At 49.4% G+C, this 70,723-nt stretch overlaps 1 protein-coding gene and 2 long non-coding RNA genes across 4 annotated transcripts in view; 2 read left to right on the top strand and 1 right to left on the bottom strand.

The window, feature by feature from the left end:
• LOC110341573 overlaps positions 1-2,163 on the top strand; it is a 3,832-nt gene extending 1,669 nt beyond the window's left edge. The window contains exon 3 of the long non-coding RNA XR_002383540.2: positions 881-2,163. This is a non-coding gene — a long non-coding RNA (uncharacterized LOC110341573). The remainder of the gene's footprint in view (positions 1-880) is intronic.
• Positions 2,164-19,686: 17,523 nt separating this feature from the next.
• Positions 19,687-36,868, top strand: Ets2 (ETS proto-oncogene 2, transcription factor). The gene is made up of 10 exons (XM_005073791.4): positions 19,687-19,918; positions 23,573-23,644; positions 26,521-26,632; positions 28,363-28,482; positions 28,842-29,042; positions 30,328-30,411; positions 31,018-31,242; positions 32,113-32,376; positions 33,618-33,736; positions 34,614-36,868. Exons 2-10 carry the CDS (start codon positions 23,573-23,575, stop codon positions 34,827-34,829), a joined length of 1,413 nt encoding a protein of 470 aa, XP_005073848.1. The 5' UTR covers positions 19,687-19,918; the 3' UTR covers positions 34,830-36,868.
• Positions 36,059-66,111, bottom strand: LOC110341590. 2 transcript variants are annotated; one of them, XR_002383556.2, is made up of 3 exons: positions 65,846-66,111; positions 38,271-38,407; positions 36,059-37,446 (listed from the first exon to the last, which is right to left on the bottom strand). It is a non-coding gene; the product is annotated as an uncharacterized LOC110341590 (long non-coding RNA). The 2 variants fall into 2 exon arrangements; XR_005878782.1 differs by lacking the exon at positions 65,846-66,111 and adding an exon at positions 55,801-56,437.
• Between the last annotated feature and the right edge of the window lie 4,612 nt (positions 66,112-70,723).

Below are 70,723 nucleotides of genomic sequence, written 5' to 3'. Positions count from 1 at the left end.
TATACCCGGTGAGTTCAAGTTCAACCTGGGATTCACAGGGATCTCCAAACACACAGCAGAGAAGGTTCTCAACAGGTATCGGGGCACCAAAGGCTTGGGGGATCCCCACCCCAAGCCCACCCTTTCTGCTGGTGCAAAGTTAAGACTTTGCTTAATGGTCTCCCAGTAAGGGTTTTCATGTGTTTTGTTTTGTCTTTTCTGACTTGGTTTCTGTATATCCCAAAGGTCTTTGATGGGGCCCCTGTGACTCACTGGTGACCCTGTCTGGACTTTCTCCCTCCAGATAGCATCTGGGTGACTCATGCCCATGACACCTGGGAGCCCAGTGGAGGGACTGTTTGTCCAGGCCTTGCTCTTCCTGGAACGCCACCCAAAAGCTGGTGGCAGCCATTCCTAAGCTCCTCTCCAGGAGCCCCCAGAAACGACAAGTTGACCTCTCTTCATTTAGCTGGCACATAGCTAAAACGATCCAGTCCATTCCGGGAATGAGAATGAAGAGGTGACCCCAGCCTAGAGGTCAAAGCAGGCCAGAGGCGCCCATCCCAGAAGGCGGGGTTGGCCCCGGCCGGGAGCTTGCTCCCCTCCTCCAAGTCAGCTCTAGGCCCGGGTCACCTTTGCTCCACTCTCTGAAGGGAACGTTCCTCTGGGTTGCAATGCCTCCTCTCACTGCTCAGGGCTCCACCTCACATACAGAAAGCACCAGGGGTCACTGTGGGGGCCGCTGCCCATGAGGCAGCCAGAGCAGAGATCACCAGGGATACGAGGCTGTCAGATGCTCCACAGCCTCAACCTTGGTCGGTCGTTGTTCTTAACTTCAGAAGCTGCCACACGTCCTTGTTTTTACTTCAGAAGCTGCCACACTTCCTTGTTTTTACTTCAGACGCTGCCACACTTCCTTCGGAGCAGAGACAAATATCTGGATGTTCAAGTTGCACTGAAACCTGTGACAGGGACACAGCCTTGTCCGGGAAGTTGTGGGAATGGGACATCGGGGCATCCTTTGATCCCTGTTGTGCTGATCGGCTTGAGGAACTCAGGAACTCACAAGCCCCTGCTGGATACCCGGATTTTCTCTTCCAGTCAACAAGGAAGAGGTGGGAACAGGTCTACACCTGAAGACACCAGGCTTCCTGAGTCTCTTGACCTGTGACATCAGAGCTACTCTGACGGGTCCCCTTGGCCACCTCCTTTCTTAGATCTCCGAGTGTGGACAGTTCCAAAAGTGTAACTCTGCAAGAACCAAACCCAGGGAGGCAAGGATGAGCGAGACACACCACCTTTCACAAAGTCGATTTCTAGGGGGGTTTATTGAGATCTCGAACGACGGCTTCCTTCAGCTAACCCTTCTGTGGCTGTTTTAGGAAATGCTGATTTTCTTTCTTTCTTTCTTTTTTTAAGTGCCATTCATAGAAACATGTGCTGGGTTTATTGTTATTACTTTGAAATGAATGTTTTAGGCATTTGTCTGTTTTGGTTTTCTCGTGTGGTTAAAAAAATGGTACACAGAATCATATGAATAAGATCTCCTGTGGGTTTTAATTACAGTTGAAAATGAAACCAGGAAAATGGCCCGGCAGCTAACTGTGCTTGCCACACAAACATGATGACCGCCTGAGTGAGGGTCCCCAGCACCCATTTCAAAAGCCATGTGCGCCTTTAGTCCCGCTGCTGGTGGAGTAGAGAGGAGATAGGACAAGCTACCAGCCTAACCAAAAAAACAGGGAACTCCAGTTTCTGTGAGAGACCCCGTCTCAAAGGAGTAGGGTGGAGAGTTATAGAGGAAGCACACACCTACACACACATGCACACGCACATACACTCCACCACCATCACATGCACACGCACACTAAAGGAGCACTCCCCATGCCAAGGTAAAAAACTGAGCTCATAATCCCAGGAAGTCACTTTTGGGGGGATTACAGAGGCCAAGTGGGTGCCCCTGACATCAGACACCCAGTGCCTCACCTGTGTTTGCAAAAACAGCTTGTCTAAGGAAAGCAGCTAACTTCTTCATTCTGGTTTCTTAACCTTAGCTACGAAGACCTCAGTCTGAAGCACTAAGCTGGGGTCCTCTGGACTCTGGTCATTGTGTGTTCTGTGCCTTAATCACAGTGTGGCCATAACTTGAGACACCACCTCTTGCATTAAAGAAAGTTTTCTCTAGCTGTCTGAGTTCATCTAAGTTCTTAGCTTGTATTTCGTCCTACAAAATTAATTCTTATTCATCCTTACACACACACACACACACACACACACAATCCCAGTATCTGGGTAATGTAAATAGAAAGATTTAAAGTTGGAGGCCAGCCTGGACTACACAGTAAGATAGACCACTTCTCAAAAAACACAAAACAGAAACAAAGTTTCTGAAAAGTTTCAAGATTCACAAGATCTCTCCCCAGAGTTACACTCTTAAAAGAAAAAAACAAAAACAAAAACAACTGCTGGAAGAGGTCCACCCGCCAAGCTGTCTGCATGTCCGGGAGGGAGCTCCGGGGACCTAACTTCCATAAACCATCACCTGCGCTGGAGTGGACTTTACAGTGACACAGCAGCCTTCAAGTCACCCTGTTCCTCTGACCCATCACCCTTGTAATAACCTCAGTGAAGGTCTTGGGTGGAACCATTCTTTAGTCTGTCATCACATTTTTTAATTGTTTTTAGATTGATTTATTGTATTTCATGTGTAGGCTCGTGGTTTGCCTGTGTGTGTGTGTGTGTGTGTGTGTGTGTGTGTGTGTGTGTGTGTGTGTGTACCATGAGCATATATAGTGCTAGATCCCTTGGAACTGGAGTTGTGAATGGTTGTGATCTACCGTATGGGTGCTGAGAATTGAACCCAGGTCCTCTGCAAGAGCAACCAGTGCTCTTACCCGCTGAGCCAGCCTTATCTTCAAATATTTATTGTCATCTCTCCAAATAGCAGACTCACCCAACTGGACTACATTTCCCAGGATTCCTTGCAGCTAAGTGAGGTCACATGACAAGACCAAACTAATTGCCACCTGGGATTTGAACCAATGCCCTTCAGAGGGGTATGCCTCTGCATCTCTTCCTTACTCAGTAATGGGTGTGGATTCGGCACTATGCTAGGGAACTAAGCAGATGAGAGACAGTCATTGGAGCCACATTGGGCCACTGTCCCCAAGTGTCATGGAGAAGGCATTCAAATTCTATCTCACTGAAGCCCCGGCATTTGTGGGCACTTTTACTGACGTGTTATTTGCAAGTGTAATTCTCAATTTTTAGAGTACTTTTGTCATTGTTGCTGTTTTTGAGACAGTCTTACTCTGTAGGTCACACTCCTTCTGCCTCATCTTTCAGAGGACTGGGGTTACAGGCCCCCCTCTATCCATCTCCTACTCCCCTGCACGCTCACCCACCCCTACTTCTGTGAATGGAGGACTAATCTGTAAACCAAAGGCCTTTGGGGCCACCTTTCCTCTGTGGTGTTGACTTGCAGAATAAAGTACCCCTGAGAGACGTCCTCAGCCTATGACAGCTCATGGGACAGAGGCGGCCTGAGTCTGCAACGTGAATCTGAGAAGAAATGGGAGCAAGCCAGGATGCACGGTTTTCTGGGGGGTCTCGGGAACCAATGGAAACGATTTGTGTCGGGGTAACCCACAGAGGCTTCGCTGTGATACTGATGAGGCTGAGAAACCAGACTGCAGACTCTACGGCCAGATATATGGCACACTGTCCTTTATCTTCACAGGCAATGTCACAGAAGGAGCTAATGGTCCCCAGCGGCTGTCACCCAGAGGGAGAATCCTAGTAGCACACTCTCTGACTCTGCGTTAGTCATTGGTGAGTGACAACGCTGATCGGGGTTAAAGGTGGCCCTGCCTGAGTGGTTAGTTTGGATGTGAAAAGAGTCAAAGTCATCCTTCAATCATTGACTAGACACGGGAGTGTCCAGAAACACCCAGAGATCCCAGGCACTGAAAAAAAGTTCTGGAACACCATAAGGACCATATGTCAAGACTCTGTCCTCCCTGAGCCTATGTTTGCTTATGGGGAAACGGTAAAAAGATTAGCGGGATACTCTAACAGGGTGACTTTCAAAGGGGCAAGCACTGGGAGGGGCATTAGCAGCTGGGACACTGGGAGGAAGTGGAGGAAGGACGTCCTTGCACAGCAGGGTCAGGAAAAAGCATCCCATGACATTAGATTTGAACTGTGAAACACAGCCAGACCTGTGGCAATGAAGAGAAGGGGGATCCCAAGGAACCCTAAGTGCAAAGGTCATGGGGGCAGCAGCGAGGGCTGTCCTAGGAACAGGCAGAGGCTGGTGTGCCAGGTGTGAGCATGAAGAGGGGTAGGGGTTGGGTCATGGGATACCAAAAGGGTTCGATTCTGTTCTTCGCTTTGGATCCAGAAGAAAAAGGTGACCTCATGGGATTTGCCCACGACGAGGTTGGCTAATGAGGTGAAGGAGGAGTCACAGGAGAGGAATCTGAGGGGATGGACCTGGCCACTGAGTGGTTCAGGGCCAGTGATGGCTGTAGCAGACGGGGGGGGGCGCGTTTTGTGATGGAAATAAAGCCCAGAGGACTGACTTGTGGGCTGGGCAGTGAGAAGAGAAGCCAGAATGACTCCTGGATCCTGAATAGAGCAGGCAGATGTCAGGCGTTGGCTGTGTTTCTTGTAGTTGTGACCAAACACGTAACCAAAAAAAAAAAAAAAAAAAAAGAAGCAACTCGAGGGAGGAAGGGCGTATGGTGTTGGCGCACAGACTGAGGGGTTGCAGTCCAGCATGGCGGAGAACACAAAGGGGCAGCCAGGCAGCCGGCCTGGTGGTGGCTGGAGACCGCGCTGGAAGCCCTGGCCTCTTAGGAGAACAAGAGAACAGAGGGCCAGCAGGACGGATGCTGCAAAAATCTCGAAGCTTGTCAGCCACTGCCTGGTACAGCGTTTTACTCCTTACCTTGCCCCCCTCCTCCCCGGCAGCCTTGATAAGACCCCCCCCAATTACTTACAACACAACAAAAGTTCTCTGACCTCCAAGAACACTCGAGACTGTGCCGGGGCTCGCTCACTCTCGAGACAGAGCATCTCTTCTGTTGTGTCACTTTGGTGATGCCCACACTTGGGTCTGTCCGGGATGGGGGGACCCTATCTTTTCACACAACACAATTCGCACCCACACAGGGAGCCGACAGAACCAAAGATGAGTTGGGGAGGAGTGTGGGAGCATGGTCCTGGCTGGAGGCAACAAGGCACGCACCTGAGGCAGAGAAGCCTGATGGGCGGGGAGCACCCTCGGAGGAAATTCTTATAGAGTTGTCCCCTTCCTAGACCACGTGTGTTAGCGCGCCTTTGTATGACAGAGGTTGCACGGTTCTTGCTGTGCATCGTGAGGTATGCGGACTAAGGCTGAGCCATCAGAATCAGGAGCGCCCGTGAGAGAATCCCGGGACTGCAGTCTCCGTCTACATGCGGTATGCCTGCTTGGCGGGTGAAGTCCACCACATATATATATGGAGATTCCCTGAAGGCAGCTAAAAATGGCTTCGAGGAAATGTTGCCATCTTTGAGATTTTTTTTTTTTTTTTTTTTTTTTTTTTGCAGAAAGGTCGAGACAAGCAGCGGCAGAGGCTTCGTAGTTAGAAGGTGGGTTGCGCATAGCCAGAAAACGCATCTGAGGCCAAGATGGCAGCCGAGCAGGAAGTTGTGTGCGTCAAGCAGGAAGTTCTTTGTGTCAAGGAGCAATTACAGCAAGAAAGGGGGGGTGTGGCGGCATCCTCCATGTTGGCCACCGATCAGACAGGTAAAGTAGGTAAAGAGAGGATGAGATGGAGGTGTTGTCTTGCCAGGGCCAGAGGGAAAAGATAGCACAGTTAGAGCCGTGCTCAGAAGCCCTTCCTGGGACCCAAGAACTTGGAACCCATTGGGAGATTCAGAGATCGAGGAAGAGAAGATGGTAAAATCGATAGAGGATCCAACCTTTAGTAGGAAAGGAGGGAAAAACCTCTAACCCAGTATGCAGGTGGGAGCATCAGCCTTGGTTTGGTGCAAGAAACTAGTGTGATCAGGAAATGCTCAGCCCTTGAGTTGCTGAGAGTTAGGGGAGGCTTTCGAATGAAGGAGCCTGTCTCAGGCTGGGTTAGCAAGGCTGTAGGACATGGCAGTGGACAGGATCGGTCCAGCTGCCGTGGAAGAAGGAAAAGTGGGTGATATAAACCTCCCATCCCTCCTTAAGGCGAAGGCGAACTCTGAGACACTGGTGGAAGTCAACCCTGGATGGACTGACTGATCAAAGCCATTAGGAACACTCAGTTATCTCTAAAGTCCCCACAAGTATCAGGAGCCGGGGGAACATAGAGTGTTGTGCAGCGGATGGTTGGAGAAAAGACCTCTTAGAAATCACGAGGCAGGGAACTTATAGGGCTGTAAGGGGAGTATCTAGGGGTATGCAGCAGTCTCAGGATTGGTGCACTTCCAGGCTTGAACGACCTGCCCTGTGTTGATTGGTCAACTGGTTGTTATGACCCATAGGCCCTCCCAGGGCGGATGCTATGCTCTGTACGTCACTGTTGTGCACTTGTCCATAAAGCACACCCAGAGCCGTAAAGCACAGCCCCACCAGCTAACTTCTGATTGGTTCCTTGCCTCGAGAAGGGCGTCTGGCCTCCGAGGTCAGGGGAGCACATGGTAGCCTGTCACAGCTGCCAAAACAGGGGTGTGGGGGGCGGGGTTGGTCCCTTCAAGAGGAGGGGCAGATGCTATTGAGGGAAGTGGGGATAAGAGAAGTTGGAACCCCACTGGGCCACAAAGAAAGGTGTTCACCTAGGAGTTAAAGAAAAGGTTGACCCAGGGAAGGACCTCAAGAGCAGTGTGGAACTTCATTGATTTTTGCTGAGCCCTGTGGTGGGACAAGATCATTATGAAACAGGACAAGTTTTGACAGGTCTCAGTGGCTTAGAGCAGCGTGTGAAGGGCGTCTGTCTGTCTGTGAAGTGAGAGAGCAGCCTAAGGAGGTAAGAAGATGGTAGCGCAGAGAAAGAAGCCCGCCTGGGTTCCTCAAAGGCAAATGTGTGAAGATCTGGGAGTTCCCAAGGGGAAAAAGAAAATGACAGAAAGCCAAACTGTGTGCTATGGAGCTTCCGCACGGCGTTAAATGGCAAGGAGCAGCATGCAGAAGACACGGGAGACAGAATAATTCAAATGAAGATGATCAAGCCTGTCCCCAGGTGGTAATTATCACACACACACACACACACACACACACACACACACACACACACACACACACACACACACACACTGAGGAGGGTATGTTTCCCTCCAGCAGAAGGTTTTGCTAGGGGTGGAAATGGTTTGCCCAGTCGGGAACTGCCCCAACAGCCAGGCCTGGCGAATGAGGAGGTAAACAGCTATGGCTACATCCACAGAGCCTGTCTGGCCTGGGGAGCCAGCAGGTGCAGTATGGGAGACCAAGACCATATTTCCTTTCGACCCTGAGCAGATCTGGGCAGATTGAGTCAGATCCACTGAATTCATCGAGTACGCAGAAACACCGGGAGGCTCCGTGGAAGAGTCAGTCCCGGGATGTGGAAATATTGTAGCTCAGAGAGACTGACTGGGGACTGCGGGGAGCTAATTAAGTTATCCACGCTCGGTACCCAGCCTTGATCTGGGGAGGAAGCAACCGATACAAATGGATGGAACCTTTCCACGTGCAGACCTCGCTGGTGTTCCGCCTTAGTCATCATAGTGTGAGCTTCTGGGATCGCCTGACCCTTGCTGGGAACCGATGGCAACAGGGCTTTGACGGTGCCTCACCGAGGTGATCTTTGTAGCTCCTCTACTTGTTATGGGATGGTGATTTGGGGTGTTGCCTTGTCCTGACCATCCTCTGGGGAAAAAAAGTTTTTTGATGTATAGATGACATAATGATAGATTTGGAAAGTCACCGGAGAGACAACCAGCTACAATGACACTTTAACCTACCTTACAACCTACAACGGGTGAGGGTGAAAAGGGACACTCGCAGAGGCCACACGGTGATTGAAAACCCAATGTCAGGAGTGGGCTACCTTCCTGTGAGTTGTTGTTGGCCTGGGAAGCCCCTGAGTGCACAAATCATAAAAGCTGTTGGGACCACTATTGGTTGCATGCTAGAACTAGACAGTAAGACCCCATTGAGACATCACCTGTGCATGTTCTGACTGCAGGGCAGGTAAAAGGGAGGATCTGGAAACTCCCACCCTTCTGGCTGACTTTTGTTTTGTCAGAGGGGACCATGCAGGCTGCTGGCGGAGAATTGTCACCAACATCTCTGTGTGCCAAAATCCCAAAACGCCAGGCAGGACGTTCCTGCCCGTGCAGTAGTGACTTAGCTATCATGAGTAAGGTCAGCAGCCTTTAACTTTAACACAAGAGGGAATTCACAGCTGGTACCGTAAACCATAACAGAAATCTGTGGCTAGGAAAAGTCACGGGTCCCAATGATGAAGCAACTTCTATGGTCTTACTAGATGGATGTGATGTGTCTGTCAAAGTCCCTGTAAGCATGTGTGTTTACACACCCATAGATCACTGTGTAAAGCATGTGTGTTTCTGCCCATAGGTCGCTGTAGCTGTCAGTCTGATTATGTAATCACCCAGGGAAGCTCCTGAGAACAGTCGACTGTTACCATAGCATGGCGGCCTATTTCTTACCCGTGGGTGAGCATCGATAGTCACCCCCATCCAAGGCTCAGGGATCACTGAGGAGGAGGAAGTAGAAACAAATGGTAAGAAGGGGCAGAACGTTGTGGAACAGTCCTCTCTGAGATGCAAACATTCCATCCCGCAGGAAAGCTCTTTAAACTGGATGGGGGGGACCTCAAAATAACTTCAGGAAGTCCCTGAAGCTGACCAGATCCACTTGGAACCCTCCTGCCAGAGTAAACAGTGAAAACGGAGAGTCCCACTCAGACAAGCTGAGCTGAAAAGACTGCTCTCAAGAGAACAGCTGTGAAGAGACCAGACCAGCTGCCTGGAAGAGGATTAGGCCAGCTGAGACACCTGGAAAGGACGCTCTCCAACCTGTTGAGCTGCCTGCAGGCTGTGCAGTGTGCTCCAAGTTCCCAGCTTTGTGAGCCGTCACCCTTGCTGGGGTGGGCTTTGGTGACGCAGCTGTCTTTGAGTCATTTCTGATCCCGTAAGTGACTTCTAACCCATATCCCTATAGGTAACTCCAATAAAACTCATTGGTTTACCAAACTGGACTTTTGGTGATATCTGTACTTTGGTCTGTTGTGAGATCCCTATCTGGGGTGAATAGACGTATGTGGTGTCTGTGTGTGTGTGTGTGTGTGTGTGTGTGTGTGTGTGTGTGTGTGCACAAGCGCACGTGCTGTATCTCTCCAGGAAAAATTTCATCACACAACATCTACACGTTTGCCACGAGCTTGTCTCTGACTTTGATCCTATGGCAGTCACCTGGCTGGTCTCCTGTAGGGTCACTCTGTGTATGACTGAATTTCTGGGTGCCCATCAGCCCTCCTGCAGACCAGCACATAGTCTGGAAGAAACCCCAGGGTGGTCCAGGTGGCTACTATAGGGACTAGCCTCGCAAGGTAGGAGGGAGCCATACCTGATGCAGAGAGGGGTACAGGCAGGGGAGAAAGGCCTGGTTCCCCCAGAAGCCCAGAATGAGAGTGAGACCCTGATGCACACCAACATGGAATCCAAAGCAGGGGACAGTTCAGTTTTGGATCCCAGACTAGACGTGCCCAGAGCTTACTGAGACTGTACTCCATGTTGAGGGGTCCCCAGAGACCCAGTTCTGAGAACCTAGAAATGGCAGAAGCTGGGAAACTCACATGATCCCTCCACTCTTTTGGATTTTCTTGTCCCTGACACTGTTGTGAGAGTTTCTGGGAAACAGTGTCACCAAACTTTTCACTTGGGGAGAGGAAAGTTTATTTATTGTGCCTCTTGCTTTCATTAACAAGCTATTGGTTCAACTTTGTAAGCTCTTAATTTTTTTTTCACTGTTTCTCACAGATGAGGTGTAGAGACTGGTCATCCCCTAGGGCTCGAAGTTAGCATTCCAACATATAATTGCCTCTATAAACTGAATGCTGACCCACTGGCTACTATTGGTTTTAGGAATCCTTCCCTCTCTCTCCCTCTCCCTCTCCCTCTCCCTCTCCCTCTCCCTCTCTCTCTCCCTCTCCCTCCCTCCCTCCCTCCCTCTCTCTCTCTCTCTCTCTCTCTCTCTCGCTCTGTCTCTATCTATCTATCTATCTATCTATCTATCACTGTGTGTGTCTCTCTCCATCTCTCCCCCCCCCCCCACTCTCTCCAGGGTCCCACTCTGCAGCCCTAGCTGGCCTGGAAGCCTCATGTAGATCAGTCTGGACCTGAGCATACACCTATGCTTTCAGAGTCCTGGGACCAAAGCCCCCGACCCACCATGCTGGGCTGCTCTCATTTTCATGGACAAATGAAAGCACTAAGTCTCTGCCTGGTTAATCGCTTTACTCTTTACACCTTAAAAGTTTGTTTTTTACTCTCAACTGTCTTGATAAGACCCTCATTTTCTTAGAAAGTTTCTCATCTTGGCTTCCAACGTTCTCTGTATCATACTGCCACTTCCCACAGGAGAGCTGTACTAATTTTCTGGGATCGTCATAACTAATTGTACAAATAAAGCATCTTAAACGAGAGAACCCTACTGCTTCACTGTTCTATAACCCAGAAGTCCAGAGCCAAGGTGTCAACAAGGGCCTTGACCAGCACTGCAGGCCTCCAGGGAATATCCTTCCCCCCCTCTCCCAACTTCTGGTGGCCCCAGGCATCCCTTGGCTTATGGCTGCATCACTTTAATCGGTCACCATCTTTAGCTGCCTCCATGCCTTGCCTCTGAGAGTTCCTCCTAGGGCTATTGTCACTGGACCAAGCTCCACCAGAGTAGCCCAGGGTGGCCTCATCGTCGGTTCCCTGTTGTGGCCGCAAAGTCCTTTTATCCAAATAAGGTCATAGTTAGATGGGGGCAGGCGGGGTCCACACCTCACCCCCTGCAGGACCACACGCCATCCTTTGTGGAAAATGACTGTGCATCCAAACTCGTGCTGTCTGGAAAGGAGGCTATGTTTGATGTGTTCCTGTTAGCCGCATGGCTGAGGCAATTCAGACTCCCGAGCTCCAGAACACCTTTCGGAGGGGCATCTAGGCTCCTGAACCACGAGAGCAAATCCAAAGAGCATCAGACCTGCGCGCCCTTCTGCAAAGCAAAGGCAGGCCATGAGCTGACAGCTAGTATGTCTGCATAAAGAGCAGAGGGCCAAAGGGCCACGGAGTCACTAGTCACGTCTCACGCATTGAGGAGGGTGACAGGGCCTGTTCTACCTATCACAGGGAAAGGGGTGAGGGGTGGTGTCACGGGTCACATACACACACACACACACACACACACACACACACACACACACACACACGGCTCCATTCTGTCTGTCTGTGTGGGAGGACACCGCAGAGAAGAACTTGGAGCTAGTGTCCAGGCTCCCAGGAGCTGGCTCTGCAACTTAAGGCAAGTGACTTACACTGGAGGTGGTGATGCCTTCCAAAAAGCAACGTCACTGAAGGCCGTGGCTGGCAATAAAAAGTATGATACAAACGATGGGCCTGCTTTCTTTAGGATACTTGTGCAATTGTGTGGAATAGAATGAAAGAGATGTCACAAACTGCCAGTGAAATATCTAAAGAACACACACAGGACAAAATGCAGACCGATAAATAATAATCTTAACTGACTCCTAAGAGCTCTATCAAGATTCCTACTAATAAATTTGAAGCTGATGTCCCAAATTTTATTCCTCCTTTTCCTTATACCAAGTTCCAATCTGAGCTGAATAAAAACCTTGAATTATACAGTGAATCTATTCTGTCGGTATTTATGTTGATTACATTTATAGACAGGTAAGAGTAGTCCTCAATGAGAAACATCAATGAAAAGAGTGGCAAAACACAGAGATTGCATGGAGTCAATTGACATATTTTTAAATGTTATTGTGAAATCACCATATAAATGGCAGATAATTCAAATATCCTCTTGTTGGATTAAATTCTAATTACATTACGTCCATTCTTCCGTTTCTTCCATGCGACCTCTCCCAGACCCCTCTCACAAACCACTCCCATGTTACCTCCCTACTCCTCTTTAATGTAATGATCACGTTTCCTTTGATTTTATATATATATATACATATATATATGTATGTATGTATATATATGGACACACACAAGTGCATAATGTTATATATCATAATTATAATAAATGTATAACTTATAGGAAAAAATGATGGGCCTAACAAGATGACTCAGCAGGTAGAGACGCTTGTCACCAATCCTGGTGACCCGAGTTTAACTCCTGGAACCCAGATGGTGGAAGAAAAGAAATGACTCCCACAAGTTACCCTCTGACCTCAGACACACACACACACACTATGTACAATTCATTGATTCATCAAAAACACCCCATAAATGAGAATTCTGTCATGATAGTTTTTTACCAGTTAGCAAAGTACATCAATTATATACTCTTAATCCTCAAATTCACGTGCTGGCAGTACTCGGAGGCAGGGCCTTCAGGAGGTTTTCAGGGGTTCGATGAGGTCATGAAAGTGGGACCCATGTGGATTTAGGGGCTTCATCAGGAGAGAGCCGCATGGGCGGGCCCTGCCTCTCGTAGCTACGGCAACACAGCCACGCTCTGTTGCAGAAAGAACACATAAAGGCAGACGTGAAACTGTGTGAGGAAGAAAAAAAAGGGGGTCAAATGGGAGAGAGTGGGGGGACAAGAAGGAGGGGAGCACAACCCAGCAGAATGTGCCGGGAGCACCCTAAGCACTTGCATGAAAACCGCCTCAGTAACGCCACATAACAAATTCAAAGTCAGCTCAAAATAAGCGCGCTGCCAGCAAGTCCTAGGTGTCTGGAAATGAAAGACAAGATGTCCAATGGTTTATGCTAAGAGAATGCGTCTGCATTGCCTATGTGTGTGTGTGTGTGTGTGTGTGTGTGTGTGTGTGCGTGCATGTGTGTGTGTGTGCATGTGTTTATTGCAACTGAGTGCTAAGAGATCTCTGTCTATCTCTCTCAGTAAAGAGGAAGCAGGCTTATATACAGGCTTACAGCACGGTGGAGAAACCCCGGGTGTAAGAGTCTGTGTTTTCCTCATACTAGATGTTGATGTCAGGTGGGCAAGGCCTGGGCTGCAAGCCAGGACCAGAGAGCAGGATGCACCTGTGGCTATCAGCTGACAAGCAATGCACAGAGATCCGTGGGGGCTGGGACCCCGATACGAGCAAACCCAAAAGCACAGGAAGAAGACCCCACCAGATGTCAGCTTCCACGCTCTTGGATTTCCAACCTCTACGACTGTGGGCTCAGTGAAGGTTGGCTTCTGGATGACTCGGCCTTAAATGCCTCAATGCAGCAACAGAACGCAGTTACACCATCTTTTTAACTGAGGGAACTCTATGTCGGTGCCTACTGACTGACATCTTACGTCTGCATTTGAAGGGTGACGAAAAGCCACCGAGAAGATCTGGGGTGATCTGTTCCACGGGTATTTATTAAAATACCATGCCAGGAGGTGTCCCAAGCCCCTGAGAAAGTTAGTGCCAAAGCAGACACAATTCTGGCCCCAATGGCATGGAATACATGCCGTGGAGAGACAAAGAGTGAATTAACAAGGCAAAACAATGCATTAATTAATTGAAAGAAAGGACTAGGATGTGTGGGAGAATACTTGCCTAGCAAGGGGCAGCAAGGTCCCATCTTCTGCATGGCAAAACAGTCTGAACCATAAAGAACACTAAATAGCATCTGCGGTATAAGAAAAATAAATACATCTACATGTTGTCCTCAAGCACGTTGGAAAAAAAATGACACAGAGTGGCCAGGGAAGGCCTCCCAGGTAGCTTCTTAGTTTAGCTGATGTGGATTTAGCTAAGGTCAGGGAGTGGATGGATTCTTAGGAGAGAACAGGTCAAGGAAGCCTCTTGTCTGGCAGTTGGGGGGTTGGGGTGTGGGTAGGGGTTGTACTAAGGCCTGTGGAGCAGCCCAGAGTGGGGGAGACGGCCACAGTGGAGAGGTGGGCCAAAAGGAGCCGTGGAGGAGGCCCTTGAACTTCGGGGTCACACGGCCCCTTGAGGAAAGAACTCCGGCTTTCCTCTGAGGCACACCTAGAAGGCTTTAGCCGAGGAAGGGCTGGCTGATAAGGACACAGCCCCTCTTGTCAGAGCCTCTAGAAGAAGTCGTAGAAGCATTCAGATTCACAAGTTCTACCGAAAAGTCATTCTCTAAATGTCAAATGCCCGCCTTCCTCCCCACTAAAGTATAGCAGGTGGTTCTTGGCAGGGGAACGGTCCATTCCTTCCGACACAAACACGGAAGGGTGGGATGGAAAGGGAGGGGGGGAGGCACACTTCGCTAAGTTTAGTCAGCCTTCGCACTTGCTACCGAGAAGCACATATGCTCGAGCTCAGCGCCGGAAGAGGGTTGCCATTGTCTCTCCCGACACACAGCACAGCTATTTTTGGGGCGGCCAAATGTCTGGAGGAGGCTCCGCTACTCCCCACTCTGCCAGGAAGGAGGCTTAAGGGGGCAGAGAAGGGACATGAGGGGGGCTGGAGGACAGCTCCCGATGGGTTGTCCCCATGGCCTTGTCTTTTCCTTCCCAATTCAGGCTGGTCCAAGAAAAGGGACAGGGAGCTGTGTCCTCACCACAGTGTTAAACACCCCCACACAGTTCAGCCGTCACCACAGGCCAGCTACTTCCCATGTATCTGCCCACAGAAATAGGATAATTGACTACGATAAAAAGGGAAACAGCAAGACCTGCCTTTGCAGCAGGGGCTGCTGGCTTCCTGCGCCTTACATGCCCCTCCCGGGCCTGAGTCGGGAGTCCCAGTGCAAAATGAAAGAAAGAATCTCTTGCTCATAATCTGTGACCTCCAAGACGGCAATAGCCACAGCCGGAGTCCAAACGGGGAGTTTTCTTTGCTAGGAAACTGGAGGTAACTCCAGCATTCAGTGGGAATCTACCATAAGACAAGGGCTGTTGATCTTCATTGAAAACTAAGAAAGGAGTGTGGCCCTCCTCCTCCTCTTCCTCCTTAGACTGCATCAAATATCGTATTTAATTTGGCTGCACCGGGGGTGGAGAGATGGCTCCGTGGTTACGAGTGGCAAGGTGACCCAGGTTCAGATCCCAGCACCCATATGAGGCAGCCCACAACTCTGTAACTCCAACTCCAGGGGCTCCAACACCCTCTTCTGGCCTCTGTGGGCATGCAGACACACACAGAGATTAAAAAAGAAAACACAAACATAAAAGGAACGGATGGTGGGTTTTGCACTTGAAGACGGCATGGGTCTGGAGCAGAGCACATGGAGAGGTAACTACACAGCCGTGGGAGCTGGGGTGCACGTAGCCCAGCTATTCTGGGATAGACACGCTACTAAGAACCCGCGTTCCGGGGCGTGGGGAGCCTCCCGGTAGCTAAGAACCCGTTCCTCAGAGGCATCACCAGGCCCTGAGGCCATCACTTGTGCCTCAGACTTCCAGGTCCCAGAACTGGGAGATCCAAGTTCCCACTGTCCACAAACCCCTCAGCGTGTTCAACAGTTCCCCGGGACCGCAGCGAACTTACCCCTTCTACATCAGTTTACGTCAGCACGACAGTTTTTGAAGCTTGGAACTGAACTATCCCACTCTCTTAATGATTTCCTCCCGTGCCTACGTGAGCCATCACATTACTCTTTTGGTCTTTTCACGGGCATCGCCCCTTAATCCAGGCTTTGTCTCGCCTCCGAAGGATTGTCACAGCCTGAAGTTTCCTTAAGCATCTGCTGGTGGGCCTGACAGAACCATGACCAACTCCTTAGTTTATTTGTGGTTCCGTGATCCTGGTTACTCAGAGCAAATGGAGGAGTCATGTTTGATTCAGAGAGAGGAGAGAGAGAGAATCATATATCTGTACAGGTCTGACTCAGAACAGACACATTTATTTAGAGATTATCAATTTTACAAACGCCACGGTTTTTTTTTTAATTACAAGTTCAGCTGTTTCAGACACGCCTAAGGCGCACCACCCGGCAGGTTAACATCACAGCGGATTCTCACGACCGTTGATGCGCTTCAAGAAGAGACCCTTAGCCTTATAAGGGAAACAGCTGTGGAGGGTGACAGTGCGGTAGACACGGGGCAGCAACCGAGGCCAGAGGCGTGGCCCAGTCCTGTCTAGGAAACTGCCAAATGTCCCTGAGAAGGGAGACGCACCTCCTTAGGCCTCAGTTTCCTTTCCCGTAAACTCGGGCATTGGCCTTATTTCCTGGCTCTGTAGTTTTCCAGCTCCAATCCTAGGTCTTTCTAACTACCAAAGCCATGACTCCTGTTGACAGCATTGGTCTTGACCCTCCCTGCTGTGAGGGTATAGGGTATGCAGCCGTCAGGGGGTAAGGCTTGGGAGGCATCAAGCAAAACCTCGCAGGGCAGAAAGATGGCTGTTACCATTCCATACTTTCAGTTCGCCTTTGTCCTGAGCTCAGGAAACCAGGGACTGGGGTAGAGACTCGGGTCAGAGAGGCAAAGAAACTTGCCCGCAGGGCCACAGCTGTATAGCCAGCAGGAGGCTGAGTGAGGGCAATTCCAGGCAATGTGGCTCAACAGCTGCCCTCAGAGGTTAGGCTAGCAGGGCTCTATGCAAGGAGTCCGTCCTCATGCCTAGGGCCCTAAGAGACACCAGAGGCCTCGGGCCAGCAGAAAACATGCCAGAGGGAGAGCAGGAAAAGGTTTTTTTTCTCCCCTCCCAGGGCTGTCCATATTGACATTGCAGAAGCCCCAGGACCCAAGAAACATTTCTTTGGTGGGAGGCTAGCCTGCCTGATGCCACCTCACACAGATTCCTGGTACCCATGCGAGCCCACAAACTGGCAAGAGGGGGCTGGCATGGGGAGGTGTGGGGTTAGAAATCCTGGCTTTGTCTTCACCTTGATCTGTGTCGGGTCCCTACTCCCTGGCACACCCCAGGCACACAGGAATTGCGGTAATTCCAACTCTCTACACGTTGTTCCAGGCCTCACCACCCACCTCTCCCTCCATACCCTCTGGGTTCAAAGGGTCCCACTCTGTGGGACCTTGCAACCCTCCCCCCTTTCCTTTTGCCTCTCCAAGGGTCAGGAACTCAGCCTCAATCCTCTTCGCCCTCTTGCCCCCCCCATCACACACACTTTGTGTTTGCCGAGTGAATGAACGGTACACCTCAGACTCAGTGTTTGACTTGGACCTGGGAACCCCCTGAGATGGTGCTATTGACAGGATCACAGGGTAAACAGAAACCAGCCTCCCAGGAGGCCGCACTGTTTCTGAAAGGGGGAGGGCTTAGGGAGTTAATCTTTTATTTATTTTTCCCTCATAATGGTGTCCTGATTCCAAAGAACCCTGTCCGCATTTCACTCTCCAGGCATTTCGTATTTATGCTATCTCATATTTACGGCTCCCTTCTGTTCAGAGTAGGGGCTACACCTGCCCTCACACCCCGCCTCCGCCGTCCACCTGCTCACTCTGCTCAGGAACCTTCCCAGCTTCCATTTCCTCCTAACGCCACTGACTTTTGATCTCGGAGCGGAGGGGTGTGCTTTTATTAGATTCAATTTGCAGGAAGGCCCCCAGGTTCCCTGTGAATCGAGCCGTAATGGTCAATGAATAATCACAGGGCTCAGGCAGGCTTCAGTAGCTAGGAAACCACCCAAGAGAAGGGGGTGGGGCGGGGGAGCAGTCAGAAACGGTGAATCTGTATCCGTTATGTTCCTAAGCGTGTACCTGCCCAAGGCTGAGGTGGATCAACCGCCAGACGGCCCAGGCTAGAGGATGCTTGAGCCAACTCTCCTTCCCCGGGGGTCAACCCATGTCTGCAGTCGCTTTAGATCAGATTTTACATACTTAGAACCATCAGGGTTGGGGTTGCTTCCCGGGATGCCTTCCTTCATTTCCATGCATGTGATGGGGTTGTTGCTGTTGTTGTTGTTTTATTTCTTCCCCAAAGATTTTCCCAAAATGCTCACCAAGGAAAGCTCAGGAAACTTACCATCCTATTATTTGGAGCCCATCTCTACCGAGTCCTCAGCCCTGCTGATGAATCCAGTCCAAGTTCACCTCGGTGACTAATTGAAGTCTAATGGCACAGGTGCCACCGTGACACTCATCATGTGACAACTTTTGTAGCTCTCTGCTCAGTGTTACTGTGCTGCCTTCCAACCGACAGTCTGAGAGGCCCTGAAAGGCGTGTGCTGTCTTGGCAGGCCCTGGGTGACTAAAGACGACCCAGCCACGAGTGCCCACAGTCTCTGGAGCACACGTGAAGGAAGAAAGGGGTCCCTTTTGGGGTACCCGAGCTCCAAGAGATCACTATTTTGTGTGCCAAGCTTCCCCTGGCACATGGAGGCAGGAGGGCACCCTCCTTCAGCTGGGACTGAAGTCCAGGCAAGTCAGTACCTTCCGCTACGTTAAAAAAAAAAAAGGTAACATATGCTGCTCCGTGTCTCCATGGTAACGGACTTGGGGAATCTGTATCCATTTATGGAGTTCCCTCCCCCCCCCCTCGACCTGGGTTCTCTGGTCTAGACCGGAATACTGCACTGAGAAGCCATGAGGAAATATCGATTCCGTCTGTACACGGCTGTTTTAGCTTAGTGGATTCGGGCCTTGGCTCCCGAAAAGGCGATGATATACCAGAGAGAAATATCAAGTGCAACAGGAACTCCATTGGCCTACAACTTCAGATGGGGTGTTGCCATGGAGACCGGGAGCCCTGCGTACCAGGGAAGCTGGGGTTTTCTACTCGCTTCCCGATAAGACTGTCCTTGGAGCGTACCAACCATCAGTCTCACGGCCTTGCCTAAGCTGGACATCTGCGATTCCACACGCATCTCTGGCATCCCCCTAAACTTTTCTGCTCAATACTGAACACAACACCGGCGCCTACAGAGCAAACGCGCAGGTTTCCGACCCTGAACTTGTCACTTTCCCACAGAAAGGAAAACTGCCCTACGGCCGGTGCTCTTGACCATGCGTTTGGAAGACCCACTCTGGACTTGGCATGTCTTCGACCTGCTAGATTAAAGTGTAACACCAATCAATGCCTTGATGAATTAATAAGGCTGGGTTGCTCAGCCAAGTGAGCGCTAAGGCTCGGCTCAGCTCTAGGGGGCGCCATCCCTACCGAGGCGGTAGGAGGGGCCTCCCCAGAGCCAAGCAGCTACGCCACGTTCTACTCTTCCACTTGCGACTCGGCCACCCGCCTACTTTGCGCCCCCCTAACCTCACGTAAGAGTCAGTTCATGACGGAGGGACCAGAAATCAGAATCCGCACATAGATCCAAGCTCAGGGCCGGCTCCACAGCAGACTCCTAACCACCTAACCCGAGTGCCACCGGCGCGCCACTAGCTCTGATCTGGGGGCAGCCGTGCGCCGGGGACGCAGGAGGGCACGGCCCTTGCCCCCAGGAGCAGAGGCCAGCAGGCGGGCGACGGCGGGCAGAAGGGGCGCAGGGAAGGCCCCGGGAGGGGAGTGTGGCCGCCGCTGCCTGAGCTCGGGTCTCCTCCCACGCCGGCCTCTAGCTCGCTCCTCCTCCCCGCTCTCTCCGTCACCCCTGCTGTCCCCACCCCCGGTCCCCTCCGGCCCTCCCCCAGCTCCAGAAGAGCGCGCGGCCAGGACACCGGGCTGGTTACTTCCTCCACCGCGGCGCTGAGCACGGAGTGGACACCACCGCGTCCCACCTATCCCCGCCATCGTCCCCGGCCCCGCGCGCCCGGGTCGGCCCCGCGCCCTCGCCTCGCCGGGCCTCACGCGCCCGGATCACCGCGATCTCCTCTCCCAGCCGCCCTCCGGCCGGCCCTGCCCGCTGCGGCGCGGTAAGAGCGGCCCCGTGTGCGACGGTCCGCGGGAGGGACTCCGCCCGGGGTGGGGTGCGGTGCGGACGGCCCCTGCTCCAGCCGATCGGTCGGTCGCGCGTCCCAGAGTCGCTCCGGCTGGTTCTTCGGCACCCAGTGGCCTCGGCGAGGAACCAGGGCACCCGGCAGGGCGTGTGCAGCCCGCTTTTGTTTTGGGGAAACCAGTGCCCGCCTGGTGCGGTTCCTGCCCGGGGCGCGCGACTGCATTTCTCAAGGGGACTTGGGGGACCCGAAGAGGGTGGACGCGGTAGCGCCAGGTTGGGAGTGACTTGAGTAAGGGAGGCGCTAGGCCTGGGAGGATATGGGGGTGCCTGGCGCCTGGAACACCTGGGAAACTGCGGCTCCCAGGAACGTGTCACCTGCTTGGCTAGGTCTGGGCCCCCAACCCCCTCCCCGGCCCTGCGAAGCCAGCACAGGACAGCGTCCAAGTGGGGGTGCGCATGGCTGCGCTGCCTTTATTTTTTTTTCTCCTTAAAGTATGTGAAGGTGTTGTGTGTGTGTGTGTGTGTGTATTTGACCTGTATTTATTTATTTATTATTTAATCTCGTGAGATTTATGCTAACCTGCACTCAATTTCAGCGGACTTTAAAATAGTGGTTGACTCGCTACTTATTTAGGAAGTAAAGCGGTGAGCAGTCCTGGTTGGAGACAGGAGTCACTTAATTCACCAGTTAAGAGATAGATAGATAGACTCGCTCCCTGCCTTGGAAGCCCCAGTACCTTATCTGCCTGCCCACACCGCCTCCGATCGGGAGATACATCTCAGTGTTAAGCTTTTATTAAAATTCTGAGTAATCTCGCAGTACAGTAAATGTGAACACCGTGCGCCCCACAGGGAAATAGTCTAACTCTCAGATCTGGAATTAGTCATCTATCTCTCTAAACTGATCGCTTTCTAAGCGAAAAGCAAACCAACCTTCAAAGGGTTTTTGTTCTTCCAAAATTTACTTAAATACAAACCTGTGCTCTCTTATAAATGGTTACCTGTTCCAATAAGGATAGATACAGTTTGCCAGTGAAACTCTTGTTTTAAAACTTAACTTCTCAGTCATTAGGTTTCCTCCATTTACTCCTGCTCTTTTAAGTTTTATATTTTTTTTTTAGTACAAGTAGCAGTTAGTCCCCAGAGTACCAAAGGGTCTAAACTTGAAAATTGATTTATCCAGAGTCTCGACTTGTCCCCGGAGTTAGCAAGCACGTTCAGCAGGATAAATGAGCCTAGATTTGATTAGCCATGTGTCTGCCTGAAGCCATTTAGTCGAGCACTTTAATTCTACAGGTTTTTTTTTTTTTTTTTTTTACAAAACTCATTAAAAGCCCGGCAACAAAGGAACCCTGTTCTGCAGCTGGTAATTACAGCTCTTTATGTGGGAGTGGGAACCTCCCTTTTCTCCTCCTGTTTGTACACAAAAAGGCAGGGAAGAAGTTCTTCCCTTGCCTTCCACAGCCATTCATTCACCTCAGAAGCTAAAAATCAGAATTCAGTCCGCAAGTGACTACACATCAGTCCAGCCGAACGTCCTGCCCGACAGCCCCTGGAGGGACTGTGTGGACGCTTCTGGCTCTCTGATTGGTCTCCTGGTTGAGGCTTGTGGTTCGTTAGTCAACAGGTTACAGGGCTGAGTCCGTCCAAGGAGGCAACATGAAGTTCTCAGCAGCCGAGCGTTCCACGGGGCTAGGACAAGAAGGCCTGCTTTACTCACATTCGCGTGCTCTCTACTTTGGTGGGATGTGGCAGGGAGAGCCCAGGGCCCTGCTCACCGGAGGTGTAATCGCCATTGACACCCCAGGGGGAGTGTGGCCCCAGGCCAGTGACTCAGTATCATGGGCCTCAACTCAGCCGCCTCCGTGGCAACGTTTGGAACCTGGACACGGGAGGACTGAGGAGGTGGGACTTGGGGCTTCGTCCGCACGAGGAGCTAGGCGCTCGGCCGTGGTGGCATTTGTTTGTAAAGAATATCGAATCCTCGGTGGGTGTGGCTGAGATGATATACCAAGTAAATGCACCCACCATGGAGACTGGACAGACCCTGCCCGGACTTCCCTCCAAAACTGGCTGGTGTTCCTCCAATGGTCCTCAGCCGTTTCCAGAGCTGCTTGAGCCCAAATCTGCATATCTGAGCTCCTAGCAGCCTCCCCTCGTCGCATTTCTATCCAGGTGTGGGTGTGCGCACACATGCATGCATGCGGTTGTATGCACTTGAGCTATGTGCCGAGTAAGGAACTGTTGGGACATCCCCGCGGACCGTGATGTTGACGAGAACACAAGGAGAGCAGTGTGAGTTAAATAACTCTCTGAGGAGGTGCTGTCTGCTGCCTCTAGTGAGCTCGCTGGTTCTAGCGAGTGTTTGTTTAACAGGCGGGTGCCCACGGAGGAGAGCAGGTGTGGGCCTCTGTGGTGACTGAAGCCTCCTGCTCTCCTGTACCTTGGAGCCTGGAGGGGGGGTGGGGGCTGCCGGCAGGCGCTGATCTTAGGGTAGTAACGAGGTTCAGCGACTCTGTCTGTTTTCATGGCTCTGGTGGTATTGTCGGAAGCCTTCCTCGTTTTTTGCTTCATATCGCTTGTTCGGCCCATTAAGTACACATTAGGACCCCGGGGGAAGTTTTCAGCCCACCGCAAGTCACTTTTTATTTTTATTTTGGTTTCCAACGCCGTTCAAAGCAGTCTTACCGGGCCGGATTGGTTTGACCATATAGTCGGTAGACCTAGTGCGTTCACAGCGTTATGTAAGCACAAAGTAAATATTCAAAGTCCTGAGACGCTTTTTCCCTCTTCCCTTCTAGTCCCCAAGGCCTCACACACACCCTCACTCACGCAGAGCCTGTCTCCCTTCACAGGGAGCCTTGTCAGAGCCGGTAGCCACAGCGGCCAGCCGGTGGCCAGCCCAGCTCTGGTATGAGCCCCCGTTATTAGAGCAAGGGCCTGGCTTTCGTGAAGGGATCGCAGAACTGCTGCACACGCAGCAGAGAAGTTCTGAGGTCACACCCTCAGAGCCTGGGGGACCTGCGGCGATGAGGGGCCGGGTGACTCGGGGGCCGTGGGTCTCCGCATGGCCGGGTGACTCGGGGGCCGTGGGTCTCCGCATGTCTCCGAGAAGGATGACGGTGGTGGTGGGGAGGAGGGGTGTGGTGCGCTCTGGCGTGACTCCCTTGGGGACTTCCAAAGCAGGCGTGACCCCTCCGTGGCTTGCATTAGGTGCTCAGGTTGAACCGACCGCCCTGTGCAGACAGGGGGTGGTGGCATGTGGCCCTGCTCCGCACCGCCTAAGGTCTCACCCCAGCTGCCCACAGAAGACTCCGGGCACAGCCTCCTTGCTCTCGGCTAACCCCGGGGCGTGGGGGCAGCCCACGCAGTGAGTCTCACATCGAAGTTGGATCTCTGCGGGGACCGCCGCCCCGCCCCACGCGCGCGCACCACGCCCGCCCCCTCTCCTTGAGAGCTGCTTTGTCTGGGCTCCTTAAATAAGAATTCCCGCATCCCAGGCACGTGGCCATCTTTGTGTGCACCCAGCTAGGGATCCATGTCGCCGCCAATATTAACCTTTCAAGACGCGCCCTTCATCTGTGACCTCTCTAACTCCGTCTCTCTCTTTTTTGTTTTCTTTTCCTTCAAGATGAACGATTTTGCAATCAAGAACATGGACCAAGTGGCCCCTGTCGCCAACAGTTTTCGAGGGACGCTGAAGGTGTGTGCTTCTTAAAGATTTCTCTTGACAGTTTCAGGAATTCCATTGATAATGGCGGGGAAGAAACCCATGTTGGACTGGGTCCCAGAAACCTGGTTCTTGGCCCCAGGTTTTTAAATATCTTAGCTGCATGACTCTGGGGGGGGGCTGTTTAATCTCCCTGGGCCTCAGTTTTCTGTGCTGTGAAATGGGTGTCACGATACTATTTGTTCCTGTCCCCCCCACCCCCAAGATATGAAAGTAGTTCACTTGCAGGTAAAGTGGCTGTTGCAGTCCACCCATGAGTGGTCCCTCGGATCGGAAAAACAAGTCCTCCGAGTCTTGAAAACAGCTGGAGAGGATGTGTCCGGCCACCTTTTTTTAATCCACTCAGGGGTTTCCGTGGCTGATCCAAAGGCCACTCCCTTTTTAACTCCCTCGCATGTATTTATTTATCCGTGTCTGTGCGCACATGCCTCGATCCATCCATGTGTAGAGGTCGGAGGACAGTTTGTGGGGGTCAGTGCCCCCTTTTCTTCCACCACATAGGTCCTGGGGATCAAACACGGGTCACCGGGCTTGGCACCAAGTGAATTTCCCCCGCTGGTCAACCTCAGCACCCCCAGAAGGCTGTCTATAAACTGAAATCAAGCATTCCTGTGCTGTTTCTGCCACGAGGGGCTGCACGCTCACACACACACACACACACACACACACACACACACACACACCCCGAGGCTACAGGGAGCCTGCTCTCTCTGGTGCAGCAGCAGGTCTGTCTGTGCAAACCCCAGGCAGACTAAAGGTGAAAGAGCTGGCTCCCTGTGCAAACACTTTTCGAGTCACATCTGTGGGACGCTCTTGTAGCATGAGCTGGTGATTTCGTGTATGGGTGTGTGCGCACGAGCGCGTGTTTGCGTAAAGAGGCCAGCGGTGAGTGGCTTTCTCTATTGCCCCTCCGCTTTGTTTTGAGACAGCGTCTCTCTCGCTGAACCTTCTGCTCGCCAGCTAAGCGAGACTAATGCCAATCAGGGCTCCGGGAGCCTCCTGTCTCTGCCCTCCCAGTGCTAGGATTACAAAACCACGGGACAGTCTCTAGTGTTGGTTCTTGCCTTCTGCTTATTGGAGGCAGGCTCTCTTGCCCCCTGCTGTGTACACAGAGGCTGGCTGGCCCTGAGCTCCTGTCTGCCCCTCTTCCCAGCACACTGGGATAACAGACAGGGTCCCTTGTCCAGCCTCTCGTGGGTTCTGGGGACCCCAGCTCACGTCCTCAAGCTTCCCCCAGCAAATGCTTTTCCTGCAGAACCATCCATCTCTCCAGTTCCCTAAAAGCCGCTCTTACGGCTATGTGTCTGGTGCAAAAACTCCAGAGGCGGAACCTGGCACCCGTTGGTGTTAGGGTTAGGCACCCGTTTTTATGTTATGGTGAAGGCATCGGATCCCAGTGTGCTGGGAACCCTAACCCTAACACCACCCTAATCCCTGTTCGATTTAGCTAGGCGTCTTAAGCACGGCAGAAATGGTGTGAGGAAGTGTGATGGAGCCACATACACGCCTGGGGGGGAAAACACCCTTCTGTAAATGGAAAGAACTTGCTGATGTCTGGATTCGGAGAAGGCATTCACCGCCAGAGTCTGTGTTGAAATCCGTAGCAAGGCTTTGCATTACTCTGCGGCTTCCTGGTTTTAAAAAAAGAACTTCCAGAAAGACGCTTCCTAGAGGCCCGGGCGATGCTTTCGGGAAGGTTTTTTGTTTGTTTGTTTGTTATTTGGTTTGGCTTCTTTTTGTTGTTGTTTTTCTTGACATCTGTTTACTATTTCACCAAAATCATTTCCACATAAAGTCCCTGCTTCACATACTTCAGTGGGCCTGCCCTCCTGGGCCGTTGGCAGCCCTTGGGGGATGGGGGTGTTGAGGATTGAGGGTTTGGCAGCCTGCCCTCTTGTTCAACACGTCATTTGCTCTTCTGCATTTCTGAAACGAAGGCACAGCACTGAGCTGATTCTATTTGTAAATGTGTTATGCATTTATTTGCCCATGATGCAACACATGGGTCATTGTGTTACACACGATGTGGGGTTTCCAGATGATGTTGGGAAACAGAACTTTTCTTCACATTCTTTAAAGGAGCCGGGCAGGGGTGGATTGGACTGGTCGGGAGTCTATCCGAGCCCCTCCCTTGCAGAGTGCTGGGGGTTTTTTGGTTTTTTTGTATTTTTGTTTTGTTTTGTTTTGTTTTATAAATGTTGCCTTTGAAAGTCTCCCGATAGTTGGTTTGAAGTTTCTTTTCCACAATCTTTTTTTTAATTATTATTATTCTATTTTTATCATGGAAAATATTAAGGGTTTTACCCCCACACACACAATTATTATTGTCTGAACCACTGGAGTGGTGAGGAAGGACTTTCCTCGATTCACTTAAAGTGGTAGATACTTCAAAGTAACTATCCAAAGATAAGAACGGCTTATTGGCTTCAATTCTCCCATTTCTTTCTGGCCTTCTCTTTTTGTCTGAAGTGTTTTACGCCAAAACACCCTGCCCTGTTTTCTCTTCCTATACACCCAGTCTGATGAGATGGATGCTGGTGTCTCTGAAACCGCCATCTGTCTCATTGCGGTCCTAAGATTCGGCTGCCTTTAGAGATCTTTAATTTACTAATGTAAGTTGATTGTGCTGTTGAAATAACCTCCCAGGCCTTCTGGCCTGGTGAGATTAATTAAAGAATCAAGAGGGAAGTCCCAGGAAGTGTGCTGCGGAGACCGAGAGGCTGTTGGCTCATGATGTTTCAGAATGGCTGCTGTCATCGGGGCCGCCGGGGGTGAGGTCTGTGGACCAATGAGAAAACCCATGGTCCGGTGAGTTCATGTGGCTCCTCTCTCTTCCCTGTGCTCTGCAGCGCCAGCCGGCCTTTGACACCTTCGACGGTTCTCTGTTTGCTGTGTTCCCCTCCTTCAGTGAAGAGCAGACGCTCCAAGAAGTGCCCACGGGCTTCGATTCCGTCTCCCATGGTAATTTGCTCCCTCCAACTTAGCAGAGATGGTGTACAGCTTCCCTCAGGAGCAGGGTTTAATAGGGGCACGGTCAGTTCACAAAGACGGACCCATTCTCCAGCTAAGAATGCCAACACCTTGAGTATTCGGCATAGACAGTCTTGATGGCCGTCAGTCTTCTGGGGGGGGAGGAGAATCCAGTTCTCCTCTTGTACGAGTAAACTGGTCATCCTGGTGTCTCCACATTCGATGGCCACCTGTGGACCGAGGACCTCTGAGAGTCCCTCTTTGGGTGTTTTCAAACACTTGCCCATCTCCCTGGTGTCTTCTTCAAATAGAAGGTAGTGGACATGGAAACGTGTCCCGCCTCCTAATGCTCACTTTACATTTCTAGTTAAAACACCCCAGTGGGCGAGTGAGTGCGCACATACACACACACACACACACACACACACACACACTTTCCCCTTTGAGTTTTGGGGCCATGGATTGCTCTTGCTCATCCTAACCCATTTGTATTTTGGTAGTAGTTCTCACTGCCGTTCTTCATTCTAATCAAAGGACTAGCACGTCATGCCAGATACGTCTCTACAATTACTTCATAGTCATTGGTGGGACGCATTGCCAGATTGATTTGTCATACGAGGCAGGTGCTAGAAAGCACAGCCCAGAAAGACCTATCAAAGCACCCAGGTTTTCGTAAGCTCGGCGTCATCTGGCAGTCATTTATCATTTCTGAAATTTCTGACAGCACCGGAGAAGTGTGGGTCTCTCAAAGACAGTTGGGGGCGTGCCTGTTTCACGGGGGCGCGGAGTGTTTGTCTGAGCCCGGCACGCCCCGGCTCCCCTGCCATCTGCTTGGCTTTGTGGACACAGCTCCCAAGTCTAACATTCACAGCCACCGAAAGGCAGCCAGGGAGTGCCCCGCCCTTTTGGAACTGTAGTGTGACACTGTCGTCTATAAGGGGCCACACTCCAGAGCCATGCAGGCGGGTAAGAGAAAGGCACAGTCTCGCGTTGTGAACGCTTTTCTGCTCCTGACAGTTTTGTGCTGCGTTCGTAACCATCCTTGACTGTGTTACAGGACACAGACGGCAAGGTTGGACACTTCTGAACAAAGACCATACAGTTTAAAATATGCTTAAATATAATGTGGGTAGACGTGGTGTCTGTATGTGCCTGCTTTATGAAGCTATGGAAAAATACCATATTTGATTTTTGTCTTAAAAGTTTAACACACACACACACACACACACACACATGCACGCACACAGATGCACTGGGGACTTTGCCAGGCTGACTTGGAACTCACTGTGTAGCCCAGGTTACCCTCAGTATCTTCCTGCTTCTGTCTCCCAAATACTGGAGTTACAGCTGTGTACCACCCAAACTCATTTTTTTTATTCTGCGTTTTTCTTTTCGTAAGTGGAATTCTGAAAAAGCACAATTGGTTTGGGCTCTTAATGTCATTGCTTACTTTTTAAAAAGGAAAAAATAATAATGGCATGTCAAATTGCATCTCTGCGACTATCGTAATAGAGCATACTTTATAAAAAAAAACTTTCCTTGTTTGCTTTTGAAGTCTTTTGGTAATACTGGGTAGGGAACCCAGGGTCTCCTGAGTATTACGCGAGTGCGCAAGCATTTAGCTGCACCCCGGACCCCCACGGCTGTATTTCTGTTAAGGAATCCTAAGCTTCTGTTGATATCTCCATCCTGGTCCTGACGTCCCTGTGGTCTCTCTCCAGACTCAGCCAGCTGTGAACTGCCCTTACTCACGCCCTGCAGCAAGGCCGTGATGAGCCAAGCCTTAAAAGCCACCTTCAGTGGCTTCCACAAGGAGCAACGGCGTCTTGGCATTCCCAAAAGTAAGTACTGGGCCTTGAGGCTGGAGAGTCCCCGAAGGACACGTGTGGGACTGGTTTGGCCGGGTCTGTCTTTTAAGACGCTCTTGGCTGTTTTGCAAGAAGTCTCAAGAATGTGGGAAGAATGCAGCTGCTGCCCTGTACCTGTGGCCTGCTGCACGCCTAACCCTGCACTCATTAAACACCAAGGGCCACTGGTGTCTTAGAACATGCCTGGGTCACAGCACGGCGGTGTCTCATTCGTTTGGGAATGGGGGAGGGGGGGTTGGTTTGGAGCTGTCCAGGCTTGGTGAATTGTAGAAGGCCACTCCCTGCCCTCCAGATCTTCACAAGTGTCTTCCTCTCTCGTCTTCCCTGCACAGACCCCTGGCTTTGGAGTGAGCAGCAGGTGTGCCAGTGGCTGCTCTGGGCCACCAATGAGTTCAGCCTAGTGAACGTGAATCTGCAGCGGTTTGGCATGAATGGCCAGATGCTGTGTAACCTCGGCAAGGAGCGTTTTCTAGAGCTGGCACCTGACTTTGTGGGGGACATCCTCTGGGAACATCTGGAGCAGATGATCAAGGGTACGGCTGCAGGACCTGGGGAGGTGGGGCCCAGACAGAAGGAAGGTGTGCTCTTCCGCCTCAGGCTGCCCAGGAGCCCAGAGTCCCTTGTTTCAGAACACCCCCAAGCGAGTCAAACAGGGAGGTGATGACCGGGTCCTCATTCCAAGGAGGGAAGCGTGTGCGATGTTCACGCCAGGTGTAGCCACAAGGCAATAGCCTGAGTCACCAAATTGCTGGTTGTTGCCAGGCTGCACTGGTTGTGCCAGCTCAGACAGAGCACCTTGGATATTTAGGCCAGCCAGGGTGCCATGCAGGTGAGCTCAGCCAGGGTGCCATGCAGGTGAGCTCACTGGAAGAGCCAAGAGAGACAGGGACACGTTTGGATGTAAGGCAGCATAAACAGATCATTGTGGATTTCACAGGGAAATTACTCCAGTCGCTGAGGATTTTTGGAGCACACACGGGCTGTAACTGGTAGACTCATACACACACCGGAAATGTAAAGGGCAAACACTGAGCTCCGAAACCACTCTTGTCTCAGAACTCAAAGATCAGTGAGACCTGCTTTAAAAGACACCTGGGTTTAAGTGAAGAACAGTTCCAATAAGACTAACTTAAGTTAATTAAAAAAAAAAACAAAGTAGTAAGAAAATGGTTAGCGTCATGGTTAGGCACACCTGCCTTTCAACAGATAAACTCAGAATCTCATCTGGGGTCCCATTGCCGGGACCATTTAGTTATGGCTGTCTAGAGCCAAGGATGACTGGCTTTAAACCCCCTGATCCCGTGAGAGCATGGACTGGCCTTACCCAGTACATTTCGGGGCTGTGTTGTGTGCATTTGTGTTGCTTGGCTTCAAGGGATGGAGTTTGTGGTTGTGTGTTCCCGGTAAGGGAGCTTACACAGAACACACACTTTCGCCGTGGACCTCATGACATCCCAGACTAACCTGCAGAGGGTATTAAGCCTCAGCGGGGGGCAAGATCCAAGTCTGTTTCCTTCACCCACTGTTTTCCCAGCCCCAGAACAGATGGTTTTTCATAAACATAGGCATGGAATGAGTACACTTTTCTAGACAAGTGACGTCACCGATTTGGGAAATCTTATCCCAGATTATTAGAAAAAAAAGTATACTAATTAAAAAAATAAAGATAAAAAGACACATAAGGGGGTTGAAATCAGATGGAATGTGAAGAACGAGGTGAGTCATTCCGGCATCCGCGGTACGAGACCGTGGAAAGTACTGCTTTTCTTGCGGAGTTTCTGAAGTGGGCTTGATGTCTCCCGTGTCTTTGTCTTTCAGAGAACCAAGAAAAGACGGAAGACCAGTATGAAGAAAACTCACACCTCAACGCAGTCCCTCACTGGATCAGCAGTGATACATTAGGTCAGTCGGGTGGCCGTTTCTTAAAACAAAACTCTGGTTTTAGTCTCTCGAGCCCCTCAGGTAGCCTGTGGTAGCCGTCCATGGGTATTGATCTACTGAGCAGCTAAAACGTGGCAGATCCATGCGAAATGCGTCACGAGGATCTTAGAGTCTGACTCAGCCCTGCTAACTCAGAGGTCGTAAAATGAAGCCGATAACATAAACTATCCCTTGATGAGTTAGGGTACTGTTTATATATTGAGGTGGCCGCTGATATGCTGGCCAGTTAAATGGAAAATTAACTTCACCTGCTCCTTGTGTGTTTCATGTGGCCGCTGGGAAACTTAGCCTTGCTTAAGTGGCTCATCTAATCTCTAGGAGTCAACGCCATCCTAGGGCCGTTTTTAACCGTAAAGAGGTGAAAGAAGTCAGGAGACATTAATGCAGAGTTAACAGAAGATGTGGCCACCAGTGTATGGCAGACAGTCCCTGTGCTCTGAATTTGGCACCCAGGACACATGTCTCAAAACAGGGTCTCCTGGGGGTGCCCCACAAGGTCAGGTGTGAGTCTAGCTGTCGTGATGTTGACTTCAACAGCTCTGTCATCTGATCCGTCCCTGTGTTCAGGCTTCGGCATGGAACAGGCGCCATATGGAATGCAGGCACCAAGCTACCCCAAAGACAGCCTCCTGGACAGCATGTGTCCGCCGTCTGCCACGCCTGCAGCTCTCGGCCCTGAGCAGGAGTTCCAGATGTTGCCCAAGTCTCGGCTCAATACCGTCAGCGTCAACTATTGTTCCGTCGCCCAGGACTTCCCTGGCGGCAACTTGAATTTGCTCACCAACAGCTCTGGTAAGGGGGCGTTCTGGAGTTCTGGAGTAAGGTTGTTGATTTATCCTAGAAGCCATTCAGGATGGGAGACGGTTGGTAAGGGCATCCTGTCTTCTGCCATGGGAGAAGGAGATTAAAGGAAAGTGGGGGCAGGGGAGTTCACCTTCCGTGTGACTTTGCGTAAAGCACAACCAGTTTGAAACCCTGGTTTGGGTTCCGTAGGTGTCTAGTGAGCAATACCAAGCAGGGTTAGCAACTTCAAGCTAACTTCCTCGCAGTGGAGTATACGCTCTGTTGGACACATGGGAGTGTGCCAGATTCCGGGTTTAAGGGGTCCACGCGCCTCAGGTTGTACATCTGGTTGGGTTGACAACGGCCGTGTATACCTGTGTTACAGCCCTCTTGTGTGGGGATAGAAGTTCCTATCGATCTGTAAGGTTCCTTCCTGCCCCCTCCCCCTGGGGGCCCCTCTTCACGAGGGCAAACCATTCGACTTTTCACCATCACAGATTGGTTTCTGCTGCCCGGGGGGCTTCGCACAGATGGGTCCCTGCTAACCGTCTTCTTCTTTGGGGTTTGTCTGTTACCAGCCCTCCTGTTTGTAGCATTTGTTCCTTCTCGTGGCTGCATAGCGTTCTACATTTTATTCGCGCTTCCGTTGGAGGAAGGCGTTACGAGCACATAACCTGAGTTTAAGAGCGCTCACAGGGGTGGGGGAGTCAGAAGGATGATGTATGTGAAGTGTGTGTGTCTGTACTGGGGGGCTTAGCTGGTAGTGATGCAGGAACTGGGTCCAAGATGCCCTTGAACCCATGGCCCAGGGCCGCTGGCCCTTCTGACATCCTGGAGGGGGTCTTAAGCGCCTGTTTGGTTGCTTTTTTCTTTAACCAGGGAAACCCAAGGACCACGACTCTCCAGAGAACGGCGCGGACAGCTTCGAGAGCTCTGACTCGCTCCTTCGGTCCTGGAACAGCCAGTCGTCCTTACTGGATGTGCAGCGGGTGCCGTCCTTTGAGAGCTTTGAGGAGGACTGCAGCCAGCCACTGTGTCTCAATAAGCCAACCATGTCCTTCAAGGACTACATCCAGGAGAGGAGTGACCCAGTTGAGCAAGGCAAACCAGTTATCCCTGCAGCTGTACTGGCTGGCTTCACCGGTGAGTGCAGTGCCCCCGGAGGGCTTCCTCGGGACTGCAGTGCCCACCCCACTGCGGTGACACTCACACTCTGAGGTTGGCGGTACCCAAGTCCCGCAAGAGCTTACAGAAGTTTTCCTGTTAGGGTCTGGGGGGGGGTAGGAGAAGATCTCAGGCCACGCCCTCTACCTGGGACAGGAGGAGGAAGGGTAGGAGAAGGGGACAGATGGACAAATTGGTCCTGGTTCTGACTCATGCTCTGGATCTCTAGGAATGTAAACTGGCCTGGGGAGGGCGGGGAGCTGGCTCGTGGGATACCAGCACTGTTTACCTCTCTTGACCTCCTCCAAAAGCATCTAAGGGGAGGGGAGAGCTCTTCTGGGCAGAGGGTGAATCTTAAAGCTGTTTTAAGAACCAGACAACTTCAAAACTGGGGTGAAAATACCAAGAATGCTCATTTTTAACTGCTACAGATGTCTTTAAATAAACCACCACCTTGTCATGCCGGCCAGAAGAAGCCACTGTGGATTAAAAAAAAAGCTTAAAAAAATAAGATTAAAATGAGGATGTGTAGATTTTCTCTTTCATCATCAAAAACAAATGACTATGTGTATGTGCATATATATATGTCCTCATAAAAGGGTTTGAACCTGAGGCCATTTTGATGCCTAGAAATCCAAGGACTGCTAAGGAAACCCCACAGCATTACGAGTGTCTACCCGACAGTAATAGTAGTACTGTTTGTTAGGTAGCCCAGCCTGTGGCCCGTGGTGTTACACTGGGTAGTGTGGAGACCCACTAAGGAATCAGTTCGGAGGTGACAAGCCCTGGTGGCCACTGAAGTGAGTCATCTCGGTCTGGTCCCATCTGAGGCCTTTCAGCCTGTGACGAATTGACCCTGGAGTACCCACCCCAACCGCACTGGGTCTTTTCTAGAAATAAAACTTTTAAGTTACCAGAAGGCATCAAAATGGCAGGATTGGTGCTGATGAGGGTTGGTAACCCTGTATCCTCCTCCCAGAAGACAAACACAGCAGCCAAGCAAGAGCCTTGGCTCAGCTGTCCTCTTGGAGGAGCACCGGGCAGAGAGGAGGTTACTGTGACTTCTGCCTGTCAGAGTGTTTCCCCGAGGGCCCCCCACCTGCTCACCAGTACAATGCCTGGTGGGGTCCATGTTCTCCAGACAGCCAGAACACCGGGAGGGTCAGATCCCTACTGATCTTACAGAATCACCTATAACCACTGCATCCCTTTATCCCCAGGAAGTGGACCGATCCAACTGTGGCAGTTTCTTCTGGAGCTGCTCTCTGACAAATCCTGTCAGTCTTTTATCAGCTGGACAGGGGATGGCTGGGAGTTCAAGCTTGCTGACCCCGACGAGGTAATGACCGTTTGCACCCTCAACCCCAGTTTGTCACATTGGCTTCTGGCACAGGGAAAGTCGACAGAACCAGCAAGAGCCCTTCCCCCACCAGGAGCCCCCGGCTCTGGGGCCCAGCTGAGCTGAAGCCGCTCGCTGGCTTGTTCGTGAACAGGCCTGGTGTCTTTTGGGCAGTGCCCTGCCTCCACGGACACCGTCTGTTGGAGGTTCTCTGGTTGCCCTCGGCAAGCTCTAGAGGGAATTTGCCTTTATCCCAAGTTGGACCAGGCACATAGCAGCCAGGGAGCCTTCAGGGTCGGCGCTGGGTCTCTGTGCTGGAGATGGCTTTTGGTAAAGCACGATGCCAGCGATGTATGTAACATAATCCGCCACCCTCTGCTCTGTGTCTGGGGGAATAAGCACGTCTCGTGCGTGGGCCAGGGTAGTCTCCCCAGCTGTCCCATGGCTTGGAGCGTTGTCTCAGCGGGCGGAGTGGCTGCCTAGCCCGCTCACAGCAGCCGTGGCTTCTAGCCGCAGCGTCACAAGTCAGGTGGGGTGGTTACATGCCTGTCTGTCATCCACAGGTTGACGGCCAACCTCAGATTGTGAGACTCTGGCTCTTTAAAAGGGATTAGGGGGTAGGGGCGGTGTTGAAATAAGAATTATGGGGGATAGCTGACAGCAGATGTCCCTGTCCGGGACACTCCTGCTTCCAAATGGTTGGCCCCAGGAGCTGGGGGGACCCCTGGCCCTTGTGCAAAGGAGCGTCTCCACACATTTAAAGTGACCCAGACAGGTCCCCGTGACTCTCGGGTTCTTCAGGGTGAGCACCCCGGGCTCGGGGAGGCAGTCGAGAGTGGACAACAGGTGACCCTGACCTGTCTGTGTCTTCCCGAAGGTGGCCCGCCGGTGGGGAAAGAGGAAAAACAAGCCAAAGATGAACTACGAGAAGCTTAGCCGGGGTCTGCGATACTACTACGACAAAAACATCATCCACAAGACGTCAGGCAAGCGCTACGTGTACCGCTTCGTGTGTGACCTGCAGAACTTGCTAGGGTTCACTCCTGAGGAACTGCATGCCATCCTGGGCGTCCAGCCTGACACAGAAGACTGAGGTTCCCCGGGGATGATCCTGAGCTGGCCCCGGGGGGGCCCCCGGGGACTGAGTGGGAAAACCCGTCCTGACCCCACTGCTCCAAAGACCCATGGGAGGGCAGGATGGACCCCCCCCACACCTCTGGGAGCTACCAAACAGAAGTGGCCTCCCCTGGTCCCATGCCTCTTCCCCAAGGCCAGTTCCCCAGTGGTGGAAGGTGGCGTGGCCTCTCTGTCTGTGTCACCAGACCTGGAAGGGAAGGGGCTCTGGAAAGCCACCCCAGCACCGAGCAGGCTGTGTGCCGATCACCGTCGTTTGAGGCTATTTGAGATGCTCCAGGGAGCTGGCGTGTGGTGGGTGGTACAAGCCCTGAAAAACGTTGTTGTTTTTTTTTTTCTTTGGCCTTTTTGCCGCCAGGAGTAGCGAACACAAAAGCCACCTCCTCTAAGCCGGCTAAGGCAGGTGGAGAGCAGTGACTGCTCCGTCTCAGAAGTCAGTTTGTACATATTTATTGTATCTTACGACGTCAAAAATACGCCAACTGTTCTATTTAACGGAAATTGTATATTGTATTTAAAAGTAATTATAACTGTGTTTGAATCAAGAATGCAGATACCTGGTAGATTTCCTTTTCTTTCTTTCTTTTCTTTTTGTTTTCCCACTAGCACCTAGGAATGTCATTTTACACAGATTTAATCTCTCAGGGGCCGACTGAGAGAAATCGTAATATACTGTTTTCATTTGATTTTCCAACAGGAATGGGGTCTGAGGGATGACCCCTTGTTTTTACTTTTGTTTTTGTTGTTGTTGTTGTTGTTGTTATGTTAGTTCTGACTTGCTCATTATCTGGCCAGGACTTTGTATATTGAGGTTTTGTTTTTTTTAAATAAGAGACTTAATGTTATTGTTTGAGGGTGCCTTGGGCCTCTCCACTTCCTCCTGGACTGTAAAGCAAAAGCTACAAAGCAGTATTTTTCTTGACAAATGGCACATGCTTCCCACTTCTCTGCATGCCTTAACTCGGTTTCTACACAAATATATTTTATTTTTTGGCGTAACTGTGCCTTTCCAGGCAACTCCCCGCACCCCCTCCCCCAGCCAATTGCTTCCTTCCTTAGCCCCAAGGCATTCTGTGTGACTACAATAAGAAGACTATTTTTGGAAATCTATGCCTCCTTTTCAGAGATCAGAAGGGATTTATGTAGCAGCTATTTTTACTGCAAAAAAGTAACTCACTGGAAAAAAACTGTAATTTGTACGAAAGCTTTATTTTTATCTTCGCTCGTGTAAAGGGAAATGTGTCGGGCAGCGCCGAGGGCAGTCGGGAGGGATCGATCGTCCATCAGCCTTTGACCTCAAGTGAAGCCTGGCGCTTCCCATCCCCCTGACCTGCCGTGTTTCTTGCATCTGGGTTGCACGTGCCTCTTTCTGCTCCGTGTCCTGAGAGGGTTTACTCCTCTTATTTTTCTTGGCCTCGGATACCCAGGAGCACAGGCAGGGCCAAAGCAAGATGGGAAACAGGGCGGAGCTGCTTGCGCGGTGTTCCTATCTGGTGAAGAGCTCGAGACCCCACCTCGAGACCCCAAAGCTTTCACCCCGTCACTGGGTTTCAAAAGCAGGAGCACACACTTTGCCGTTCACCGGCAGGGTGGCCTCGGGGCCAGCAGGTGACACCGACAGAGAGTCATCAAACCACGAGACCTTGCAAATGGACCCAAGAACGGCGAGGACCTGCTGTGCCAGTCCTGGGAGCCTTGGCCTGCAGACTGAATGCTCTGCAGCTAAGCAGAGGCTGCCTTTCAGACGGGACCTGTGTGTCACTGGGACACCTGTCTATAATGTAAACAGACACGGGACGGGGAACGTGTGCTCCTGTCCAAAGCTTGGCCAACCCTTCGGTTTATATGCAGTTGAGCCACGTGAAATTGCCACGTCTACCCCTGAGTTTTTGTCAGCCAAGATGGCAGCTTTACATGGTTGAACCTTGGAGGGTCTTGAGTATTAAAGGTTTTGTGATTTGGCCTTTTCCTCCTCAAATAATAAAAGTGTTTGGTTTATGCCAATGCCTCCTCCTTGTAATGTTGGCTCCTTGGAATATCTCTCCTTCCTGGTCCCGACCCAGAGGCGGTAGATGAGAATTTGAACCCATTCTGTACCGCTCACCGATGCAGTCCACTGAGCCCTTCCTCAAAGAAGAAGGAGAAGAAGAAAAAAATCTGTTTCTTGTGAAAATTTACCTAGATTAGAATAGAAAGATTGGCCTTGTCTTTGTCAGAATTTTGGAGGAGAACTTTCGGGAGCTTGTGTGAAACGTTAGAGTCTGAGGTTGAAGCAGCTTGGTCACTGGAGGGTCACACAGCTCCACTCCTCTTGCCGGAACTCTCAGAGTGGTAAGACAACCACAGGGCGCGTGGTCACAGAAGGTGTGTTCTGGCTCCCAGGGTATTTCTACACTCGAGAGTCTGAAAGTAGATGCTAAGAAGCAGGCCACACCCAGGCCCCGCAAGTTTCCCAACTGCCTGTGACGGTGCTGGGAAAAGTCAGAGTCAGCAGTGGGTCAAATCGGTGTCTCACACCCTCCAGGGAGCTGGTGGCGAACAAGCCACCCACAATTCGATCCATTCCTGGTTATCATCTTACAAATTAATAAAAAAAAATTAAGTCAGGGGGCCGAACTATAGACTCCCTTAATATATATGTGACACTGGTGTGACTGGGACAATTTATGAGGCCACAGGCAGTGGGTCCAAGATCTAACGCTAATGCACAAACTGACTTAGTGGAGCCGTTTCTGTAAGGAGAGACACCTTGCCCAGCCTAGACACAGGGGTGTGGGGGTGGAGAGGTGCCTTGGTCCTGCCTCAACGAGATGATAGGACAGACTTAGTAGACTTCCTAGGGGAGGCCTCACCCTCTCCCTGGAGCAGATGGGGGGAGAGGGAGGGGGAAAGAGGGGGAGAGGGAGGGGGAACTGGAATTGGGATGTAAACAATATTTTAATAAAAAGAAATTAAGTCAGGGCTAGCGAGGGTGGGGGCACCTCAGCAGTTAATGCACCCTGCTCTTGTAGAGGACCCAGGTGTGGCTCTCGGGGCCCACCCAGCAGCTCACAAACACCTATAACTCCAGGGGATCTAACGCTCCCTTCTGGTTTCTGTGGCAATGTAAGCATGTGCTGTACACACATGCAGACAAACACAGATTTGTTTGTTTGTTTGTTTGTTTGTTTTGAGACATGGTTTCTCTGTGCAGCCCTGGCTGTCCTGGAACTCACTCCGTAGACCAGGCTGGCATCGAACTCACAGAGATCCACCTGCCTCCGCCTCCCCAAGTGGTGGGATTAAAGGCCACCCGGCTCAAACAGAGATTTCTTTTTTTAAATATCTAGAGTCCTCATTTCAAAAATCATCCATCACATATCAGCATAATAGCACCTAATGTTTTTTTCAAGTATATTACCGCGTTGTTTCCTGTGTCCGCACATCTCTTTAATGTTTGGGTTCGTGCGTCTTGGGTCTGCGGAGAGAGTCGGGCCTGACGTTCATATCGACCGTGTCAGAAATGGTGGCTGCGTCACATGACACTGCATCGCGCACCTACGCGGGTGACAAGAGGAGAGGTGAGCTGAGATTGCATGAAACCACACAGTAAGCTCCCTGTTGCCATGTTCTCCCAAATCGGCCTGCCTTGGATCCCTGCCCGTGTGCAATTTTGTAACCTGAATTTGGAAAATGTCACTTCAAGTGATAGCACAGTGTAGTAGACGCTGCCAAAGGGTTACTGGACTTTAGTATCACTTCCCAACTTTACAGAAAAGCTCCAGGAAGATTATCGGGCTCACAGTGACATGCACAAAATCCTTTTTTTTTTTTTTTTTGGTGTTTCAAAAGCTTTATTTTCACTTGGTCCAAGACCTGGGAGGGGCTCCAGGACGGTTGACATGCACAAAATTCTTAAACTTTGAAAGTTCAACCCTTTATCGTTACCAACCATCTTTTCCTAAATTGTTAACTTGGAAGCGCCAGATGTGTCCCGTTTAATTTTAAGAAGCAACCGGCCAGATATCCATGGTAAGATATAGTTTGTCAATTGTTCTTCCAGGTAAAAATCTTATTTGAATGAAGTGGTTAGTTTAGCTGGCAACTCTAATATGGCTGTGTTTCCTGTGGGGGGGGGCAGTCACCATACTTTAATTCAGAAGGCAGCAGACTTCCATCTCGGAGAAGTCAAAAAGAGATCTGTCCTGTGAGAAAAGGAATCTCAACTGCCGTATCAAATCCATTTTTATACGTGACATTTGTGTGTGGGGGGGCTCTTTATTCTTTGCAATGTGGTGAAGAGAGCAATGACAGTCAGTCTGCTCTGACCTCTGAAGAGGCGCCAGGAGTCTTAATAGTCTTGGTGTTTGCACCAAGGCCAATGTCAACACAGTAAAACAGAGTAAACAGATTAGTAATATTATAAAAACAGATTAGTAATATTAAGGACAGCCATGAGAGCATCTCAGAAAACCCAGGAGCTTGAAGCCCATGCTTTGAGAGCCGTTCTAAGAAGTAGACACTTGTGTAGAACAAAGGGATAGACTATAGCAGGGGCGGTCAGTTGAGCCTTGGAGCCCTGTAACCCAGTGTCCTTGTCTGCCCCTCATCCCTCCATAGTTAAAAAGGACATGGTTTTGCTTAAACAAACTCCTTTCTAGCTCCTCCATGACTCGTCAATCCAATCCCAAACCTCCTAAGAAAAACAGTGTATTTTGCCACAGGTTTTTGATAGTTCTGAATCGTATCGAATTGCATTTATATGTTTGAAGAAAGCCTTAGCTTTCTGCCCCTGAAACAAAACACCTGAGATAATTATTTATGAAGATAAAAGGTTCTTCAGGCTCACTGTCTGGAGGTGTCAGTCCAGGGTCAGGGGGCTTGCACTGTGGGTGAGCAAATGCTTCTTGGTGCCAGCTCCGGTCATAGTGAAGCTGTCTGCCCTGTGACCAGAGGGCAGCAGAGAAAGATGAGGCGAGCTCCCCGCGACCTGAGGACCCATGGAGACTTCTCACCAGGCCCTAGTGGGGATCAGCCTATGGGCCTTTGAAGACATTCAAAGACGGAACTGTAGCGACGTGATATGATTCGAAGCACCGTCTCCAGGCCTCTCGTGAGATGGCCTTGCAGGTTAAAGCACCTGCCTCCCAAACCTGGTGTCCTGAGTTCAATCCCCAGGACCCCAGCAAGAGAGAACCACCAACGCCTAAAGGTTGACCTCTGACCTCCACACAAGTAATGCGGCATGCGTGCCCATGCACGCACTAAATTAAAGTTTTAGAAGCTTTTTCGTTGTGTCCCTGTAACACCAGGAACTGAAAAACAGGGTACTGTGTTTGCCAGGCAAGCACTCTACACTGAGCTGTGTCCCCTGCACTTGAATCACTTAGGAAAACATTTCTAGGCTCATTCTGTCTGTTTTAAAATTCTAAAAGTTTCCTTAAAGCTACAATAAAAACGATGTGTCTGGTTTTTTTTAACCACGTGACTATGAAATGTCTACTCCACGTCCACTAATGAATCAGCAATCCTTTGAGTACAAGGTGACTAGTCATTTGTGAGGATTATCATTGACTCAGATGTTTTATGCTTGTGGCTGATTTCACAAGTATGCTTCTTAATAAAATTTACCCACAAAAGAGAAGGGAACTTATGTTTGTGGAAAAGTCATTTTTTTTTCTTTAACATCCTTATTACATTGTATGAGAGAGGGGGGGGGAGGGAGGGAAGGAGGGAGGGAGGGAGGGAGAAGGAGAGGGAGAGGGAGAGAACATACAACAGAACCATTCGAAGTCTGAAAACAACTTGTGAGAGTTAGTTCCCTCCTTCCACCATCTGGGTCCTACGGATCAAGCACCTTCATCCATACTGATCCATCTCACAAGCGCCTCATATTTTTCTTAACATATTCAAAACTGAGGCCCGGCTGAGGTGAGGAGTGCAGCCTCTCTGTGGCTGTTAACCGAACCAGAACTCAAAATCAGGGATCTGCATCCTAGCGGGATTTTTCTGGCCACAGGAATAGCAACACGTGTTCTGGCCTGAGGGTTCCCTCCAAAATTTGCATTGCTATCTGCTTCCTTTTGTGACAATAGTGAGGATTGGGGTGTTCTACAGGTGAGGGTTTCTTAGGGCTCTGCACATCATCTCTGCCTGTTCTGTCCTGTAGTGCTACACCAAGAAGACCCTCAGCAGATACCAGAACCTCGATGCTGGATTTCTCCAGAACAGTGAGAAATAACCCTGCTTTCTTTATGAATTGCCCATCCTAGATCCTGTTGTAATGACAGGAAATATAAAAATATGAAGTAAGAAAGTTTTGTTCATTTGTTTTTGTTTTTGTGTGATAATGTCTCACTATATATAACCCAGGTTATCCTCTAACTTTGGACAATCCTCCTGCCTTAGCCTCCCAAATGTTAGGATTAAAGGCATGAGGTGCCACCCTTGACTCTAAAACATGGAGGTGTTTTGAAATCATCAATACTCTCTGAATCATGAAAGAACTTTCGTCGGTATCACCATTCCGGATTTACATGTCTGGGTCTTCAGGTGATCAACGGGATCAAACTGAAGACCCAGACGATTCCACTCATCTACAGACACAGATACGCTGGAGACAAGGCAGAATCTTCAGCAAAAAGCCTTAGCCAAAAGACATAGCTGCAAGTAGAAGACCACAAACAGATCCCACGTCTATCACCTTGCACAAAACTCTGTAGAGTGAAGCCTTTTCCTTGCCAGCCACTTTGGTTTTTCCCCACCAGTTGCCTGGGCTCTGCCGCGTTGTAGTCCCCAAATAACACACAAGACACCGTATTAATTATGAAGCTGTTGGCCTTGCTTGTTTCTCACTGGCTAGCTCTGACTTAAGTATTTACCCCATAATTGTTAATCTAAGTATTTCTCTTACCGGAGAAAGGGGTCCAGACATCTTACTTCTCTGTCAGGCTACATTGTGACTCCCTGTGTTTCTCCTACCCAGAATCCTCCTCGACTCCTAGTCCCACCTATCTCGCTTCCCTATTGGCCAACAGTGCTTTATTGACATATACACAGGACTTCCCCCATCAAAACTCAACTCCAGATAGATCAGGAATCTCAACAGAAATAGAAACTGAAGCCATGAAACTGACAAAAGAGAAGGTGGGGGCAGAGTCTTGAACTCACTGGCACAGTAGAATACTTTCTAAGCAGGACACTGATAGCACGGGCATCCAAACCCAACACTTGATGTATGATGGAACCTTGTGAGGCGGAGAAAGCTTCTGTATGGAAAAAGGATGCCATCAGAAAAAAATGGCAGTCTACAGATGGGGAAAGATCCTTACCAATTTATTATGTGTCTGAAGTAAGGTTAGTATCTGGAATATACAAAGAGCTAAAAAGAAATTTTTTGAGCATCAAGTCAACAAATAATCCTATCAGACACGGAGAACAGACCTAAACAGAGTTCTCAAAAGATGAAACGCAAGTGTCTGAGAAACACTTAGAGAAATGTTGAACATCTTTAGCCATCAGGGGGATGTAAATCAAAAACTACTTTGAGATTTCATTTTGCCCCAGGCAGAGTATCCAAGATCAATAAAACGGATGGCAGAAATGATGATGGGAAAAGGGGAACACTTACTCATTGCTGGTGGGAGTGAAAACTTGTACAACCACTAGGAAAATCAACGTTGGATGTTTCTCAGAAGACTGGGAATCAATCTACCACAATATTCAGCTACATTACTAATGTTCATATACCCAAAGAACTCTGTTCCTTACTTAACTTGCTCATCTATGATCATTGCTGCTCTGTTCATAATACGCAGAACTGGAAACTGCCTAGATGTCCATCAACTTATGAATGGACTTTCATGAAGTCAGTAATATTTTACACCTGTTGATAAAAGGAAATTTGCAGGCAAATGGATAGAGCTAGAAAAAAAAAGCATCCTGGGAGAGAATGGCTGCTATCTTTTAAGCTTTAGATATGTGTGCTCAATCCAAATAACCATAGGGGATAGGTAGCTAATAAGAGACCAAGGAGGGGGAAGAGTCTTCCAAGGAAGGGGTGTTGGGGAAGTCTTATGCCAATAAAGCACTGTCTGGCCAATAGGGAATCTAGATAGGAGGGACTAGGAGTCCAGGAGGATTCTGGGAAGGAGAAACACAGGAGAGTTCGAGATGTAACGCCATTGGGGTAGGAAGCCCGGAAACCTCTCCAGTAAGAGACATACTTAGATTAACAATTATGGGGTAATTACTTAAGTCAGAGCTAGCCAGTAAGAAACAAGCAAGGCCAACAGCTTCATAATTAATATAGCCTCCTGTGTGTTTATTTGGGACTGATGCGGATCTGGAACCAGGCAGGCGAGAAGGCTCCTCTCAAAGAAAAAGCTTCTCTTAACAAAGGGGAAGTAGAGTATAATGTTATTAAGAGATGGGGGGGGGGAGAGAGAGAATATGAAGATGAAATTGGGAAGAGAAGGAAGCAGGATAAAGGAGGGACAACTAACACTAACGGCCATTGGAAAGGCCATATGAAAACTTACTGCTCTAGAAGCTCCCTAAAACATGTACATATGTGAAATGAACTTAAATGGAGTCACTACATAATGGGTGAGACTATGCCCCATCTGGACATCTTATACGACCAAGTAAAACCTCCAGTGTGAGGAATGGGTTTCAAATTATTGAGTCATTGGACAAAGGGGTCCCCTAGACGACACCCTTCCCCAGTCACAAGATATTGCAAAAGCTATTGGTTGCTCTCCACAACGTGGTGGCAAGGCCCTATTGCTGAAGACACAGCTTACGTACGCCCATCAAACATGGAGCCGTCAAGCGGGTCCCCTGCTACAAGCTTCACCCTGACTGACTGGCATTCAGGGTACTGGAAGCTACTCTCCACACTGCCAGGGGAGAAAAGTAATCATCAATCTTACCCAGCTACAAATCTTTCAACCCATGGCCAACAGCTTGCCTGTGGGGTATATTGGTGCAGTAGCAGCACAAATGTTATGGGAACAACCAAGCACTTTTATTTTGTTTTTAATTAAATTTAAGGCACACTCCTTAAATGTGGAACTCATTCATGATATTGCTAAAGTGGTCAAGGCTATATCAACCATGGAAACCAATTACTGTTACTCTTCTAAAGGACCATAGCAATGAAATGTAGCCTAATGGAACGTGTGTAAAGCCGTAGATGAGTATTTCTCAGTCCTAGTCACGGACACTTCTTGCCGTAGATGGGAACAGGATCAATACAAATAAACTCACAGAGACTACGACAGGTGAGCCAAGACCTGTAACAAAAATCCCAGCATGGGGAAGAGGAAGTGAACACAGAGTCCCACCCCTAACTAAGGAGCTATCTGCAATGGAAACCTTCTGGGAAAAGGGAAATTTAGTGGTCTGGGGGTGTCGCTGGGTTTATGAACCACACTCCAGGGCAGGTTCCATGTCCAGGAGCAGCTGACCAACACATGGCAGACTCCACTGGTTTGGTTTGGTTCCTTTGTTTTGGATATTTTTGTCCTATTGGCTCGTGGTGTGTGTGTGTGTGTGTGTGTGTGTGTGTGTGTGTGTGTGTGTGTTGACTTTTCAGTTTGGGGGTTTTGTTTTGCTTTAAGGGAGAGGAAGGACATGAAGTTGTATAGTTAAGAGTCAGGGAGGATCTGGGCAGAGTTTAGGCAAGGGGAAAAAGAGTCTGATGAAAATATATAAAATGTTTCTCTTTAAATGAAAGTAATTTATTATTTCTTAAAGGGATTGTCAATACTGCCCCAGATGCCACACAGGGACTCCGTCAGGCTCCCAGTTCCTCTATGCACAGCCCTTGGTTCGCATTTTAAATTACCCATGGCCTCCCAATGTCTTCCTTTGTACCAGATGCTGGCCCGGCCCATCAGTTCCCTAAGACCAAAACAGAAGGATAGGGCCCAAGGCTTAGCGGGGGAAACCCCCGGTTGTGAAAGCATTTTTTTTTTGTAACTCCTGGGTGGAGCTCAGTCATGTGAGTCCTGCCTGAAATCTGACACTTGGGAAAGACCATTTTTGGGCACAGTTGGTGTGATGACATCTTTGCAACTGGAACTGACATGGTTTTTGTTCCAGGCGCTGTGAGTAACCGTCCCCTCCCTGTCTCCCAAGCCGTGTCCAGGTGGCACAATGGCCCGGCATTGCCAAATACAATTCCCGCCAGCTGTTTCCATGAGTCCAGACTTTAACCTCTTCAAACGTAGAAGCAGAGCTCACCGTGCGGTCACATGACACAGCAGTGTCCAAAGCTCGGACTCACGAGGTCCAGTGGGCCAGACAGAGCGCCATGGAAGGTTCCAGGCTAGACAGACAGCAAGTGAAACATGAGCTCTGGAGAGAAGAGGGCTCTTGTGTCAGCTTCAGTCACCTCCGTGCAAACCTGGCAGTGAGAAATACCTGCCAGTTGATTAATGACTTCATCCGACGTTGCCATCTCCAAAGATCGCTCTCATCTGCCGTCCCAGGTATACCTCGGTCAGCTCCCCCCACACCCCACCCAGGTTGACTTTAATATGCCCGTTTTGCAGATGTAGGAACTGAGGCCCTAGAGAAGTAAAAATCTGGCACTGAATGGGCTGGCTCCTGACCTGGCTGGCCTGTCGATGATGGCTTTAGAGTTATGGAGAGATCTAGGCTGCCTGGAGCCCAGAGCCGCTGCCTCCTCTGAGTGTCTAGGCATCTTCTCCGGGTTGCAGCCTATCTTTTCTGTCTCTGACTGGGCTGCTCTGCGTCATACGCTGTCACCAATAAAGCACGCCCTTGCGTCTGAACATCAGCCCCCTGCCCAATAACGCTGGGGCCCTCAGTCACCAAGTCTGTGTTTTAGGTTAGATTGTAGGAGGCTGGGCCCCTGTCTGCCCCCGTCTGTCTTCCTAGGTCATCCATGGATCCCCAGACAGAGTGTGAGGTGAGCCGCAGGTGCGTTTAATCTGAAGGTGAACAAAAGCCAGGCCCGCCTTCACCCTGCACCGAGGAAACACAGGATCGGCAGAGGCAGCTGCAAGCAGGTATCCCAGGACTGCGAGGCTTGGGACCCAGCACGCTAGTTGGGTCTACGGTTAAGGGTCCAAATAGCTCATTTCTCCTGGACGGTGTGTTTTAGGAGCAGCTCAGGGATCAGCCTTGCCAAAAGCTAACAGGTTCTTGGCATCCATGCTACCTCAGCCCTGCCCTGGGAGCTAAGGCTTCAGTTTCCAGAATACATCCATGGCATGTACATGTGAACACACACCAGATGCGTTCATCCATGCATACGCAGGCACGCTCATATGCTAACACATTCTGCTGGTTTCACACTAGCTGTTTCTGCTCCTTTTAGCCCCACCCCCCATGTCTTGCAAGCATTAACTCCCCGGCGCTGGCATAAAGGGCCCCCACACATGGGCAACATTTGTCTTATCGTAGCTCTGCAAGCCAAAGTGTGGTCGGAGGATGTCAACAATTTGTCACCTTTTGAGACAGGGAGGATGGCGTGTCCCCAGCTCCTTCCCTGGTGTGCAGATGGCCACCTACTTTGTCCGGCTCTCCTCGTCCTCCTCCATCTGCAGGCGTAGCTGTGCCTACGCTCTCCTCTTCGTCAGAATGCCACTCACCTGCATCCGAGCCACGGCGGAGGCCTGATCCTAATTCAGGTACCTCTGTAAAGACGCTGTCCCCCAAGTCAGGCTCACCTTGAGGTTCATTCAGTACATGACTCTGGGAGCATTAGGTTCAACTCATATCCACCCCCCACCCAACACTAAGCAGGTTAATTTCAGCTGCAGTACCCCTGGTCGTGTCTGTGCTCTCGAATCTATCTTAAACATATATTACAGACTCCTGGGGGCTCTCGATATATATATATATAAAATTAACACAAACTATGTTTACACTGCAGAGTGCAGAAACAAAACGCAATCAGATCTAATGCTCAAATGAAACTGGGGAGAGAAGAGGATTGGAAATGCAGGTTAGTGGTAGAGGAAGCATTTGCCTAAACTTGAGCAAGCCCTCTGAGTCCCAGACTAGCAGAAGGAAGGGAGGGGGAGGGGAGGGGGAGGGGAGGGGGCAGTGGAGGGGGAGGGGAGGGAAAGAGGGAGGGGAGGGAAAGAGGGAGGGGAAGGGAGAAGGGAAGGAGATAGGAAGAAAGGAGCCAAATAAAAAGAGCCAGGTTTTTGTTGTGTTTTTTTAAAGATTTATTTTTATTTTATGTGTATGGGTGTTTGACCTGTTTGCATGTACATATACCATGTGTATGCCTAGTGTTCAGGGAAGAAGGGGGCATTGGATCCCCAGGAGCTGGAGTTAAAAATGACTTCGAGGTGCCACGTGGGTGCTGGGAACCGAACCCAGGTCCTCTTCGGGGCAGTGCACGGGCTTAACTGCCGAGCTGCAGCCCCCAAGAGCAGAAGACACAACAGCCCTGCTAGGAAATGCTAGACGTTGGGTGGATGGCACCTGGGAGTGAGGGCGGGGAGGGCGGTGGGGGACAGGGACGGGGACAGGGGACGGTGCCAGGGAGCCGGGGTTCTCCACTTCAGCGAGCTGTTTCCACATTCCCAGGACACCCCGTGTCCATGCTGCTCTCCATTTATGTGCTGAAAAGAACACGGCTGGGTCTAGAGCCTGGCTGGCCTCTCACCCTCCAACCCAAGCGAGGCCAGTCCAGGTGGGCTAGCGATTTGTTTGCCTGGGAGATGGGATATTCTGCCAGTTCTGAGCAGGTAGCTGGCCTGGAGGCTACAGGGGAAGGAAGCAGAGGCATGGAGGCCTCCTCTGAGTTTGGAAGGCCTGTTGCCACAGCCAGTGTCTCTCCTGTGTTCCTAGAGTGGCTGGGAGATGATGGGGCCAGGGTGGGAAGAGGTCCACAGACGTTGTACAGTTGTGGTAGCTTTGTCACAGCTTAGGGGAGGAAGTGGGCCAGGGAGCTCTGCAAGAAGTGCTCTGTCCTCCAGGGTGTCCACAGAAATGATCGTCACAACACGGGAGGAAGGACGGGGGCCCAGGGAAGCTGCAAGCCCCTCCAGAGAGCAGGGGTCCTTTGGTGTCCCTTGTGCATCCAAGAGGTCTTTTTTTTTTTTTTCTGTCCTTGCAGGACTGTGCGGGCATTCTGGGAAAACATCTGAAAAGCACTCCAGCCTCCCCAACTTTCCCAACCGATGTTGCAAAAGACATCTTAAAAGCATCAAAAAGCAAGGGGGGAAAAATAATGGGTGGTTGGGTAAAAATAGCATGTTGACAGAAAGCCTAGACACGCTGTGGAACAAGCACACACAAGAGGAAAAGCTCTCACGAGTAAAAGATCAGAAGGGACTCGGAGGAAGCTGTGCATACAGGATCCCCCCATCTACAGGGATAAGGCCAAGTGGGGGCATCTCTGCAGTGAGGGAGAGCTGGTACCCTCTTCGTCTGTCTTAGCTACCTTCCTGTTGCAGAGACAGGATGCCCTGACTAAAGAGAGAAAGGGCTTATCCTGGCTACAGGTCAAGGGTACGGTCCATCATGGTGGGGGTGTCTCCGTAGTAGAAGCTTGAATGACCAGGACACACTATATCCATACTCAAGAAACAGGTTCACGGTGCTCCTCAGCTCCCTTTGTCTTTATCCGGCATCCCCCTTAGGAAACAGCCTGGCCCACAATCTTCCCAAATCAGTCAACACAATCAGGACTACCCCACAGGCATGTCCAGGGACTCATTTCCCAGGCAGGTGATCCTAGATCCCATCAGAGTGACGATTAACACTAACTGTCACAGTGTCCCAGCAGTGGTAAAGGGAAGGCATCTGGGTCAGGCTCCAATCTCTCAAGAGCCCAAAGACAACTTTCCCAGGGACTTCTGCTCCTGTCTGCTTCTCTGGAAACCGACAGATGCCCAGAAGAACAACAGTCCCAAATGTCCGGAAGACTCTGGTGTCCACCCAGGTGGCGCCACCCACACCACACCTGCAGACCATCTGCTTGATCCTGGTTTAACCCTTTTTGCCTAGTCACTGCTGTTTGATGGACGCCATAATTCCCTCTCACCGATAGACTCATCAGTTTCCGCAAACACTAGATACCCGGAAGGCAGCCATGGGGGGGGGGATGTTGGTGCCTTGAGGGAGGTGGAAGTGATAGCATCAGAGCCCAATGAGGAGGAGACGCTAACAGATGGTGACAACCGTCCACACCCTTATTCCTATCCTCCCATTGACTACCGATGCTTGGGCAGCCTTTGGCCAGGGGGACTAGCCACACAGGCCAGAGGAGCCGCATGGACACAAGGCACGCCAGCGGATGCTGCGTTAGAATCTGGGGCTCTCTTCTTGCTTGTTTATTTTTGTTAATAGAGACTTATATTATTAAGGGGCTCTGCACCTCTAAAAGGAACATGACAGCAGTAAATCTTTGAAAGAACCTAGAACATCTGTCAGAGAGGACATAAGAGCCACTCTGGATCATTAAGTAGTGCCTCTGGCTTCCTGAGAACCAGCCTGAGTAGAAGCTTCTGTTACACTACAGAAGGTTCTCTGCTGCTTACCTTCCTGTTTGGTTCATCCAAGTTTATTCAATACAGTCATATAGTTCACAGATCACTTTAAGGGGCAATTAAAAGGAACCATGTTCATTAAGAACTTACTATGTACTAGACACTGTGCCAATAATTTACATATATAACTTGATATTTTTCTATAATAGCATGATGTTACAATATGGAGTAATAGCTGGAGTATCGGTTCTGGAGTCAGACTACCTAAGACTTTGGGGCTTTCTTAGTTCATCATGTATAAGTAAACTGAACTTGGTTGAGGATATAGGGCCTGCTTGTTCTTTTGTATCTATGTCTGTCTACAAAATATAGAGGATCTATTTCATAGGCTTTCTTGAAGAAGAAATAAAATGATCAGTAAATGTGAAAAAAAAAAAAAAGAATCTGGGGCTCACAGCCCTGGGCTCTCCTGATGAGAAGAAGCTCTGTCTTGTAGCATCTTCCAACTCAATCTGTTGAATGTGCCCACTGAGCTCCCTCCGGGGCCTTCTGCTCTGTTCCCAAGAAGGGGTTGAAGCAATAGAGAAAAAACGGCTTCTATCAAGGGCAAGGTTCATCAGACAGTGCCCACAGTGCTCTGCAGACATTCCAACAGAGTGATGGAAAATGGGGACAACTGGAGAATTCCCAGGTAGTAACAGGCAACCTAACGTCTAAAGATGAGACGCAGGCAGCCTGAAGTCGCCAGGGGCTTTTGAGTGGCAGCTTCTTCTGAATTGAAACGTTCCCTCCAGGAAGGTAGAGGAGGCTCAATCTTCAAAATTTCTCAATGAACTCTTCTACTGTTGCCAGGAGAACACACAAATAAACAAACAAAAAAAATCCAACTAAATCCAAAAACACTGTATATAATTTTTCAAGTGTTATATGACCATAAGGCTTTTAATTTTGATTCATCAAAGAACCAAGGTTTTTAGGTACTGCCACAGATAGATAGACAAGGTCCCAGCTTGTAAGAGACTCACTTGACTCAGAAGCAGGTAGGAACCAAGGCTGTGGGCTGTGACGGTTCCCTATGGTGCCGGGGTGGGGGTGGCTTTCAGCACAGTGTGGTTAGGACTCTCTAATTACAGAGAGGATTAGAAGAGACTACAGAGGTAAAAAGAATCACAGAGCACAGAGCTGGGGTTGGCTCAGCGGGCACAAGGCCCTGGATTCTACCCCCCCACACACACACACTCCAAAACCAAAAGTGAGGCCTCATGCCAGGCATTTATGTTGCTGGAAACAGTTCCTTAGGACCACAGTGACCTTTCTCTTCTGCGTATGACGAAGTGAATGATTTCATTCTGTCATGTGCTCTCTCTACCATGAGCCACAAGTCTCTATAGGACCATAGCAACAAGGTGAGATGGTGGATAGTGACATCTCTCTATAGGACCATAGCAACAGGGTCAGATGGTGGATAGTGACACCTCTCTACGGGACCATAGCAACAAGGTCAGATGGTGGATAGTGATACCTCTCTAAGGGACCATAGCAACAAGGTGAGATGGTGGATAGTGACATCTCTCTATAGGGCCATAGCAACAGGGTCAGATGGTGGATAGTGATACCTCTCTAAGGGACCATAGCAACAAGGTGAGATGGTGGATAGACACCTCTCTATGGGACCATAGCAACAAGGTCAGATGGTGGATAGTGACACCTCTCTATAGGGCCATAGCAACAGGGTCAGATGGTGGATAGTGATACCTCTCTAAGGGACCATAGCAACAAGGTGAGATGGTGGATAGACACCTCTCTATGGGACCATAGCAACAAGGTCAGATGGTGGATAGTGACACCTCTCTATAGGGCCATAGCAACAGGGTCAGATGGTGGATAGTGCACCTCTCTAAGGGACCATAGCTACAGAATCTGATGGTGGACAGAAACCTCTGAAGAAACTGTGAGCCAACATGGGTTTTCTCCTCCTCCTAAGTCAGCATACTGGTCATCTATGTTTTATTGTTGTGCCCATATACCTGGTACAAGCACCTAAGGATTTCTCTGCGCTCACAGTCGGAGGACACAGCCCACAACAGCAGCATCGGGCGGCTGGTCATTTTGCACCCACAGCCGGGAAGCAGAAAGAGAGGATTCCGCTGCCCAGTTCTTTTCCCCTTTGATCCAGTCCTGGAACCCACCCCAGGGAAAGCGCTGCCTACTCAGGGCTACCTTCTCTCTTCGGTTAACCCAGTCCAGAGGGTCAGCCACTAGCAGAGAAATGCAAATCAAAACCCGAATGGTGTTTCTCTTCCCACGGGTTAGAACAGCAGTTATCAAAAGGATCAAAGCCAGCGAGCGCTGTCAAGGACATGGAAAAAACAAAAAAACAAAACAGAGCCTTCATGTGAACCAGCTACTGTGGGAAACAGCATGGAGCTTCCTGGAAACACTACAGATACAACTGCCATGTACATGACCAATCCAGCAAACCCCATTTGCACCACCTGCGTTCAGTAATGGGGGGGGAGATATTCTTGCTACCAGCTAGAAATCAGGCAGAATTAAAAAAAAATCTCCCTCTCCCTATCCCCCCCCCCTCCACCCAAATTTATCCTTGGGCCTTGAAACTGCCTAGGTGGACTCCTATCCTGCAACAGCAGGCCCTCGGGATTAGGGGGACACACACCTTGTCCTGGTGTGAACTGTGTGGGGAAGATCTAGAGGCAGCCTCAGAAGACTTCCTCACCGCTCCCTCTCTGCAGCCCTCCTAAGAAACGGGCGCTCTGCGGTGAGCGAGCTCTCAGAGTAGGTCATTTTTCTTCCGAGGGCTCTCTTTATTTCCCTGAATGTTAACAAACTCCGGTGGGTGGACCGTCTCTCCACACACTGAAACCAAGATGGCTCTGAAGGTGCAGCCTTGAGGGCTCCTGTGTCCCCCGGTGGCGATCTGATAGGGCCACAGGTGAAACAAGATTACCCTTCCTTTACAAAACATTTTCAGCCTTCAGAGTTCTGTGGGGGGAGGCGTTTGTGGGGTTTTGTGCTAGTAAATGCCTTTTCCCTCCGGTTTCCACTAGTTACATGGGCCCAGGCCATCCTAGCTGCCCATATAACACATTCCCCCTGGAAGCCTGCTTTCCCAACTCTTGGTCTGATGGTATCTGCCTCCATCTCCAGTCCCTTTTCCTGTCTCTGGGACTTGCCAATGATCCCCATCCCCCCACTGAGCATGACAACCCAAGCCAGTACAGGTTCGGCCTCAGAAACAGCCAACAGGAGTTTGAGTCCAGCACCCACAGCCATTCTATTATTTTTGGCTATCTTGTTTGAGAACTGAGCTGTTACCAGCCAAAAGGCAGAAGGCCAGAGTCCCAATGGCACCCCTAACCAAGGACCCCACTGTCCTGAAACCCCAAGTTCTAGTTTTACGAATTACCCAAATCAACACGCTCCCCAGAGGCTTGGCAGTTTTCTCTGCATTTTTTTCTTTAATTGTGAGTCATATTGACATAGCTTATACTTAATTCAACACCGAGGAAAGTCTGTCTTCAGTAAAACTTCCTGCCCAGAATTACAGACCCCTTCAGATCAAATGCAACGAGGTGTCTAAGGTGAACTCCATTTTCCAGATCCAGAGGCTGCAGCATCCTTCCTCTGGACCCCAGCTGCCCCAGCCTCTCCCTCTTGAGTCACCTGCTGTCCAGTCCACTGCATTCCCTGGCGTTTGTTCCTTGGGGCCATTCTGGAGTGGGAGTGTTTTGGGCAAATGGAAAGGCTTTGATCTCTGATCTACCCTCTCCCCAGAGCAGATGACTTTGCCCCAGCCCCCGAAGACTGGGACTGGAGGGGCAGAAAACACAGCCCACAGGTATAAAGGCGAATTAACAACCTTCTATTGCTGTAATAAGACACCACAGCCTTGGCAACTCAGAGAAGAGTTTGTTTGGGCTTACAATCCCAGAGGGTTTAAGAGTCTGTGGTGGCAAGGAGCAGGAGGCTCGGGGCCAGGAGCAGAACCTGAGAAATCAGTCTTGAGCCACAAGCAGAAGCAGAGAGTGAACTCAAAATGGGACAAGTCTTTAAACTCTTGACTTCCACACCCCCCCCCAGTGACATACTTCCTCCAGCACGGCCACACCTTGCGGCCACACCTCGTAAACTTTCCTAAACAGTGCTACCAATGGGAGACCAGTTATTCAGATGCCAGAAACTTATAGGGGGTATTTTATTCTAACCACCACACGCAGCATCCTCAGGGCTCCTTGGGCATGAGCACCAAGACACCAAGTAGGATGGCAGTGGTTCAGATGGGTGTGACCCAAATGGGTGTGGCCTAGATGGGTGTGGTCCAGATGGGTGTGGTCCAGATGGGGACCCATCCTCAAGCAACTAGTGATTACAGCACAAGGGCATCTCCTGAGTTCACATGAGGCTGAGCCACACCTCTGCTTTCCCTCCCTCATCATCCCCCACCTCTGACCTCCACCTCAAACAAAGACCAACCTGAAACTGGTTTCGTATTTGAATATTCTCTCCTGTTCCCTCTGCTGATGAAATTTCAAGTCTGAATCATCATAAAATGAGGGCTGAACAAAGCCTGCTAGATTAGCGATAAAATTGATGTGCAAGGTCGATATTTCTCCCGGCTCCTGCAGCATTTCTAATATCAGGTACCAGTAGCAGCCCTTGGAGGAAAACCAAGCCAGCGGGCAGAGGCATGAGTCAGTTGTCCCCAGACATCAAGGCCCACAGAAGACGATCTCCGCAGTGGCCCGGTGTGACTTCCTGAGTGAGACCACACACACACACACACTCAAGACCTTTTCTTGAGCTTCCTGAACACACAATCCCCAAAGTCTCAGCTGTGGCTGGCTGATCAGAAACCCACAGTTGCAATGTTTACCTTATACCAAGAACGCCCCTGAAGGCTAGGTACCGCTGCTGCTGAGCCTGCCCAGTGACCCTGCACCAGCCTGCATCCCTTCACTGAACCGAAACCCTCCCTTTTCTAACACCTCACTGGACCCCCCAAATATAGGGAGGAGAGCAGCTTGTCCAGTCACCTCTGTGCGTGGGATGGATTGACTCTAAAATAACCTAGAACCGTGTGGGATGAACAGGACCACGTGGGAGGTAGCAGGAGCATCATGGAAACTGGAGAAGGGGTCGCCATGGCAACCAGCTCTCTATCCCTCGCTCCCCTGTTGCCTGGCCTAGAGTTACTCTCTCTAGAACACGCGGCCTGAGGCCTTTCCATACCCTGCAGCAAGACCTAACAGTTCTCTGCAGATTCGCAGAGTTGGGCGGGGACTAAGCGTTCTGAGCTTAGTCCCTGTGCCGAGCAAGGAACCCTGAACCCCACAACCTTTCCCGAGCCGGCAGAAATAATTAGGATAAAGTCATAGAGGATGCGAGTTGTGCACCGCAGGCAATGGCTGGTGTCCTTACTAGGGAGAAAATGAAGTCCTGAGGACCCACGATGATGGGAAGACAAAGGGCAGGCAGAGGCTGGAGAGAGTCGGGAGCCACAGGCACAGAGCGCCAATGAGAGCCAAAGCGGAACCAGAAAGAGGCTAGGGGAGGATCTCCATCGACACCTGGACCGCTGGACTTCACACTTCCGCGTCTGAGGCCTCATGGGTCCATACTGTGTCGCAGCAGCCACAGGAGGCTCATAGGATACCACAAGGGGGTGTGGCTTTGTTCTGAGTACACTGTGTCGGCCGGGCTGCTCTCTGCAGCCGCCAACAGTTGATTCTGCCTCTTAAAATCTGCTTTTTAATGCCGTAGTGTCTGGAGTCACAGGGAACATTGGCACTGGCCAATGGGTGACAGGAAAGGGGTAAAGGAACTTGCCGTTCCGCGAAGAAGTTTCCTTTCCCCGAAGTTCGTTTCTTACGAAATGAAAAAGCTTGAATCGAAATGCATTTGAAAATATTGTGGACCTATCTTTCCGTATTTACCGGTTTTTTCAAAGAAATGGCTTGTGTTAGTGTAGTTGTACGCATTTATGGGGCACATTATAGTAATTTGATACAAACTCAGTGTAATGAATATACCCATCTCCTTGGACATTTACTATTTAGTGTTGGGAACCACTGAACACTTATGTATATATTTATCTATTTATGAAATATACAATATCATCCTATGCCACTGTTACCTTAACACTCCCCTCCTCCCCTTCACCTTTCAATGACCCCAGTGACCTCTGCTCTATTCTCGGCTTCTAAGGCATCACCTTCTCTGGCTCCCACACATAAGCAAGAACATTTAACACTTGCCTTCCTGTGTCAGGGTTGATACATATCGATACATAGTCTCCTATGTATCAACTTAGCATAGTCTCCTCCGTGGGAAAGGATCATATGTGTGCGGAAACACATTCCCCACTGTCACCCGGACCTACCCAGACATCAGCTGAATCCACGGGCCCAAGAAGGCTGTCCCCTTTGCTTTGCTGAAACTGGTTGAACTTACAGAGATGTGTTTCCCTTGAAGGTTGCGCCCATCACGAAGGGGTTTCCCACACTGTGGGAAATCCTGCTTGCTTCCTTCCGCTTGGCTCTAGGACTTCCGTTAGCCTCCCGTATCTGCAAATGTTTCCAGGTGAACAGTCACTGTAGAAGCACAGAGGCCATCCTCAGCCCAGAAGGGGGCTTCACCGGTCTTGCCTTTGTTTAGTCTTATGCAATTAGTAACATCGTATCTTTTTTTAAAAAAGGACTTTCCAGGAGGATGTCTCGATCTCCATCGTGTTCCTTGCTGCCTGCTCTCATTTCGTGAGGAGCTTGGTTTACTGCAAGTTTGGGTAAATAGTGTTCTTCTGAGTAATTAGCATCCAATTAGGCCGCAGTTTCATGTCTGCCATGAGTCAAGCCTCTTACCCAACCCCTGGGAAGAGTTAAATGGGTCAGGCTTCTGTTTACAAAGCCCAGCCATGCTGACTGCTGCAGGCAGTGTTCAAGCTATCCCTGGTAGCCAGAGGAAGATAGATAGCCCATGTTCTTGGCCCTTGTGAAAGGGGCTGGACCAACGGCCGGGTGATCTGAATACTTCCCCTCTGATGTTCCCACAGCTCAACATTACCACCTTACACTGACAATGAAGGGAGCCCAGCCCCACCCTGTGAGTGACAAGGTCACAGCACTGTCCCCGTAGGCAGGTTTACTGGAAAGGACACCTGCGATGAGTCTCCCTGCTGACTAATGTCTAAGTTGCCATGCTGTTCCCAATTGTGTTAAATCTTTTAAAGTGGATGCAACATCAAGTCTTGTTCCTGCTAGGCTGGCTAACTTGTAAGCCCCGAGGATCTACCTACTTCTCCCCTGTGTTGGGGAGACAAGTGCGACCACCACTCCTGGTGTTTTGTTTGGTTTTGTTGGTTTTGTTTGGTTTTAAATGAGAGTTCTAGGGAATCACACTCAGCCCTCAGGCTTGTGAAACCAGTGCTTTACTGACTGAGTGGTCTCTGTCAGACATTTTAAATACAGATGTCCCTCGATAGCCACAGAGTACTCCACCCCAGAATCCCTCTGTCAGCTCCCCAACACAATCCATGCATTTTAGTTCCCTTCTAGAGGCCAGTCTATGCACATCTGCCTGTATACTTTAGGCACCTTTAGATTAATTATGATTGATGAACAGTGTGACTGTAATATAAGCACTATACTTTGTGTAGGAAACACTGACAAGAACGAGTCAGTAGAGAGGATTTTTTTCCCTTGAGTATGTTCTACCCATAGTTGGTGGACTCCATGTATAGACAGCCTACAGAAGAGGAGGACCATCTGAGGCTGGGAAGGAGAGAGAAGAACAGTGGGAGGGAGGGACGGGTGACTGTGAGCTCACTGTGTGCAACTCACCACGGTGGACGTCTTGCTGAATTGCCCTGCACATGCCTCCAAAGAAGAAAAAACACTTGCTAATGCAAACACAAGATCGTGGGGCAAAGATGTTATCGAAGCAGCCGGAATAAAACTGGTCCTAGCATTTCCCTGTGTTTGTTTCATATTTTTGTTTTCAGTCTATAGGGTCTATGCTGCTGCCCATTGTTCCTGGTGTGCTGATGGGCACACCTTCTGTAATAAATAGATCTAGTTAAATGTTTGTTATTTTCATTTATTTTTCCCCCAGCTGAAAGTTGTGCATCTATTTCTACTATTATTATTTGTTTTTTAAGGTTTAATTCCCCCCCCCACTGCTCTTGTCTGCTTCATATTTATTATTTCCTTTTTCCTATTTCTGGGTTTAATTTTCCATCTCTTAATGTGAAAGGTTAGGTCTTTTCTTAGTTGTTTCCCACAAACTCGATCATGCAGTGTTGCTGATCTTGTTTAGTCCAAGATAGTGTTAATCCTTCTTATGACTTCTTCTCTGACCCATGAGCTATTTAGAAGTCTGTTGTTTAACTTCCAAATATTTGGGGATTTTCCAGATTCTCCTGTTGTTGACATATTAAATTCTGCTGTGAGCAGAATATAAACTTTATATGATTTCAATCCTTTTAAATCTGCAGAGGCGTGGTCTTGGTTCAGCCCATGATCTGTCTGTGTGTATATACAAAGAATGTACATTCTGTACCTGTCATGGCTGACATGGTGACATCCAAAAGTCATCTTCGCAAATAGCATTTTCTAGAGCTTGCATGTCTTTGCCAATTTTATGTTCACTCAATCTTTTTTTATTTTTCTAATTCATTCATTTAATTTAGAAACAATCTTATTTTACATATCAAACCCAGTTCCCTCTCCCTCCAGCCCTCCCATGTCCCCCACCAACCCCCCATCCCACCCCCCAGGGAGGGTGAAGCCTCCCATGAGGGGTCATCAAAGTCTGTCACATCATTTGTGGCAGGGCTGAGAGAGTATCCCTCCATGGGGAATGGTTTCCCAAAGCCCATTCATGCACTAGGGATAAATACTGGTTCCACTGCCAGGGGCCCCATAGTCTGCCCTGGCCTCCTAGCTGACACCCACATCCAGAGGGTTTGGCTTGGTCCTATGCTGGTTCCCCAGCTTTATGACTGGGGTCCATGAGCTCCCTCTTGCTCAGGTCAGCTGTTTCTGTGGGTTTCTCCAGAACGCTCTTGAACCCTTTGCTCATCCCTCCTCCCTCTCTGCAACTGGGTTCCAGGAGTACGGCTCAGTGCTTAGGCATGAGTGTCTGCTTCTGCTTCCATCCTCTGCTGGGTGAAGGCTCTAGGATGTCACTAAAATTTTTATGTAAGGATGTGTGTGTGTATTTGCTGTGTGTGTACAGGATGTGTGTGTGTACTTGATGCCTGTGTGTATTTGGCATGTGTGTATGTAATGTGTGTGTATATGGTGTGTGTATGTCTACAGGTGTATGTGTACATGGTGTGTGTGTACATGGTGTGTGTACATGATGTGTGTGTGTATTTGGAGTGTGTATACATGATGTGTGTGCATATTTAGAGTGTGTGTATACATGATGAGTGTGTACATGGTGTGTGTGTACATGATGTGTGTGTGTACTTGGTGTGTGTGTGTACATGATGCATTGTGTATTTGGCGTGTATGTGCGTGATGTGTGTGTACATGATGAGTGTGGGAGTGTGTGTACCACAGTGCACATGTGTGGTCAGGGGACAGCCTCGTGGAGTGTGTTTTCCCCTTCCACTTCTATATGGGTTGTGGGAATTGAACTCAGATCACCAGGCGTGTGCTGCAAGCTTCCTTATCCACTGAGCCTTCACTGGCCAGTGTTTCCTCATCCTATAAGATATGGCCCCTTACCCTCTGACTCCATCTGGTTTTGCTTCCATTCTTGCATGCTCCGAGAGTGTCTCTTCTCCGTGGTCACCTGACCCTCTGTCAGCACGAGATGTCCCTCATCCCTGTCATCTTTCTGATGCTAGCTAGCATCCACTCGATTTTGATTACTTATCCTGGTGTCCCTTTCTGACCTGCTGTGGGAACTCATTCACCCGATAGCCTTCGGGGTACTGGCCTATTAAGGCGTGGTCTCAGGTACTACGTGCGGACTGACGAGAGGGAGAAGCGTGTTCTCGCTCTCTCTTGTGTGGGGGTCTAAGATCTGATCACAGCATCCTGAGCCGCCAGGCCAGAGGACCACTGAGGCTGTCTACCTTTATTGGTGTTCGTGAGTGTTCCCCAAATAAATATTTGATATCCTTTTATTCGGGCTCTTGTGGACTCCCTTACTCTTACACTGAGCCTTTGCTTTTGCCTGAATTCATCGACACATTTTAAACTAGGTCTTGTGTAGGTCACCCATGCTCTTCTTTGTGTGTGTGTGTGTGTGTGTGTGTGTGTGTGTGTGTGTGTGTGTGTGCTTTACCCTCATATAAGCTCAGCCTTTCCACGAGAGTGCTAACCAGCTGTGCATCATGTAATTACAGGATAGCTGATTTTGAGCATACCATCCTGCTGTTTTTCCTGTGTCCCCCAGACCCCCTTTATTTCCTCTCTTCCCATTTTAACTTTCCTTTGGGATGCATGTTTTTACTGTCCTATTTTATACAAGCTATATATACACAGTTACATATACTAAGTTATTTATACTGAATATAGCTTTTCAAAGGCAATGCACCATCCTTAGAATCTCTGCTGTGCTGTTTGCTTCTCATGTAATTTTAATACAAAAATACGTTTTTGTTTTTGCTGTTCACCTTAAATTTTAACTACTTTTTTTTTTAAGGCAGGGTTTCCCTGTGTGACCCCAGCAGGCTTGGAACTCACTGTGCTAACTAGGATGACCTTGAACTCAGAAATCCTCCTGCCTCTGCCTCTGCCTCCTGAGGGATTAAAGGCCACCACACCTGTCTCAAGCAACTTAAAAAGCTATATTCACGGATTCCTAACGACATTCTGCTACACTCATGGATTAGTGCCTAGTCCAATTGTCATCAGAGAGGTTTCATCCAGCAACCGATGGAAACGGAAGGGGAATGCTGCAGAAGGGGTGGGGAGGATAACAGGAGCCAGAAGGGGGTCAAGGACATCTCAAGAAAACCCACAGAGTCATGGACCTGGGCTCCTAGGTACTCACAGAGACAGAACCGACCATCGGGGAGCCTGCCTGGGTCTGAGTTAAGCATTCCGCATGTATGTTACAGTCGCGTAGCTCGGTCCTCTGTGGGACCTCCTAACAGTGTGGGGTGGGGGTCTGCTCTTTTCCAAAGGGAAACAGGAGGAGTGGATTGGGGGAAGAGGGGAGGGGGCGGAGGGGGCAAGGAGGAGAGGAGGGAGGAGGGAGGGAAATCCTCTCATACACTATATGAGAGGATTTTTTTTAAAGTTACACTTACTTATTTTATATGGGGAGGGCACGCCCGTGTGCTCACATGAGGGTCAGAAGACTCCTCGCCTCCCGCCACGTGGGTCCTAGGGTTGATTATTCATGTTGTGAGTTTTGGCGGCACCTCGCCTGCCGAACTGCCTCCTGGTTCCCTAAGTAACTTCAAAGGAAAAAAATTAACAAGGCAGATATTTTGTAGGTATCCACGTGCTTAGCAGCACTGGCAACCTTTAAATCATGTAACCATAGGTTTCTTAGCCCTAGGGTTAGAGGAACTTAGTTCAAATTTAATGTCATAAATTTACAGTGGGTACCCCCCCCTCCCCGAAGTGAATTCTTGGAGCTGGTACTTGTTTGCAAATTATTTTGTTTCCATTGCCAAATGACTGTTTTCCACGCACAAGCAGTCACAGGCTAATAGGGCTTATTTACGATCTGTCAACCTGCCCGCTGTCTGACACACCCTGTCTCTCTCTTTGGCACTGCATGGTTTCTGATGGGAAGTCTGTAGTCATTCTCGTTCTCTTTGAAATATGCTCGTTTTCCCTCTGCTCAAAAGGGTTTTTTTCCTAGCCCTGTTTTAAGCTATATAATATGATGCTTTATCATGGAGCATAAACACATGAATGAGTGTGTGTGTGTGTGTGCTATTTCAATATGATACTTTTTCATGGAGCATAAGCACGTGAGTGTGTGTGTGTGTGTGTGTGTGTGTGTGCATGACCTACAATAAGTCCTTGGATGCCCAACCCTTTTCATCAGATTTAGAAGCACTGTGGCCATTATCCCATCAATGTTCCTGCCTCTCCTCTCTGGCATCTTCAAGGAGCCTTGTGCTGGGGGACTTCATGCTTGTCTGCACCTCACGGATGCTCAGCCCCAGCTGTACATCAGGTTTCGGCTCTCTCTGTGCGTCTCATTAAGTGATGCTGTGTTGTTGACTGGTTCCTTGTCCACTGTGTGACCTAGCTGTCTTTTGGGTCCTTTCTTAATTCAGCTGAGCATGTTGTACCGTGTATAAATCTGGTAGGCATCGTGTTTGCGTGATTTACTGGCTGGTCAACTCTGACTTTCTTTTTAGGCTGCAGGGATATTCCACTTTGGAAGGGAGCTAAGTAACCCAAAGGCCAGACAGAGGCTTAGAGGGCCTGTTTTAAGCTCATCCAGGGCAGGTCATGATGATGCGTTATCAGAGTCCAGTGCTATCTCCCAGCGTGAGTGGCTTCTCCAAGCTTCTAGACGGAACCTCTGCTCTGATCTGTCAGAATTAATGTCTTCACATGGGGCTTGGACACTGAGTTACTTTATAGCTCCATGGTCATTCTATCTATAATTTTTGAGGTTCACACCACAGAGGAGCAAATACCACAAAAGTCCCCATGCAATCTCTGAGGGTATTTTTCTTTTTTCTTTCCTTTTTCCTTCCTTCCTTCTTTCTTTCTTTCTTTTTTTATTTTTCAAGACAGGGTTTCTCTGTGTAGTTTTGTAGACCAGACAGGCTTCAAACTCACAGAAATCTGCCTACCTCTGCCTCCTGAGAGCTGGGAGTAAAGGCCTGTGCTGCTGCCACCACCACCCAGACTCTAGATACTTTTCTGAGGAACTCCCTCCTCTTTGGGCTCTGCTCTGTAACTTTTCACGGCATTAGTTTCCTCCTACACCCTGAACTGTTACGGCTGCTTCTTCAGCTCTTTGAGACTGCTCGATTCTGTTCAGGATGCCACGCCTGCATCTATTGTCTGAAAAATGCCTCTAGATAGAAAGTCAGGCACTTGTAGAGTTTAATATTCATTTTGCCTATTATTGAATCTCATAGTTGTCAGGGTTTAGGTGTCACTCATCCCCTAAAGGCTCATTCGTTAGAGGCTTGCTCTCTAGACTGGAGATGGGAGAGATGTTGAGGCTCTTAAGGAGGAGGTAGATTTTATCACTAGGGTGCAGGCTCAGAAGTTGTCTTTGCTCTCCCAAGGCTGATTTGCTGCAAAGGACTAACTGTGTTTGAGAAGAGTCAAGGTTTCCTTCCAGAGAGAGAGGAATGGGGACAACGAGAGACTATGATCAGAGTATTATACACATGTCACAATCAAACCCATTCTTATGTACAACTAATATACATTCTTATTAAAGTTTCTATTTGAAAAAAAAAGAAGTGAATCTGATTTCTCCCCTGTTCTGGTTTTCTCTCTTGTCATACGACCTCTGCCTCTCACACAAAATCCCTCCACAGTGCCTCCTACATTGATAGGAGGCTCTGACCTAGCCCAGGGAAGGAAATAGAAGGGAAGTTCCCTAGGAGAAGCCAACACGGTCACCTGGATTTCAGCCTCTCTAAGCTAAATAAAACTCCTTCCTTTACATGCTCTTCCGTGTCAGATACTGCATTATAACAATGGGAAACATGCTAACAATAGCATCAGACTATCTACCAACCCATGTCTGAGAACAGCTGTCCAAATCTATTGTGTCCAGATGTCAAGTAGTTCATGTGAGACAGGAAGCCTGGGTCTTGTTATTTCCTCAGGATCAGAAGCCAGCAATGTTTATTTTTTTTAACCTAATTTGCGTCAATAGTTATTCCTCCTTTTTGCAGGTTTTTTTTGTTTGTTTGTTTTTGTGGTCTCTTTCCCTTAGATTGGCTTCTGTGCTTTGTTGTATTTTTTAACTAAATTCGACTTTATCATATCTGATGGTTTTAAGTTCCTACTCATTAAATGTCAACTTTATCTATTGGTAGAGTTTAAACACAGGCTCCTGGTTTGAAGGGCTGCCCCCCCCAGCCTGTGGAGGAGGCGGGGCTAGTTGGAGGAAGTAGGTCACTAGGGCTTATCTCAACTCCTGCCCACTCTGCTATCTCTGCTTCCTGCCTCCAGTGTGCACTCCTGCCTTGCCTCGGGCCCGAAGCTGTAGAGCCAGCTAACCTTGGGTTCAAACCTCTGAAAGCCAAAATCCAAAAGAAACCCTTTCCTCTCTTCAGGGGTTAGGGTTAGGGATTCGTCACAGCTACCTGTGCCACCCCCTTGCCTCCCCTCTCCTTCCTTTCCACTTGACTTCAAAGTTCTAACGTGGAGCTGCCATCCCCACGCTCCATTTTTAAACTTTTAGGATCTGCAATTAAGTTAGCACGCAATGAGCACACCAGTGTGAATGAATCTGGACCGAGGGAGAAGTGCTCTAGGTGAAACTCAAATAGGCTCGTGCGGTTGACACACCACAACTCCCCTTCGTAAAGGGCTCCGTTCAGTGTTTTCCAGAGGCTCTCCACGGTGGGATGCTGGTCACCACCAAAGAAAACCTACACATCACAGTGCCTCTCATTCCCTGTGCTTCTTTTGTTTGTACTGGGAACTGAACACAGGGCCTCCCGTGTGCTGAGCAAGCACTCTGTCGCTGAGCTGCATCCCTTTCCCATTTAACGGTCTCTCTCCATCTTCCCTCTAAACCCTTGGCACCCACTGATCTGTTTTCTGTCCTGGCAGACTTGTTCATTGCAGAGTGCGACAGATACAGAACCACACGGGAGCTTGTGCTCGGTGACTGGTTCTGCTCACTGAACCTACAGGCTTCAGCTTCCACCCAAGTTGAGTGTGTGCTGCATTTCATTCTTTTTCACGGCCAACGACGCGCCCTGCTTTGTCTCTCCATTCCCTGGCTAACGGTGTTAGCCTTTTGGATATGAACAAGGCTGCTAGGAACGTCTGCGTGCAAACGTCTGTGCGGACACGTGTTTTCAATCCTCACGGAGTGGAACCGCTGAGTCAGATGGCAACTCCAAGATCAGCTCTTTGGGGGAATTGCCCAACTGTATTTCAAAGCCCCTGCATTGCCAGTGGTTTTCCACCGTCTGTCTTTCCTTCTTTCCCTGAGCTATCCCGGAGGGTGACGCACGGCACGCTGTGACTCTTATTTGTAGGAGTATAGCCGTCAATTCTCTTTCCTAAGATCAAAACTGCTTTTCTAAGACTACCACCCCACCATGCGTGCATAATTTCCCTTTTTAATTTTTATCTCTAAAATAAGTGCAAAAAAAAACCCATTAGGTTTCACTGTGTGGCGTTTTGAAACATCTTGATTTTTTTTTCTTTCCCTTTCTCTCCTCCCATGCTTCTGGCCTTCCTCATCACCTTCCATTCCTAGCAGCCTCCTTTCTGCTTTAATGTCACAAGTGTCCTATTAGCTTCTGCACCTTCCTCAACAGCATCTCCCTTCTTCTCATGGTCCCCTCCCTAATTTCATTACCCGCACCTCCACTCAGCCCCACATATATATACACACGACCATAAGCACCGAGGGTCAGAATCCACTATGAGAGAGGTCATGTCATATTCGCCTGTCTGAGTCCGACTTACCCCTTCCCTTACCCAGACTTTCTGTTGCTGTGATAAAACACCATGACAGAGCCAGGCAGTGGTGGCACACGCCTTTAATCCCAGCACTGGGGAGGCAGAGGCAGGCGGATCTCTGTGAGTTCGAGGCTGTCCAAAACAATACAGAGAAATCCTGTCTCGTAAAACCAAAACAAAACAAAACAAAACACCATGACAGCTTACAACTGTCCTGCTACCATAGGGGTGAGCAGGACCCACATTTCCTTACACACTCAGAGACTATCACTACAAATGCTGGCGGGTGTGGTGAGTTGGGGGTGGGGAAGATGGAGGAGAGATTGCCAGTGTCTGGTTTCATTTGAGAAAATAAGTTTCTGTAGCAGGAGAGGCAGGCAAGAAGAGCCCCAGCATCCCTGTAGGAAGGCTTGTGGAAGGCATTGGTTTTCTGTATCTCCATCCTCTGCAAAGCCACCAAGCCAGTAGCATGATGGAAAAGTCACTCCCGTAGAACAAAGTCACCCTGAACAGAGTCTTTCAGGACCACAGACTGGAGCTGTGGATGGTCCATTCCTGGGGGGGAGGGATGTCCTTCTGTATATATGTTTCTCTTAATGGTTGATGAATAAAACACTGGCCAATGAGGCAGGAAGATAGGCAGGACTAGGATGAAAGAGGATTCTGGGAAAGGTAGGCAGAGAGAGAGAGAGAGAGAGAGAGAGAGAGAGAGCCCGCCAAACACAGTCACCATGGAGGCCGCCAAAGGGGTAACAGGTCTGGACCCTTCTCTGGTAAGATAAGAACATGTGGGAACACTTAGGTTAATAGAAATGGATTACTAATTAAGGCAGAGCTAGCCAGTAAGAAGCCTTAGTTACCGGCCAACAGTTTTATAGCGAATACAGCATCTATGTACTTACCTGGAGCTGAAGCCGGGGCAGTACCTGTGGGGCCAAGAAACGCTGCGACAAGTCCATCCGTCACGTCACTCAGCTTGCTCGGTGCAGCAGATTTATCGACTGCCTTTCCCTCAGCCTTCTGGCGTGCCAGATGCTAGGAAGGATTCTGGATCGGGAGTAGAATCCTGTAGTTAGACGCTGAAAGGGTCCGAGCAAGCGAGTCTGTGGCCATCTGACGCCGCTGGAGTAGGCGTTTTGGTTTCCTCTGGCTGGGTTTCTGAAGTCCAGTTCCTAGAAACAGGTACAAGGCAGTAGGTGGCGGGAGGAGTTGATATATGTGTGACTGGGCACTTTTCCCCCCGGTGGTAGTTGTTTCTAATTACACAGAAACTAAATATTCCCTGGTCACTCATGTCTGGAGTGCACTCTGCAGTCTGTGTTTCGAACAGCAGCCATTCATCGGCACAAGGGGGGGGGCAGTTAACACGTTTTTTTTTTTTCTGCAGAGAATCAAGATAGATAAAAATGGTTCGGAGGAAGGTTTGTCTAAGAGGGAAAGCGAATGGGCTACCAATAGGAGTGAAACTAGGAAATGTCTGAAACAAACTCTGGCGTGACTCAGAGGAGGCAGAGGGACTCTTAAACATGATTTACCAGTATACTTGGCAGTGGAAAGTTAGTGGTGCTAGAGAATTCAGAACTATTTGGAAAGAGCTTGGCATAAAGAACACTGCCATCAGACAATATCTGAAAATCTAATACTAAGCTACGGATGCCCTTCCTTGGTGCAGTAGACAGGGTGCTAGACTCGCAAAAACAGCTACATTAAATTATCAAGGACTCTGGTAGACGAGCATGCAAAGCAAGAAATGGCAGATGAAGATGCTGTGCAAAAAGCAAGCTTTTCCTAACACATGGGCATCTGGCCCAGTGAGCCAGGGTTGATGTCATTTCTACTGGCGGGAGCTTGGAGCGGAGGATGAACATTTGAAAAATGGCAAAGAGCTCTCTCAGTGGGTCTGAAAAATGTGTGTTGGCCTTAGAAGTTCTGCACTTAGTAGCTGTGACACCCACAAATGCTATGGTTGATGTCTATTTCCTTGGCTATCCCAGGGGAACAGAAAGAAAGGCAGAGCAGGTCACAGCTGGCAAGCCCTGGCCAAGGAAAAGTTCTTGCGGACGGGCTCCTGAGGCTGGTGCTTCCAAGCCCACTCGCAGGCTGGAGCGTGGAGACCGCCACTGAAGACACATTTGCAGCTCAGGCAGCTTGGATACTGATACGGGAGAAGGGACTCAGCCACCCTCCTGCAGGTCCTCACACAGATCTCAGAAAGAACCCTAGTGAAAAACTAACATCGGTGTGAATGCACACTCACACGTGCCCAAACGGTGAAGATAGACGAGACACAAGACGAAGAGATAAATGGGTTTTGCTTAAATGGGCAAGTGTTCTAAGGAAAGGGAAACTCGACAGAATCAGTGTGTTTGGGGGGGGGCAGAGAAGACAGTGTCAGAGTCGATACCGTTCAATGCTTACTTCTTAAAACACCGTCACAGAGAAACCCTCTGTGCACATAACCAAGAAAAGGGAGACGATGGACAAGAGGAAATGACAAGGATAAACTCTTTCTCCTTTTGGCTAAGCCAACCAAGAACAAAAGGGGAAAGTTAGACATTCCCAGGGGGAAAAAAAGGATGGTGGGAGAAATAATGAAAAGCAGGGAAGGGGTCAGCTGATGAACTCCATACAACCAGACAAATCGTACACGCACAAGAGAACAAAGAGGTAGAAGCATCAAGTGGGTGGTTGGCGGCATTCAATGAGCGTTAACGGTGGGTGGGGCCAGTTCTCACTTCTTGAATACGTATTTTAAAGACATGTTTATGCTTCTCTAAATGGAGATATGATTTGTTCAACATGCCGGGAGGGAGAGGCAGAGAGAGAGCAGGTAGGTAGAAGGGTGGAGAGAGGAAGGCCCACTGTGAGCTGGTCGACCCTGAAGCTGTGACTTTCTAATAGTGTTGAATAAAGTTTGGAAAATGAGGACTCGTAGAGTAAGGAGGCTTAGTGTGCTAGTCTGGCAACCTGAGTCCGACGCCCAGAACTCAAGGCAAGGTGAAAGTTGTTCTCTGACTACACACACACACACACACCACACATACATGTACACATGCTTACACAAATGCACGCACACATGCACACATACCACATGGGTGCACACACACACACACACACACACACACACGTAAGCTTTTTTAATTTTGAAAAAGTACCCTAAGGAAGGAACAGAATGTCAGGTGACTCTGAAAAATATAATAGAAATATCTTCAAGTGAGGATGCTTTAGGAGCAAGTCACCAACCCTGCTTTAAGAAGAAATTTTAAATGTGAGTGCATTACCATCCACAGATCAAATTTAAAGCAAAATTGAAATATCTCAAGAGAGGCTTTCAAAGTATTAAGGAACTAGTTATATCAACTATTCCACAGCAGAGAAAAAGATACAGAGATAGAGCCTGTCTCCGGAGGCTAAATTAAACCCGGCTCCGGTAACACAGAGGAGAAGACTATAGTCAGGTTCGGATGGAAATAACTTTCAAATCCTAAAGCACTTACAAAATATATTAAAGGACTCTCTAGGATCACTGAGGAAAGCTCATCCTAACACAGAATGGCTTTGATATTAGAAAAATCTGACTTTCTGATGCTCGTGTCAGCTCCTTCTAGTGGCGGCGTAAAGGGCTTTAAATGTCAACCAAACACACTGTAAAGTATGCGCAGTATGTGTGCAGACTGTGAAATTGGAAAGGACACCGTGCGGGGGTGGGGAGGGGTGTAGGGGAAGAGGGCTGTGGTGAGCATGGGATGTCAAGGAGGCTATGGGGGCGGAGGAAGGACGCAGAGAGTACTGGGATTCGGGGAGAAGAGGAGGAAGAAAACCAGCCAGAACAGCCTGTTTGAAAATGCCGCCATAAAAATCTAAACTCTTGAATCCCAGGCATCAGCCTGGGAATCCAGCATGGGACTGATCAAGACCCCCCTGAATCTGGGTGTCAGTGAGGAGGCCTAGGTAATCTATTGAGCCTTGGGCAGCAGATCAGTACCCATCCCAAGTATACACACGGACTTTGGACTCCCATTCAACAATGTGAGGTGCACTCTCACCCTGAACTCTTGGGGAAGGTTCTAGGCCCTGCCCTATATGAAATGACAGACTATGGACACCCCCATGGAGGGCCTCACCCTCCCTGGGGGAATGAGGGGATAACGGGGGGGGGGTTGAGGGGAGGGCACGGGAGGAGGGGAGGGAAAGGGAGAGGGACCTGGAACTGACTTGTGAAGCAACCTTGCTTCTTATCTAAATTTAAACTGGAAAATAAAATAAAAAACAAAAAAAAATCTAAACCCGCTGGGCAGTGCGTGGTGACACACATCTTAAATCCCAGAATTCAAGAGGCAGAGGCAGGCAGATCTCTGTGAGCTCAAGGCCAGTCTGTTCTGCAGAGTGAGTTCGGGGACAGCCAGGGCTTCACAGAGAAACCCTGTCTTGAAAAGCAAACGAAATCTAAAACCAGGTGTGCTGATTTAAATTTTAAAATAGAAAAAGGGTCTTGGGAAATACTAATAATTGAAGAATGGCTCCTTTCACATCCTGATTATACAAATGACGGCATCTTACTGGACAGAGGAGCATGGGAAGCGTTTCTATGAAAATCAGAAGGAAGGACAGTGTCTGCTTGGATTGTCACTTCCTGTTGCAGAGAAGGTCTCAGTCCCTTCGTGTGCTCTGAAATAGAAATTTCAGCTGTAACTATGGACAGGGGAAGGTCAAAAGTGCACTCTATGCTGATGATGACTAAATAGCATTAAATAATTGGTTCCCAGGGGACCAAGGATAAAACACAAAATTAAAGGGAAAGCTTTAGTAAGGGGGCGAATTTAAAACTGCTAAATATAGTTCAGCAACCTTTCCATACACTCCATAAACAAACTGGATACACATTCTTACTGCCACAAACCATTCCAGTCTTCAAGGGAACACACCACACACACACACACACACACACACACACACACACACACACACACAGTAACATAGAAATCATATAGAATTACAGAAAAGTAAAAATGACTACAAGTGAAACCTGAGATTTGAACAGTCATTATCTTAAAATTTTTATTTCTCTATGATTTTACCCCACATTGCTAAGATATACAATTATTACTTTTTAGATGGAAAAATAGGATCTGTTGAGTTTGTTTTAAGTTTAAAACTCATCAAACTGTAAAATAACAGATTTCCTGGTGACATATAATTGCAAAGATTCTACATTGTCCTCTGAAATAAGGAGAAATGCTTTTCCAAGACGCAGAGTAACACTTGCAGCAGCCGGGGTGGACGGTGGTGGGAACATTCCCCCGGCCTCCTGAGCTGGCCAGTCTGCCTAGAATCCAATTAAGAAGTGGAGGTGACATCATTCCCAGGTGTGTTTCCAGAAGGCAAGCTTATAGTGCTTCTGGCTAGCCAAGTTGGAAGGGAGACAAGGATTTTAAAACCCTCAAGTTATTCTCTTTGTGGACACTCATCATCGTTATCTTCAAATAAAAGCATCTGTGTCCCACCCCCCCCACCCCCCCACACCCGCCGCCGCTGTCTCTGCCCCCTGGCTCCGATTCCTCGCTGAGAAATGTCTTGTAAACCTCAGAAGCAGAAGAAAACACTCGGTGATAGACAGTGCAAAATGTTCTCTCCTTAAGACTGTAAATATTTTGCCTTCTAGAAGGAATCTCCCTATCATGAAAACTTCAGCTCTTCCTAAATCTGCAAAAAGTGAACTGTGACATTTATGATAATTCTGAAATTCAAGTTGTGTGTGCCAAATTGGCTGATAACATTTG

Source organism: Mesocricetus auratus, unplaced genomic scaffold (genome assembly GCF_017639785.1).
Source record: "Mesocricetus auratus isolate SY011 unplaced genomic scaffold, BCM_Maur_2.0 Super-Scaffold_100008, whole genome shotgun sequence".
NCBI classification, from domain to species: domain Eukaryota; kingdom Metazoa; phylum Chordata; class Mammalia; order Rodentia; family Cricetidae; genus Mesocricetus; species Mesocricetus auratus.
Note: the sequence above shows the minus strand (reverse complement) of the source record. Positions and strands in the feature narration are given on the sequence as shown.

What these genes read in the sequence shown, in the direction of transcription:
- Ets2 (XM_005073791.4), top strand. Translation starts at nt 23,573, where the DNA reads ATGAACGATTTTGCAATCAAGAACATGGACCAAGTGGCCCCTGTCGCC. An exon ending in CTTCGATTCCGTCTCCCATG is followed by an intron (nt 26,633 to 28,362) that starts GTAATTTGCTCC and finishes GTCTCTCTCCAG; the next exon opens with ACTCAGCCAGCTGTGAACTG. An exon ending in TGTACTGGCTGGCTTCACCG is followed by an intron (nt 32,377 to 33,617) that starts GTGAGTGCAGTG and finishes CTTTATCCCCAG; the next exon opens with GAAGTGGACCGATCCAACTG.